Source organism: Papaver somniferum, unplaced genomic scaffold (assembly GCF_003573695.1).
Source record: "Papaver somniferum cultivar HN1 unplaced genomic scaffold, ASM357369v1 unplaced-scaffold_80, whole genome shotgun sequence".
NCBI lineage: Eukaryota > Viridiplantae > Streptophyta > Magnoliopsida > Ranunculales > Papaveraceae > Papaver > Papaver somniferum.
The window spans coordinates 1,323,468-1,393,639 of NW_020650971.1; the positions used below are offsets into that span (position 1 = coordinate 1,323,468).

The window sequence follows — 70,172 nt, forward strand, 5'->3', positions numbered from 1 at the left end:
TCATTTATCTGACTAACCTGGGTTTTCAACTCGGAAATAGCCTGAGAGTTAGCCTGACCTATTCTCTTATTTTCTTCTAAACCTTGAGCAACAGATTGCTGAAACTGCACAGTGTTACGAGTTAACAAAGCAAGAGACTCTTCTAAACTCATAATCTTCTTATCCGAAGGGTTCTGAAACTGTGCCAGCTGAAGGATTCTTAGTAGCCAAAACCTGGGGGAACCTGAGCATTACTAGACTGACCTTGATTCTGGCCCTTGGACCAAGAAAGGTTTGGATGGTTTCTCCATCCAGGGTTATAGGTTTCTGAATATGGGTCAAACTTCTGTCGGTTATCAAACCTAGTGTTGTTATAAAGAGCATTGGCTTGCTCTTCAACAACATGGCCTTCCCAAAAAGGCTCATTTCTTCCACTACTACCACTAGAATGACCTAATTCTAAGGCTTCTAACCTTTTGGCTATAGCTGCTATTTTGGCATCTGACTCATGAGATCCTTCTACCCTATTAACATTTCCTCTACTTAGAAGAATTTTTTCTGGGGTTCCCTACTATTTTCCCATTGTTGGGTCTTATCGGCGATTTCATTCAAAAATGTCATCGCTTCATCAACAGTTTTATTCTCAAACCCACCTGTGCATAAGGACTCAACCATGGTTGTTGTTGAATAATCTAAACCCTCGTAGAGGATCTGAACTAACCTAACCTTCTCCAAACCATGATGAGGACATTGAGATATCAAGTCATTGAACCTTTCTAAGTACCTATATAAAGATTCTCCCTCTTGTTGGGCAAAAGTACATATTTGTGTCCTAATAGACGATGTTTTATGCCTTGGGAAAAACTTATGTATAAAGGCAGAAGTAAGTTGGTCATAGGTTTCAATTGACTCAGAGTCCAAACTATACAGCCAAGATTTGGCTTTATCTTTTAAGGAAAAGGGGAATAACCTAAGTTTCAACGCATCATCACTTAGGTTTTTAATTTTCAGAGTACTACAAACTTCCTCAAATTCCCTAACATGAAAATAGGGGTTCTCATTCTCCTTCCCTAAAAACATTGGGAGCATCTGTAAAGTCCCAGGTTTCAGTTCATAATTTGCCTCGGTTTCAGCTAACTTGATACAAGACGGACGAGAGGTCCTAGTTGGGTTTAGCAAAGCTTTCAAAGTTGCCATTTCTGGCACTACCAAAGGACTAGGAGTACTAGGGGTACTTTCCTCACGAAGAGACAGATTCTCAAAACTGAAGTTTCCAAAAACGGGGCTCTCAAAAGAAGAGTCTTCGAGCTCCCCGCCTTCACAAGAAGAACTACTAGGTTTGTCACTAATCAAACGACCTAGAGTGTTTTTTTCCAAGCCCGTTTAAAAACTTCGGGCATACACTAGAAAAACAAAATCAAAAAGAAAAGTCCTAAAAAGGAAGGGATGTTCTATGCAAACACAAACAAGGCTGACTCCACCACAACAAACCTACTGATTTCTAGCAAACAAAAAGCATGATGGCTCCACTTAGATTGTTTCTAGACCAGCTTCTAATCCTTCGAACGGGAATTCGTTACAATTTAAGCAAACCCCTCTGGAATCAATCCGAGTCAAAGTAAGTTGAATAGAGGCGAGGGAAGCTCGGTGGAGCTTTGATACCCAAGGCCTCACCGGTATTACAAGGCGGCGCAGTCATGCATTCAACTTACAGAAACTGTCAAGAACTTCGAAGTATGCTTAAAAGAGTAACCAATATTTTTCGAATGACTTTCCTGTTAAGCTCGTTACCCTATCGGTCTCGTTCTAGTCAAAATTTTAGGCTTAGGTTCGCGTTTGGTGTCGTTTTCCTAAGGCGGGCAAGAAGAGAACGGTGATGAAATCCGAACCCTTATCTTGTATGGTGGTAGGCATCTAAAAGGTCCTACAAATTATAACCGCAAGTGCACGGTCGTCAGTTGTAGCTCGTGCAAGTACGGGTCGATCCACAGAGATCGGGTGTGTTTCGGAAGTGTTTCTTGCTAATTGGGTTCCTAAATTGTTGTTGGGTTTTGAAACCTTTTGGCTTAAATTGGGCTTTGAGTGCTAATGGGTTTGTTCAAAATAAAAAGAACTGAGCTTGGGCTCAGTTTGGTCTTTGAAATGCAAATGGGCTTTGGCCTTAAACAACTGGGCTTTTGTTTTAGTAAAGAGTCTGGGCCTTTGGGCTTTACTGATTTGAATTGGGCTCAGTTGGATTGGAACTTGGGTTCAGTTGGCTGCAGGAGAAGGAGTGGCAGGGTAGCAGCAGCCTGACAGCAACAGACAAGGCAGCAACAAGAGCAGCAGCAGCTTGACAGCAGTGGAAGTGGTAGCAGCAGTAGCAACTGCACAAGCAGTGCAGCAGCAGTGCAACAAGAAAAGAAGTAGCAGCACAAGCAGCAGGAGCAAGAGTGGCAGCAGCTTGGCAGGGCAGCTGCACAAGCAGTGCAAAGAAAGAGCTGCACAGCAGCACAAGAGAGCACACAACAGGGGACAGCAAATAGAATGTACAAGCAAGGAACAAAGCAACAGCAAAATAAAAGTGAACAGAAGCAAATGAAAATTACAGTGGACAAAACAATGCAAAAGCAACAGAAAATAAAATGAAAGATACAACAGGGCAACAGCAAAAGCAAAGAACAAAACAAGAATGGACCAAGGCCTAAGGCCAAGGGCAGGGGTGATAAAGAAACTGACAAGAAGCAATACTAAGGCAAGAATACAGGCATTCCTATAGAATGGGTTGAAGACTAGCTTGCTATAAGCACTAGCTTCTCCCAATGCACAATCAACACTAACACCTAAGCATACAAGGAGAATGGCAAGAACATCAGCTTGCTATGAGCACTGATTTCTTGCCATTACACAATCAGCACATTGCTTCACAGATACCTAGCCTAGCATTCCTTCAGATGACAGTAAAACAAACATGACAGGAACATTGATACTAACAGTGAGCATTTAAACTATGAACTAACATGACAAAACAATGAGTCTAACTAACAACAGGAACATCACACATTAACATTAATCAGGAAACAAACAGGATATGACAAGTCTAACATGAACATGAAACTAAGCAACAAATTGAACTAAAAAAAAAATCAACATTAACAGAACATGGAAATTGAACTGAACATGAAATTGAAATTAAGTTGTAACTGAAATTTAACAGGACATGAGAGTCCTGGATGTGGGCTAATCCCAACATAATTTCTACAACACACCCACACCCATTTATATACCCATTACATCATTAGGGTTCTACCCAATTTCTCACCTAAACTGACAGTAGCTAGGGTTGGTGAAAAAAAAATACAATTAAACCCAAAATTGGTTCACCTAACCTTCTGATATCAACCCAATCAACCAACCCATGCTTCAATTAGACGTACAATTATGTTCCCCCAATTATCCCCAAATTATGAAATTAGGGTTTATAAGAAATAAAATCAATCCATACCTAATCTCTGAAAACTGCTACTGACTTCGACCCATGCTTCTCCTTAGTCTCCTGATGCTTCCCACGCCTCCAATTGATGCTTTAATCATATATATCACCAATTTCTCACCTAGGGTTTTAGGCAGAGAGATGAGAAATTGATGTTGTAAATGATGATTAAAGGGATGGTACGTGATGGGTTTAGGTAGAATAGAGAGTTGGTGGTATGGTGGAGTTTGGTGGCGGTGTGGTGGTGGCAGTGGAGGTGAAGACGACGGTGGCAGGACATGGTTCTGCTGTGGAGAAGATGGTGGAGAGGGTATGGCTCGATGGTTTGGGAGAGAAGGGGGGTGTCTGGTTAGGTGGATGGTGCTCGGTCACTAGGGTGTAAGGCGGCTTCATCTAATCTTGATGTTCTGTGACGCTGAGTCATTGGATGCGAAGCTGGTAGGTAGATCGGACGGTGATGCGGAGGCAAGCGATGAGAGACCGTTGGATTATATGATACAACAAAATGAACGGTACTTGATGGAGTTAGGTACTGTAGTGTTAGGCGGGTATATCAAACTTCGATGCGCAGCAAGGGAGCGACCGTTGGATTCAACTACCATCTAATCTGAAGGCTTGGAATTTCAGCGCTGTGGTGCTTGGCAGAGACATCAGATTTTGATGCTCAGCAAGGAGAGACCGTCGGATGCTTCTGAGAAATGATCTGATGGCTGAGAACGGAGGCGCTTTTGTGTGTAAAAAATGAGGTTGTGCGCACCATTCTTCGCGGCTTCCTTGCGTAATTTCTCCCGGCTTTTCACTACTTTTCTGCTCTTTTCGCTCCGCGACTCATCCGAACTTTATTTACTACCTAAAAATGCAAAATTAATTAATAAAAATATTTATTCTTGAAAACACTGAAAATACAGAATATGGGATAATATGTAGAATTAATGCACAAAAGATGAGTTAAATGCCAACAAAAAAGGATAAATATATACAATATTTGGCACTCATCAAATACCCCCAAACCTGAATTTTACTTGTCCTCAAGTAAAACAAAACTAAGGAAATCCTACCTATACCACTGTCGCTGGTCTCTCGAATGCATTTAGCGTATGCACTAAGCCTTTTAAACCACTAAGTGTCCCTAGTGGACGAGTTGAAGTCTCGTGAAGGTTTACCAGAGGTGTGCCTACAAAACCTAAGGACAAAATATAAGCTCAGATTCCATCAAACGTGACATGTGCAAAACAGTTTAAGCTCACAGCAAAATGGAGATGTCAATCTAGCTATCGAAGGCACAATCCTAGCACTGATAACAAAAAAAGACATGTGATAAGAGTGTAAAGTGTATCTACACATGTGTAAAGAAAGATCTGAAGTTATGACTACTAATCACCAAGAGATAGTTTCTCAGGCTAAGAACTGAGGTCGAAATCTAGCTAGCTGTCCGGACTTTACGAGAATTGTGAATGAGTTGGAGGTATTTCACAATTTCTCGCGTTGTACATCAATGGCATACACCCTCCTTGCTTATTACAACGAAACAACAAAAGATGCCTATTTACATGACTCTTATTTACATTGACTATTCTCTTTTTATTTTTGAACAAGAGATGATGGAATTGATAAATACTTGATTTTTTTTGTATTTTTTTTTTTTTTCTGATATTTTTTTTTTTTCTGAATATATACATCGTTTTTTTTTTTTTTTTTTTTTTTTTTTTTTTTTTTTTTTTTTTTTTTTTTTTTTTTGACAAGGAAACACTTTTGATACAAATACAAAAGGAAATAAAAGATTACATGACACTTTGCAAGAGGTAGCCCTTTTTGATGCACCCAGTTAAATTCGATGGTTGTTTTTCTTAATGTAACCTCCACCTTCTATCCCAACCAACCAAAGAACAAGCTAGTCCAGTTTCGTTCAGTATTCTAAAGTGATTGGCAATCGTAACTTCCTATCCAACACCTTGAAGATCGAGGCCATACATGTATTGGTAGATCGTGCGCGTGCAAATTTCTTATCACTATGTGAATTGTGCTAGAATCAGGGTGCCTAAATATCTAGACTAAGACTCCTAATAAAAATACATATTTGCACAAGAGTCAACATTTCAAGGTAAATGAGCTCCATTTTTATGATTTTTTTCAATTTTTTAATTTTTTTAATTTTGATTTTTCAATTTTTTTTGGAATTTTTCAATTTTTTCAAAAAGAAGGAGTTCGTTTTCAATTATGGCAATTATCATGGTATCTACTCTATACCCCCAAACCTAAACTAAACATTGTCCTCAATGTTTCAAAATATGGAAAGAATTAAAATGCAACATATGGAAAGGGACATGCTGAGTAGAGTAAAAGGAGAGAGAATACCCGATTTCGGCGAAAGCAGAATTAAAACTCCGTTATTCAAGGCAAAAAATCCAACATATTTCAGCCGAGATCATATTGGATTTAGCAAAATATATACAAAAGGAAATTTTAACTAACACATTATCTACAAGAAAAATTTTGGTTTTTTTTTTTTTTTTTTTTTTTTTTTTTTTTAATAAGGAAAATAAAATTTGGTTTTTTTAAAATTGGGAGCAAGCCCACTGTGCAAGCCTCTAATGAAATGGATGGAAGGCTGCGGCCTACGAAAATCCAAGTTTTAATTTTGAAATTTTAATTTGGCCCAGTTGGTTAAGGCCCGACGTCTGTTTTAAAACTTTGGTTTCGAGGTCCACTCACAAGTCCACAATCAGTTATAAGCTCAGCTGGGTTTAGACCCAGAGTCCAAAATACCAGTCCAATTTAAACAAGCCCACACAATAAATACAAGCCCACATATTAAACAACAAGCCCAAAAATAAATTATTACAAACCCAAAATAGAAAAATAAAAAGCCCAAAAAATTGGGTTAATTATTACAAGCCCACAATTAAAAATTTGGAAGCCCACAGGTTGGGTTCTCTCAAATGGAATGGGTTTAGGCTTACCTTTTTAGCACAGCCCAGCTGCTCTGATATTGTTGCAAAAACCCAGTTGGGTTTTGGTTCTTTTCCTTGGTGGCGTCCCAGCAGAGGAAAAACAGGTTCAAACAGCAGGTCCAACAGCAAATGAAATGAAGCAGATGCAGATGCAAATGCTATGCATGAAATACAAATAGCTAATAAAAAACACAGATAAAACACACACCAATCCCCGGCAGCGGCGCCAAAAACTTGGTAGGCATCTAAAAGGTCCTACAATTATAACCCGCAAGTGCACGGTCGTCAGTTGTAGCTCGTGCAAGTACGGGTCGATCCACAGAGATCGGGTGTGTTTCGGAAGTGTTTTCTTGCTAATTGGGTTCCTAAATTGTTGTTGGGTTTTGAAACCTTTTGGCTTAAATTGGGCTTTGAGTGCTAATGGGTTTGTTCAAAATAAAAAGAACTGAGCTTGGGCTCAGTTTGGTCTTTGAAATGCAAATGGGCTTTGGCCTTAAACAACTGGGCTTTTGTTTTAGTAAAGAGTCTGGGCCTTTGGGCTTTACTGATTTGAATTGGGCTCAGTTGGATTGGAACTTGGGTTCAGTTGGCTGCAGGAGAAGGAGTGGCAGGGTAGCAGCAGCCTGACAGCAACAGACAAGGCAGCAACAAGAGCAGCAGCAGCTTGACAGCAGTGGAAGTGGTAGCAGTAGCAACTGCACAAGCAGTGCAGCAGCAGTGCAACAAGAAAAGAAGTAGCAGCACAAGCAGCAGGAGCAAGAGTGGCAGCAGCTTGGCAGGGCAGCTGCACAAGCAGTGCAAAGAAAGAGCTGCACAGCAGCACAAGAGAGCACACAACAGGGGACAGCAAATAGAATGTACAAGCAAGGAACAAAGCAACAGCAAAATAAAAGTGAACAGAAGCAAATGAAAATTACAGTGGACAAAACAATGCAAAAGCAACAGAAAATAAAATGAAAGATACAACAGGGCAACAGCAAAAGCAAAGAACAAAACAAGAATGGACCAAGGCCTAAGGCCAAGGGCAGGGGTGATAAAGAAACTGACAAGAAGCATACTAAGGCAAGAATACAGGCATTCCTATAGAATGGGTTGAAGACTAGCTTGCTATAAGCACTAGCTTCTCCCAATGCACAATCAACACTACAACCTAAGCATACAAGGAGAATGGCAAGAACATCAGCTTGCTATGAGCACTGATTTCTTGCCATTACACAATCAGCACATTGCTTCACAGATACCTAGCCTAGCATTCCTTCAGATGACAGTAAAACAAACATGACAGGAACATTGATACTAACAGTGAGCATTTAAACTATGAACTAACATGACAAAACAATGAGTCTAACTAACAACAGGAACATCACACATTAACATTAATCAGGAAACAAACAGGATATGACAAGTCTAACATGAACATGAAACTAAGCAACAAATTGAACTAAAAAAAAAATCAACATTAACAGAACATGGAAATTGAACTGAACATGAAATTGAAATTAAGTTGTAACTGAAATTTAACAGGACATGAGAGTCCTGGATGTGGGCTAATCCCAACATAATTTCTACAACACACCCACACCCATTTATATACCCATTACATCATTAGGGTTCTACCCAATTTCTCACCTAAACTGACAGTAGCTAGGGTTGGTGAAAAAAAAATACAATTAAACCCAAAATTGGTTCACCTAACCTTCTGATATCAACCCAATCAACCAACCCATGCTTCAATTAGACGTACAATTATGTTCCCCCAATTATCCCCAAATTATGAAATTAGGGTTTATAAGAAATAAAATCAATCCATACCTAATCTCTGAAAACTGCTACTGACTTCGACCCATGCTTCTCCTTAGTCTCCTGATGCTTCCCACGCCTCCAATTGATGCTTTAATCATCATATATATCACCAATTTCTCACCTAGGGTTTTAGGCAGAGAGATGAGAAATTGATGTTGTAAATGATGATTAAAGGGATGGTACGTGATGGGTTTAGGTAGAATAGAGAGTTGGTGGTATGGTGGAGTTTGGTGGCGGTGTGGTGGTGGCAGTGGAGGTGAAGACGACGGTGGCAGGACATGGTTCTGCTGTGGAGAAGATGGTGGAGAGGGTATGGCTCGATGGTTTGGGAGAGAAGGGGGGTGTGTCTGGTTAGGTGGATGGTGCTCGGTCACTAGGGTGTAAGGCGGCTTCATCTAATCTTGATGTTCTGTGACGCTGAGTCATTGGATGCGAAGCTGGTAGGTAGATCGGACGGTGATGCGGAGGCAAGCGATGAGAGACCGTTGGATTATATGATACAACAAAATGAACGGTACTTGATGGAGTTAGGTACTGTAGTGTTAGGCGGGTATATCAAACTTCGATGCGCAGCAAGGGAGCGACCGTTGGATTCAACTACCATCTAATCTGAAGGCTTGGAATTTCAGCGCTGTGGTGCTTGGCAGAGACATCAGATTTTGATGCTCAGCAAGGAGAGACCGTCGGATGCTTCTGAGAAATGATCTGATGGCTGAGAACGGAGGCGCTTTTGTGTGTAAAAAATGAGGTTGTGCGCACCATTCTTCGCGGCTTCCTTGCGTAATTTCTCCCGGCTTTTCACTACTTTTCTGCTCTTTTCGCTCCGCGACTCATCCGAACTTTATTTACTACCTAAAAATGCAAAATTAATTAATAAAAATATTTATTCTTGAAAACACTGAAAATACAGAATATGGGATAATATGTAGAATTAATGCACAAAAGATGAGTTAAATGCCAACAAAAAAGGATAAATATATACAATATTTGGCACTCATCATATGGCCAGTCCTTGCCCTTTACTAGGAAATTAAAAAAGCCGTTTTCAAGTCCTCAACATATATGCATACGAAGGAAGACAGTAACTCGCTGACAGGGGATTCGCGAGTGTTTCGACAAACTTACCTCCCGTACCATACGGGGGATGAACCTTTGTAGTCGGCTCGGGCCACCACTCCTATGTCATGTACGAACCCGAGGGGCCGAGGTAATATCGTAATCACCGTCCTTCTCTGCAAACAGTTTATATTTAAACTACCTTTCCGTAGGGTTTAAAAATAACCAACATTTAAAGTCCAAAGTCTAAAAATATAAAGTGCAAAAGAAAAAGAAAGTCTAAAAGAAAAAAACTACAAAAATAAAAATGTCTCTCTTTTTTTTTTCTCTTTTTTTTTATATAAAAAAAATCTTCTTCTTTCGCTCCTTTCGCCTTTCCTTTTACTCCAGTCTTTAAGTATTCACCAAAAGCTTTGGCAAAATTTTCTTTCGCTCGAAATTCCAAAATCTGAAAGAAAAGACAAAAACCCAAAAACGTAAAGAAGAACAAATAAAAAAAAAAAAACCTAAAAAAAAATCTAAAAACTCTAGCCTAAAGACAAGTCCGCGTCGGCGGCGCCAAAAATTTGATGTATTTTCAAAGTTGTTGTAATAAAAAGGTTCGTTGAGACTTGTAAAGGAAGATTTTTTTTAGACTTAATTTTTATAAATAAAAAAATATAACAAACTCGAATAAAAAATATTGTGAGAATTATGGAGACACTGGGGCTAGGATTCCGCTATTTACCAATTCCAAAGTGATACTAATTATAATCATGCAATTTCACACGTTCAAATTGATTCTCAACTATTGCATAAGTAGATTTTTAGAAACAACAATTGTTAATCCAAAGCATGAGACATCAAAACCCTAGGCTAAGCATGTTCCATCAAAAGAAAATACAATTGTTTAACAAAAACCATAAAATCTATTTTCAATCTGCTATAATACATTCTACAACACTCGCTGCAGTTTATCTACATGCCAATCGGGCATGTATCACGTTTTTGACATGGATGGAAACAACGCTCCAGGCCCAGATGGTTCCTTCCTAAAAAAATTTCATGATAATTGGGATACCATTGGACCTGACCTTATCAAGATGGTTCAATACATTTTCAACACTGGCTTCATGCTCAAGGAAATGAACTCTACCTTCATTTATCTCATCCCCAAAGTCCAATTCCCTAGCTCCACTGTGGACTTTAGACCAATAGCTTTATGTAATACCACCTATAAAGTTATCTCTAAGCTCATGGAAAAGAGAATGAAACCTCTTCTCCATAACTTATCTCCCCATATCAATATGCTTTCATTCCTGAAAGACAGATACATAATAATACTATGGCAGCCCATGAAATAATCCATAATATGAGGGTTAGAAGAGACACTCAGGGCTGGATGAGATTAAAAATTGACATGTCAAAGGATTTTGACAGAGTTGAATGAGACTTCCTCATTGCTGTTCTCACTAAAATGGGTTTCTCCAAAAATTGGTGTAACCTGATTCAGCAATGTATATCAACTACCAACCTAGCAATAATGCTAAATGGAGTTCCTTGTGATTTCTTTAAACCCACAAGAGGATTGAGACATGGATATCCTCTATCTCCTTACCTCTTCATCCTGTGCATGGAGGTGCTGTCAAGAACACTTCTAGATGCTGAGAACAAAGGGAAAATTCATGGAATAAAAATTATTAAAAAACCTCCTCCAGTGAGCTACCTTCTATTTGTTGATGATTGTATAATCTTCTACAAAGCAAATAGGTAAGAATCTCATAACATTCTTCAAATCTTTGAAAAGTTCAGTTCTTGCTCTGGTCAAATGATAAACTTAGAAAAGTATGGGATATTCTTTAGTAAAAACACAACCAGGGAATGGTTCATGATATCACTGAATTCATGAAAATTGAACCAATACCTCTCAATGACAAATATTTGGGCTCCCCTCTTTTCACAAACAAATCTAAAGTGAAGTCCTTTTATCCTATCATTGTGAACCTAAAAGAAAGGTTAACTGGATGGAAAGACAAAACCATTAATCCAGCTGGGAAAATGGTCCTCATTAAGCATGTAACTTCTACTTTGGCTAACTACCAAATGAGTACAATTAAAATACCAAAAACTACCAATAAGGGAATGAACAACATCCAGAGAGATTTCTTCTGGGGAAAGGAAGAAGGAAAGAGTAAAGGTATATATCCAAAAGCTTGGATAGCTGTCTGTAAAGACAAAGAGGAGGGGGGATTAGGTTTTATGAACCTAGAAAAATTCAATAATGCAATGATATCTAATATAAGATGGAGGTTGATGCAACATCCATATATCCTAGGTTCTCAAGTAATGCAGAATAAATACTACCCAGAGGAGGACATTATGCATATTCCTACAAAACCAAAACCCACTGACTCATGGGTTTGGAAAGGCATTCTATCTGGGGTTGAAAATATTCAAAATTTCAGCACCTGGAAAGTAGGTAGAGTAGACAAAATACATATCTGGTATGATTAATGGGTCCTCAACCAAAAGGAACCTCTGATAAAACCTCCAAACTGTAATGAAAACATACAGAGAGTAAGTGATCTAATGATCAATAACTCTCAACGGAATGAGGAAATCATATCTGAGCTCTTCAATGAAGAAACATCAAATAACATTTACCACACAGAGATACTTAGCAATCAGGAGGATAAAGTAATCTGGCCACTTACAAGAGATGGGAAGTTCACCGTCAAAACCTTATATAAGGAACTAACCAGGAATAGAAGTAATGCTATAGAAAGGAGAAAGAATTGGCAAACAGTTTGGACTCTGAACGTAAGTCCTTCTATCAAGTTATTTCTGTGGAAAGCAGCACATAACATTCTACAAATGGAGCAGCAGTAGGAAAACACATCCACCACGTTGAAGATATTTGCAAAATTTGCAACTGCCAAAGGGAGACTCTAACTCATCTTTTCATGCATTGTCCGTTAATAGCTGATGTCTGGATAGAGCTGAGGGTTAACCCTAGAATAGTCTATGGAGATCATTCTGATTTCCACTTATGCCTAACAAAAATTCTAGAGGAAAAATGAAACCATACTGACACTAATGAAAGAGTTGAGCTGTACATAACTGTTCTATGACATGTTTGGAAGGAGAGATGTAGTGTTAACTTTAACAACACAAAACCTATAGAAAAAATGTAGCAAAGGCCATTAAACTTTATATAAACACTAGACTTGCCGCTACAAAAAAAGATAAAAACAACTTCATGCATACAGGTTATAATAAGGAGGCAGCTGAAACAAAGACTATTGAGTTTAGAATACAATGGCTTCCACCTCCAATATTCATTCTGAAACTCTATGTATCAGTGCACTTCAATACATCTCTGAACTGTTATGGATTTGGATTAATTCTTTTTGATTTTACAGGGGAGTGCACATGTGCAAGAGGGATCGGGCACCTCTAAGGGAGCAGTCTAGAGATTCACCAGGCGGCAGCTCATATGACTTTTGATTGGGAAGCAGAATTGGGAAGCCGAATAGAGATTGAATCACATTCTTGCAACCTGATAAAGCTGACGAGAAGACTTCATACTGAGCAAATGCATAGGAGATTCAAATTAAACTCTAACAATTCTAAATATTTTGAAATAGCTGAGTGGTGTACCATCAACTCCATCCAAAACTACTTAGCTTTAAATTTAGCAAATTTATGTTCAACCTGTAATATTAAACACTGGGAAGGATCAGAGATCCAAAACTTAATGCAACAAATCAGGGGTGATTTGTATGCTGCTGTCGGGGAAGGAGACAACACTGATCAACACTATGACACTCAGAACCTGTGTCCTCTGAGACCCATAGTATCTCCACTATTTTGTAATTGCCTTCTGGTTTTATTTTTCTTATAAAAAAAAAGTTTTAGTTGATTTTTATCAATAAAATCTACTCGTGAGCTTTGTTTTTCTTTTAAAAAATATATGATGGGGAAAATTAAAAGCCTGCTATAATACATTCTACAACACTCGCTGCAGTTTATCTACATGCCAATCGGGCATGTATCACGCTTTTGCATTAAAAAGAAATTAGAAAAAAAAGTCTACCTATTAAAAATATGTACTTACTATTAAAAATATGGACTTATTGAAAATATGTGTTAGTGTAGTTTTTTTGGCCGTTGGCCAGTGTAACAAAAAACAAAAAATATCCGTGAATAATTTCTTAGGCTGTAATTTTCATGAAATCAATTTCCTAGAAAAGACAAGAAAAGACTTTCCATGAAATTCCACGGAATTGAGTTTAAAACATACTTTAGACAAAGTGATACTAATTATAATCATGTAATTTCACACGTTCAAATTGATTCTCAACTATTGCAAAAGTAGATTTTTAGAAAGAACAATTGTTAATCCAAAGCATGAGACATCAAAACCCTAGGCTAAGCATGTTCCATCAAAAGAAAATACAATTGTTTAACAAAAACCATAAAATCTATTTTCAATCTAGGCAAATAGTCATAAATAAAAATTGCACAAATTAAATAATTAAGAATTACCACTTTTTCATTGGAAAGATAGCATCCTCCGTAGCCCCAAGAATTGGGTTTAGCTCATCATGATGTTGGAAATAGGCTCAAAAGTTGATTTCATTGCTTAATGTAGGTGTACAAATGATGAAATGGAGAAAATGATGAAAATCGGGTGTTTGCAACGTTTATAATTGTTTCAAAACACTGTTACAAAGAACGATAAAAGAGAACTGTTGTTATTGTATCTCTGCGGCCCTCACGTGGCTGTCGTTGTCATTGTTGATAAACGACTGTCTTCGTGAGTCTGTTCTTCGTGTTGTTCAGTTCTGCAGCAGCAGAAATGGTGTTCTCTGCAACTCGATTTTTCGGCTCTGTGATGCTCTGTAACTCTCCCAAACTCTCCAGTCCCCTCTCTACTGACCCTCAACGACTTATATAGCCTCACTGCACTCAAATCTCGCATCATAACTGCATATAATTCTCTCTTCAATACTCTGCTATCACGGGATATATTTTTTTTCCTATTAAAACCCGTTCACGCGTCTGCAAGTGATTCTCCGTATCCGATGTTGGTTATACACACTAAAACACGCTACTGAATGTCATTGTTTGGTTCGAACACTCTCAAGACACACGCACAGCAAAGAATTTCACGGGAAATGGTGAGATATTCTCATGCACACTGTCCATAATTAACCCCGATAAATATAGCCCAACTTAATCCAAGCAAAAGCCTATACCACGCCTGTTAGTGTCTGTCACGTCGTCTTCTGAAGATCTATCCATTGAGTCTCGCTAAAACTCCTCCGAATGATGAACTAAAAATCTGCCAGGGAAGAACCAAACTTTCCTGTCATTTTTCTGTTTGAAGGAAGAAGAAAGGTCAGTCCTTATCCAACGTATTGGGTGCCAAATAACCAGTGGGTGCTATAGATAAATGGGCTACACATAGCCGTGGGTGCTCCTTAGCAAAAGTGGGGGTACGTATAGCAAATGTCCTCCAGGGGTACTCCGAGCAACTTTTTGAGCCGAATTTTCCAACGATATTTATTTCCAAAAAAATACCTACAAACACACAAAACACCATAATAAGTACGAAATCGAGCACTAACAATACGGAACATTAATGACAAATTAGACACAAAAATGCGTCTATCAAGACACTATAAAGAAAGTGAAAGAGAAGTGATGTTCAATATGGGGACAACAAGAAGTGCTGAGGGGAGCAACAAATCTGGGAGAAGAGTCATCAGACTACAATCTCTCAAGAAAGCAGCCAGGAGCAACAAAGTTATACCAAAACTGTCTCCATCCTCTATTCCTCCTGGTTTTGAACATGTCATTCCTAACAATAAGCAAGATGACATCAGAAGCCAAATACCAGTTAACCTATTGAGTATCTTTGAGGCACATGAGGCTAGAGAGATCAACCCCAATAACTCAAAGAAGAAAAGAGGAAGTGAGGACATGAACAATCACTCAGCATCTCATGGACCATGAACTAGAGATACTAAAGAACCAAAACTGGAGAGCCCAAATCCTTGATACAACACAAAATTTGAAAACGTACCCCTAAACTTCCTACTAATACATGGTTTCCTCATATTCCTACCAAATATGATAATTATTAGTAGGTATATCACACACTCTAGATTGGCACAGATAATGCACTATCAGGAAAAGCTAGATTATCCAATAGTCTCCTACTTCTGGGAGTTTGTCATTTTCTTGTCTTGGAACTGCCAAGGGTTGGGCCAAAAAAGAACTCAAGAGTATTTGAAAGACCTTCTGGATTATGAGAATCCGGATTTAATCTGTCTTTTAGAGACAAAGCAACAAGACAAGAAAATGTATAAAATCCTTCAAGCTCTAAATGTTCAAAACTACTGGCTTGTCCCTCCTAGAGGACAAGCAGGTGGAATGGCTATGATTTGGAAAAATAATATGCAAGTGAATATACAAAAACACAAACACAACATTATAGATGCCATGGTCAGTGATAATACTACTCAAAAAATTACTTGGTAACTGCCTTCTATGGTAGCCCTTACTCAAGTAAAATAGAGTCTTGGAAACATATAATAAAAATAGCAGACAAAATAAGCATCCCTTGGATGGTTATTGGAGACCTGAATGTGGTTCTCACAAATGAGGAAAAAAAAGGGCTAAGGCCCTTTTATAGAAATGAGGCTGATACATTCAATGATGTCATTTCTTGTCTGAGATTACAAGATATAGGATTCACGGGATATCCTTTCACTTGGTGCAATCAAAGAATAGACAATAATAGAGTGGAGAAAAGGCTTGATAGAGCCATATGCAATGATGAATGGATTGAGCTTTTCCCACAGTCCAACTTATTCCATTTAGTTGCAAGGGGCTCAGATCATTGCCCTATTATACTAAAAACAAATCCTGGATGGAAAGATGGAGCTTACCTATTCAAATACTTTGGGGGATGGATGGAACATCCAGACTGCAAAAGATTAATTATGGAAGCTTGGGATTCCAATCAAAATGGCTCTGCAAGTTACTCCATTGCAAAAAAACTTATACAATATCAAAAATGTCTTTAAAAAATGGAACAAAAATGTTTTTCGCAACATTAAAAACATAATTGATACCATAAAAAAGAAGATTGAAACTCTATCAAATGGCACCAATAGATGTCCAATTACCATCAAAAGACTAGAGGAAACTCTAAGTCAATGGAAAGACATTGAAGAGGACTTTTGGAAGAAAAAAAGTAGAAACAACACTATAAATTTGGGAGATAGGAACACCACCTTCTTTCATAATTCTGCCAGAACAAGATATAGGAGAAACATGGTTGATACCATCAAAGGAAAAGATGGAAAATGGCTGAATGATAAAACTAACATAGAAAACTGCTACATTAAACACTTCAGAGACATTTCTACCACCTCCAATCCCACTCTCAACATGGAAATGATTAATCTAATTCCAACATTTGTTAGTGAAGAGGATAACAAAAAGCTCACTGATATTCCTTTGCTTGAGGAAATCAAAAATGCTCTTTTTGACATGGATGGAAACAACGCTCCAGGCCCAGATGGTTCCTTCCTAAAAAAATTTCATGATAATTGGGATACCATTGGACCTGACCTTATCAAGATGGTTCAATACATTTTCAACACTGGCTTCATGCTCAAGGAAATGAACTCTACCTTCATTTATCTCATCCCCAAAGTCCAATTCCCTAGCTCCACTGTGGACTTTAGACCAATAGCTTTATGTAATACCACCTATAAAGTTATCTCTAAGCTCATGGAAAAGAGAATGAAACCTCTTCTCCATAACTTATCTCCCCATATCAATATGCTTTCATTCCTGAAAGACAGATACATGATAATACTATGGCAGCCCATGAAATAATCCATAATATGAGGGTTAGAAGAGACACTCAGGGCTGGATGAGATTAAAAATTGACATGTCAAAGGATTTTGACAGAGTTGAATGAGACTTCCTCATTGTTGTTCTCACTAAAATGGGTTTCTCCAAAAATTGGTGTAACCTGATTCAGCAATGTATATCAACTACCAACCTAGCAATAATGCTAAATGGAGTTCCTTGTGATTTCTTTAAACCCACAAGAGGATTGAGACATGGATATCCTCTATCTCCTTACCTCTTCATCCTGTGCATGGAGGTGCTGTCAAGAACACTTCTAGATGCTGAGAACAAAGGGAAAATTCATGGAATAAAAATTATTAAAAAACCTCCTCCAGTGAGCTACCTTCTATTTGTTGATGATTGTATAATCTTCTACAAAGCAAATAGGTAAGAATCTCATAACATTCTTCAAATCTTTGAAAAGTTCAGTTCTTGCTCTGGTCAAATGATAAACTTAGAAAAGTATGGGATATTCTTTAGTAAAAACACAACCAGGGAATGGTTCATGATATCACTGAATTCATGAAAATTGAACCAATACCTCTCAATGACAAATATTTGGGCTCCCCTCTTTTCACAAACAAATCTAAAGTGAAGTCCTTTTATCCTATCATTGTGAACCTAAAAGAAAGGTTAACTGGATGGAAAGACAAAACCATTAATCCAGCTGGGAAAATGGTCCTCATTAAGCATGTAACTTCTACTTTGGCTAACTACCAAATGAGTACAATTAAAATACCAAAAACTACCAATAAGGGAATGAACAACATCCAGAGAGATTTCTTCTGGGGAAAGGAAGAAGGAAAGAGTAAAGGTATATATCCAAAAGCTTGGATAGCTGTCTGTAAAGACAAAGAGGAGGGGGGATTAGGTTTTATGAACCTAGAAAAATTCAATAATGCAATGATATCTAATATAAGATGGAGGTTGATGCAACATCCAGTCCTAGGTTCTCAAGTAATGCAGAATAAATACTACCCAGAGGAGGACATTATGCATATGCCTACAAAACCAAAACCCACTGACTCATGGGTTTGGAAAGGCATTCTATCTGGGGTTGAAAATATTCAAAATTTCAGCACCTGGAAAGTAGGTAGAGGAGACAAAATACATATCTGGTATGATAAATGGGTCCTCAACCAAAAGGAACCTCTGATAAAACCTCCAAACTGTAATGAAAACATACATAGAGTAAGTGATCTAATGATCAAAAACTCTCAATGGAATGAGGAAATCATATCTGAGCTCTTCAATGAAGAAACATCAAATAACATTTACCACACAGAGATACTTAGCAATCAGGAGGATAAAGTAATCTGGCCACTTACAAGAGATGGGAAGTTCACCGTCAAAACCTTATATAAGGAACTAACCAGGAATAGAAGTAATGATATAGAAAGGAGAAAGAATTGGTAAACAGTTTGGACTCTGAACGTAAGTCCTTCTATCAAGTTATTTCTGTGGAAAGCAGCACATAACATTCTACAAATGGAGCAGCAGTAGGAAAACACGTCCACCACGTTGAAGATATTTGCAAAATCTGCAACTGCCAAAGGGAGACTCTAACTCATCTTTTCATGCATTGTCCGTTAATAACTGATGTCTGGATAGAGCTGAGGATTAACCCTAGAAAAGTCTATGGAGATCATTCTGATTTCCACTTATGCCTAACAAAAATTCTAGAGGAAAAATGAAACCAGACTGACACTAATGAAAGTGTTGAGCTGTACATAACTGTTCTATGGCATGTTTGGAAGGAGATATGTAGTGTTAACTTTAGCAACAAAAAACCTATAGAAAAAATGTAGAAAAGGCCATTAAACTTTATATAAACACTAGACTTGCCGCTACAACAAAAGATAAAAACAACTTCATGCATACAGGTTATAATAAGGAGGCAGCTGAAACAAAGACTATTGAGTTTGGAATACAATGGCTTCCCTATTTGCTTTGTAGAAGATTATACAATCATCAGCAAATAGAAGGTAGCTCACTGGATGAAACCAGACTGACACTAATGAAAGAGTTGAGCTGTACATAACTGTTCTATGGCATGTTTGGAAGGAGAGATGTAGTGTTAACTTTAACAACACAAAACCTATAGAAAAAATGTAGCAAAGGCCATTAAACTTTATATAAACACTAGACTTGCCGCTACAACAAAAGATAAAAACAACTTCATGCATACAGGTTATAATAAGGAGGAAGCTGACACAAAGACTATTGAGTTTAGAATACAATGGCTTCCACCTCCAATATTCACTCTGAAACTGTATGTAGCAGTGCACTTCAATACATCTCTGAACTGTTATGGATTTGGATCAATTCTTTTTGATTTTACAGGGGAGTGCACATGTGCAAGAGGGATCGGGCACCTCCAAGGGAGCAGTCTAGAGATTCACCAGGCGGCAGCTCATATAACTTTTGATTGGGCAGCAGAATTGGGAAGCCGAATAGAGATTGAATCACATTCTTGCAACCTGATAAAGCTGACGAGAAGACTTCATACTGAGCAAATGCATAGGAGATTCAAATTAAACTCTAACAATTCTAAATATTTTGAAATAGCTGAGTGGTGTACCATCAACTCCACCCAAACTACTTAGCTTTAAATTTAGCAAATCTATGTTCAACCTGTAATATTAAACACTGGGAAGGATCAAAGATCCAAAACTTAATGCAACAAATCAGGGGTGATTTGTATGCTGCTGTCGGGGAAGGAGACAACACTGATCAACACTATGACACTCAGAACCTGTGTCCTCTGAGACCCATAGTATCTCCACTATTTTGTAATTGCCTTCTGGTTTTATTTTTCTTATAAAAAAGAAGTTTTAGTTGATTTTTATCAATAAAATCTACTCGTGAGCTTTGTTTTTCTTTTAAAAAATATATGATGGGGAAAATTAAAAGCCTGCTATAATACATTCTACAACACTCGCTGCAGTTTATCTACATGCCAATCGGGCATGTATCACGCTTTTGCATTAAAAAGAAATTAGAAAAAAAAAGTCTACCTATTAAAAATATGTACTTACTATTGAAAATATGTGTTAGTGTAGTTTTTTTGGCCGTTGGCCAGTGTAACAAAAAACAAAAAATATCCGTGAGTAATTTCTTAGGCTGTAATTTTCATGAAATCAATTTCCTAGAAAAGACAAGAAACTACTTTCCATGAAATTCCACGGAATTGAGTTTAATACATACTTTAGACTACTTTTTTTTTTGCAATTTCATGGAAATAAATGTTTAATCAAACGATGAAAAACACTATTTTCATGAAATTAAATCCTATCAAACACGGCCTTTGCTACTAATTATTAATAATAATATCTTTTTTTTTTAAATTTTATTATATTATTGGATGGATATTATTACATGAAACTAAATGATATAGCTCGAGGCTAAAATGTGCAGTCATCAATTCCAAGAACCAATTCTCACTCTCTGCACTGTTGTACCGGCAACCAAAGAACAATTAAAATCTCCGATTCCGAAGAAAAAAAGCTTATAATAAATGCACTTCCCAAGGAAGTGTTCTCTGGCTTCCATTTGCTTCTGTAAACCAAAAATCTTGAAAAAACCCTAAATTAAGAATAATGGATCAACAGGAGAAGATTGTTTTATTGGAAGACCGAATACCTCAATCAAACAGCAATCTGTCTCAAAAAATAAAGGTTAGTTAGTTATATCTTCTTCTCCATTTCCAATTCAATTTTTCAATTTCATTTCATTAGGGTTTTTTTTTTCTTTTCTTTTTTTCCTGAAAATCTCTATGTATTATGTAGGAGTTTAATGAGTTTTACTCATCTCAGAGAATGGAATTGAAACTAGGAATTGATATCCAAACACTTGAAGAAACAAAGAAGAAATTGACAAGTGAAATTGATTTCCTACACAGACTCAAGTCTCAAGAAATTGGATTTCTGTACAAAGAAAAGCTTGATCTGTCTGAAGAAATTGAATCTGTATACAAAGAAAAGCTTGATCTGGAACGTGATGTGAAATTACTCAAGAAACAACAGGAGAAATTGGGGAGGAGTAAAATCAATCTCCTTTCTCAAAAGGTAGAGAAGGCTATTCTTAAGAAAAAGAAGTTGAAAATTGGAAAAGATATCAAGTTACTCATGAAGAAGAAGATTAAATTTGGGAGTGATGTTGAATCACTTAATAATCAGAAGATTATACTCGGTAACGATATGGATTTACTCGATAGAGAGAAGACGAGAATAGGAAGTGAATTTGAATTGATTAGCAGAGAGAAGGATGCAATGGCAAGGGATGTTGAGTTGCTGAACAAAGAGAAGCTTGTCTTAGCAAGTGACAAGACTAAATTGGGAACTGATGTTGAGTTACTTAACAAGGAGAAGGCGAAATTGCAAAGTGAAGTTGAATCGCTTAGCGATGAGAAGACTAAATTGGGAAATGAGACTGTGTTGCTCAACAAGGAGAAGATGAAAGTGCAAAGTGATGCTGAATTTCTCAATCAAGAGAAATCTACAGTGCAACGTGATATTTGTTCGTTGAATGAAAAGAAGACTATCCTGGAACATGAAATTGAGTCGCTTAGCAATCAGAAGACTAGCCTGGGAATGGAGAATGAGTTTCTCAACAAGGAGAAGACTAAATTGGTAACTCAAACAAAATTTCTGAACAGGGAGAAGATGGAACTGCGAAGTGAATTTCACAACCAAGATAAAACTAATTCGAGGAGGAGTAAAGTCAGTCTCATTTCTCAAAAGGTAGACAAGGCTATTCTTAAAAAAAAGAAGTTGAAAATCGGAAGAGATGTCGAATTACTCAGCAAGAGGAAGACTAAATGCGTGTGTGATATTGAATCACTAAACAATGAGAAGTCTATACTCAGAAAGGATATCGTATTACTCGATAAAGAAAAGACAAGAATTAGAAGTGAATTTGAACTTCTGAACAGCGAGAAAGCTATAATGGAAAGTGTTGTTGAGTTACTTAACAAGGAGAAGCTTGTCTTAGCGAGTGAGAAGACTGAACTGCAAACTGATGTTGAGATACTTAATAAGGAGAAGGCGGAATTGCGAAGTGATAAGGATAGATTGTGAAGTGAAACTGAATCGCTTAGCAATGAGAAGACTAACTTGGGAAACGAGACTAATTTTCTCAACAAGGACAAGACGAAATTGCAAAGTGATTTTGCATTTCTCAACAAGGAAAAGTCTACAATGCAAGGTGATATTCTTTCGCTCAATGAAAAGAAGACTATTCTGGAAAATGAAATCGGTTCGCTTAGCAATGAGAAGACTAACTTGGGAAAAGAGAATGAGTTGCTCAACAAGGAGAAGACGAAATTGCAAAGTGATTTTGCATTTCTCAACAAGGAAAAGTCTAGAATGCAAGGTGATATTCGTTCGCTTAATGAAAAGAAGACTATTCTGGAAAGCGAAATTGATTCGCGTAGCATTAAGAAGACTAACCTGGGAAATGAGAATGAGTTGCTCAATAAGGAGAAGACGAAATTGCAAAGTGATTCTGCATTTCTCAACAAAGAAAAGTCTACAATGCAAGGTGATATTCTTTCGCTTAATGAAAAGAAGATTATTCTGGAAAGTGAAATTGATTCGCTTAGCAATGAGAAGACTAACCTGGGAAATGAGAATGAGTTGCTCAATAAGGAGAAGATGAAATTGCGACGTGATTCTGCGTATCTCAACAAAGAAAAGTCTGCAATGCAAGGTGATATTCTTTTGCTTAATGAAAAGAAGGCTATTCTGGAAAGTGAAATTGGTTCCCTTAGCAATGAAAAGACTAACCTGGGAAATAAGAATGAGTTGCTATACATGGGGAACATGAAATTGCGAAGTGATTTTGAACTGCTCAACAAAGATAAGTCTAAATTGCAAGGTGATATTTGTTCGCTGAATAAGAAGAAGACTGTTATGGAAAGTGAAATTGAATCGCTTAGCAATGAGAAGACTAACTTGGGAAATGATAATGAGTTGCTGTACAAGGAGAAGGCAAAATTGGTAACTGAAACTGAGTTTCTCAACAAGGAAAAGATGGAACTGCGAAGTGATTTTGAGTTTCTCAACCAAGAAAAGACTCAACTAGGAATGGATGTTGTGCTGCTCAAGAAAAGAAAGTCTGAAGTGGAAACTGATTTTAAATGCCTTCAAGATGAGAAGACTAAGCTACATAGTGATATTGAATCTTTGAACAAAGAGAAGGCTAAACTAGGAACGGATTTTGATTTCACCAACAAAGAGAAGGATAAGTTGCAAAATGATATTGAACTTCTCATTGGGGAGAAAGATAAATTGCAGTCTGATATTGAATTTCTCAATGAAGAGAAGGCTGAATTTGTTCGATCAGTGACTTCTGAGGTTAATGAATCTTTTTATGAACGTGAAAAAACATTGGCTGAGAATGAAAAAATGTGCATAGAGCTTAAAGAGAAGAATCAAACATTGGTTGCCAAGGAACAGTTTTACACTGAGGAGCTTCAGGATGCTAGCCAGGAACTTATCAAGGTATATCTATCTAATTCTTTTTTTATATTAGATTTTTTTTTCCTTCTATTCTGAACTCTAGTTTGATCTAAACACAAGATTTTTATTAATGTAAATGTGTGTGATTGTTATAGGTACTGCAGGGAATGAAGTCAGAAAAGGTAACCAGAAAGGTGATTGGAGTAAAGAGAATAAGAGGAGATGAAGTGCTCTGGAACTTTAGGGAGAAGAAGAGAGCTACGCTGAAAGAAGTGATTAGTTTTCAATTGACCCGTACAGATAAGTAAAAGAGACCAACTATTACATGAGCTTTAAGTATTCCTTCAATTAGGTTAAGGATTTTTAGCTGGACAGTTAGAACGTAGTAATGTCTATTTTTTGAGTTTTTTTTGGGTACATTGGAGGGAGGATACTAACATGGTATAAGATTGTTAAATGTGTGGGAAAGAATTAGCTGATGAGATAATGATAGATGTGGAAGGATATAGAGCTGTTAACAGTCTGCTCATGATGTTCAGCTGAACTTCAGAACTTGTAAATGCTTTGATTTTGAAACGTTAAACTGCTGCCGGATTAGTCTTTTTCTGAAAGTGCTTCATATTTTCCTAGGTTGGGGGAGTGCTTATGAAGTTGTTAGTTATTACCTGTAGCCAATTGTGTATCTATATGTCCTCTGTTTTATTGTCATGTAGAATCTCGGAAACCCTTGCGTTTTGTTGTTACCCAATTTTCTTGCAGAATATTTTTGCCCAGGACAAGTTTATGACATCATGAAAGTGACAGAAATCTTGAGATGGGTTGTGAGTTTGGTGACTTGAAGGTATATGATTACTGTTATTTTGCTCAGTTTTGTAAGTATTAGAGTGAATCACTTGAACTCTTACTTTACACCAAGACTTCCTTTCTTTTTTTGTTCTTATCTTTCAGCAGTAAATGTTAGCTATCATGTGTCCATGTGGGTGCCATTATGATGGTTTAGGGTGCGACTGTGAACACAACATACTCTAGTACGTGTATTAGCATCTGATGTAATGCTTCAAGTTTGGTCTATTTTTCCTTTTTCAGTTTTTTCTGTACAGACCATCTCTATTCAGGAAAATGGAGAGGGAGAATCCATTTTAGTACCTCTGTTCTATGTTTTTGGATCCGTGGATTTGCTGTACGTTTGCTGTTTCGTTACAATGACTTCTGTTCATTTCAACAAGCAATTCTTGCACTCATGAGTTTAGATTCATAGCATCTGATTTTCTTCAAATGATTATGGTTTTGTTGGTTGGGCTACATTCAGTTTACGTATTCGATTTTATTTTACAATGCATTGATCTTTTTCAATATTGAGAGCTTAAAATATCCAGCTTATGCGCTACTCGCTTCGAGGTACGTCGAAATAGTGCACTTTGTTCTTTTTATTGTATGCATTGCCTCTGAATTGCAGTGAATTGGAGACAGTTCAAATTCCTTGAGTTTAATTGAGGATTTAGAAAATGGGAGAGTCGGATTCAAAACTGTCTGGGTCATGCATTAAGAGACGTTTGTAACTCATATTGGATGGATGTAGTTTCTAATCGCTCTGTCCTGCGTTACTGCTTTTTGGAGGAAATGCTCGAAGAGCAATCTTAGCCTTTGAAGCTTCCTTAGGTGATGGGAACCATCAGGTAGATGTCTCCATCTCTTGCTCTCCCTTGCTTGAAACTTGTCTGCTGATTCCTAGAGAATTGGTATTAAAACTGATTCAGTGTTCAGCAGTAGTGATCATGTATGTTTTGTTGGCTGCAGGAAATGATCACAAAGAAGCGGAAAATTATTGAAAGGCTTAAAGTACGAATGGGGTTTAAAGCACATTCTTGCAGTTGTTAATGCACTACTTCCGGAGAACAACAAAAGAACAAGTCTAAACCCATGTCTGCCCATCCTAAACGAACAGGTTACGTCGGGTAGGCTTACTACGGGCACCCACAGGGCTCTATAAATTCCTGGCCAATTCCTGGTCAGTTTATGAAACCCCCTATCTCTATGATTAACTTTTAGTGAGAGCTGAGATGAAAAGTTATAAAACTCTCATTGAACAGTAAAACCCTAGATAACGGAGCAAGCAAAAACTCAGGGCTAAGCTTCAATGGTGACTTGCCTTCCAGATGAGCTAGTTGGTAGAATAATGTCAAGGTTACCAGGGAAATCGATATCACAACTCAGGTGTGTATGTAAATCATGGTCTCTATTTGATGATTTGGTGGAGTTGGAGCTACTACACATTAAAATAAAGCGCTTGTACATCGAGTTGCGGCAGGTAACGTATATCCCACTATGTAACTTTATTTAAATCCTACTGACAACACCTAAATTCTTCTGAACAATGTAAAAAAAAAAGAAGAAAGAACAGATTTTGTATAATATAAAGCTGTAATTTTTTAAAATTCAGATTTATTTACTTTTACCAACAGTTACACCTGATGGGTTTTCGCTCAAGATTGATTCCGGTTATGATGTAAAGCTGAATTTCAGACCTTGTAAATGTAAAACTGCTGCCAAATTATCCATTGTGCCGCTCATAAGCCACCCTTTCCCCGGTACACTATGTTAACTCCTCGAGGCTTTGGGCACCAAAGACTAAATCTTGCACCTTCCTACAAATCACTGAACATTTTGATGCCTTCACATTTCGTAGAGTCTTGAACCAGGCATGCCATTGCCAACCATCAAATACCAAGTCATAATCCCTGCTCCAATCACTTCACTCTGTTCAGTATAAGCTAATAATGAAAAACAGGCGATCTAACATCTAATTCAGACCGGGTCAAATGCTAAATCGGATTCAAATTCAGATCGAGTCAGACGCTAAATCAGATTCAGATCACAAACGAACATTTGGCTCTCGTAAGATTAGTTTCAGCCTTATGCGTTCCGTGCCGTGCCGTTGCACCGTAAACACCTTTATCATGCAGCGGTTGTGCCACCACTTGGCAGATCCTTTATCCACCACTGTAAACACCTTTATCTGAACCGTAGTTTCTTTTAAAGTAAAAACTAACTTCTCAGCTTCATGGCCAAAAGCCCTCTTTGGTCATGCTCCCTCCTTGCCAGCACATCTTGAAGGTATGAAATTGTGTTTCTCTGTTTTAGATTCTTTTCACTTGTTATGATGCTGAAGTTGTCATATGATGTTTTACAAGTCTTTAAGCTGTTTGAGATGCCATTAAACTGTTTGTTGAAATTCCTCACAGACAAATAGTAGTGCTCTGGTGTATTTATAAGCAGGAAAACAGAAACGAAATCAACAAAGAATAAACCCTAATTTAAGAAATGGCTTGTGATGATCAAAGTGACCCAACAGAAGGAAGGATACCTCAATCAAACAGCAACCTGCTTCGAAAACTAAAGGTTTGTCATATCTTCTTCTTCTTCTTCTCCATTTTATTTGATCAGTTGTTTTCTTCTTCTAGTTTTGAGAATGAGAGAATCTATGTGTTTGTATGCTGTGTAGGAGTTTGATAAGTTCTACTCATCTCAGAAAATGGAAATTAAACTAGGAATTGATATTAAAACACTTGAGGAAACAAAGAAGAAGTTGAAAAGTGAGACTGAATCACTAGACAAACAAATGGAAACTCTGCGAAGCGAAATTGATTTCCTACACAAACATAAGTTTGAAGAAATTAAATTCCTTCACAAAGAAAAGTTTGATTTGGAAATTGAGGTGGAATCACTCAGCAAAGAAAGGGAGCAATCGAGGAGGACTATTGAATCAGAGAAACTTATGCTTAACTCTAAGAAGTGGGATATCGAAAGAGATGTTAAATTACTCACAAAGACGAAGACTGAATTTGAGAATGAAGTTGAATCACTTAGCAGTGAGAAGACTGTCCTTGAGAGTGATGTTGAATCACTTAAAAGTGAGAAGGCTATACTCAATGCAGATAAGACTCGGCTTGTATATGATGTAGAATGACTCAACAAAGAGAAAAGTAACCTAAGAAACAATGTCAACTTACTCGATAGAGAGAAGTGCGCACTCCAAAGTGGCACTAAGGTTCTTCTAAAAGAGACTACTAAAATGCGGAATGGGATTGAGACTCTCAACCAAGAGAAGACTGTACTCGGGAAGGATGTCAATTTACTCGATAAAGAAAAGACAAGAATAGCAAGTGAATTTGAGTTGATGAATAGAGACAAGGCTATAGCGGCAAGGGATGTTGAGCTACTGAACAAGGAGAAGCTTATCTTTGCAAGTAAGAAGAACGAATTGCAAGCTGACATTGAGTTACTTAAAAATGAGAAGACTATACTTAATGCAGACAAGACTCAACAAAGAGAAAAGTAACCTAAGGAATGATGTCAACTTACTCGATAGAGAGAAATGCAGACTCCAAAGTGGCATTAAAGTTCTTCTAAAAGAGACTACTAAAATGCGAAATGGGATTGAGATTCTCAATGGAGAGGCGGTCAAAGTGCGAAATGGGACTGAGATTCTAAATGAAGAGACGAATAAACTGCGAAACGGGATTGAGATTTTGAACAAAGAGAAGACAACACTCGGGAAGGATGTCGAATTACTCGATAAAGAAAAGATAAGAATAGAAGGTAAATTTAAATTGCTGAATGGAGACAAGGTTATAATTCCAAGGGATGTTGAGCTACTGAACAAGGAAAAGCTTATCTTGGCAAGCGAGAAGTCTGGATTGCAAGCTGACATTGAATTACTTAGGAATGAGAAGACAACAATTAATGTAGAAAAGACTCAGCTTGGATCTGATATTTGTTTGCTCACTAAGAGGAAGATTGTCTTAGAAAGTGATATTGAATTTGATGAAAAGAAGAAGAATGAATTGGGAAGGATACTTGAGTTACTCAACAAGGAGAAGGAAAAACTACAAAATGATTTTGAATCACTCAAGAAAGCAATGTCTACGGCTGGAAGTGACTTAGAACTACTCGGCAAAGAGAAAAGTATACTAAGAAATGATGTCCACTTGCTCGAAAAAAAGAAATGTGGACTCCAGAGTGCGATAAAGGTTCTTATAAAAGAAACTACTAAGCAGCAAGATGGTATTGAGGAGATGAACTCAAGGAGGACTATCCTTGAGAAGGATATTGAATCACTCAATAATGAAAAGAACAAAATAGGATGTGAATCTAAATTGCTGAATAGAGAGAAGGCTGTAATTGCAAATGATGTTGAGTTACTTAAGCAAGATAAGGATAAATTACAAATGGATGTTGAAACTCTCAAGGAAGAAAAGAATACATTGCATAAGTTTCTAGATGAAGAGAAGGCTGAATTTGTTGATTCTGCGATACATGAAGTTCTTGAATCTATTCCTGAACGAGAGAAGACATTAGCTAAGAATGAAAAAGTGGTTGCCAAGCAACGTATTTACAATCAGGAGCTTCTGGAAGTTCGACAAGAAATAATCAAGGTATAAATTTCTAAAGATCTTTTTACTCTCCAATAGATGTGGATTGATCTCCTAACAAAATTATTTCTATATCTATTACTAATTGATGTAAGTGTATGCTATTAATGCAGCAAATGGAGTCAGAAAAGAAAACCAAAAATAGGGTGATTGGAGAAAAAAAGAGAAAGAGAGGAGATCTAAAGCTGTGGAATTTCAGAGAGAATAAGAGAGCCACACTGAAAGAAGTGATTGGTTTTCAGTTGAACCGTACAGATAAGTAAAACAGATGAACTTCTACGTAAGCCATGTGCAAGTATTCCTATAATCGGGCTATTTTTTGAGGTTTTTTGGGTACATCAGGGATAGGATGCTAACTTTATATATAGTAGTAAATATGTGTAAAAGAATTAGGTTATGAGATAATGACACATAAGGAAGGATATCATAGAGATGTCAATGACCTGCTCATGATGTGAAGCTGAATTTCAAAGTTGTAAATGTTTTGGATTTGAAATGTAAAACTGCTGCTGAATTTGCCTTTTTGAGAAAATGCCTACAATGGGGGTGTTCTTATTCAGTTGTTACCTGTAGAAAATCGTATATCTATATTCCCTCTTTTTTATTCATGTTTTAGTCTTGGATTCCTTCGAGTTTTGTTATTACCCAAAAATCACTTTCTTGCAGGATATTTTTGCTTGAGACAAGATTAAAGGAATGTGACATCATGAAAGTGGTAGGATTCTTGAAATGGGTTGTGAGTCTTATGACCTGGAGGTATATGATTACTGTTACTTTGCTCAGTATTGCAGTATTAGCATCAATATTAGTGTAAACCTCTTGAGCTATCACTTTCCACCAAAATTTTAGCGTGTTGAGTTTTGACACACCTTGGTTGTAGTTTTTTGTCAATCCTCAAGATCCAGCAGTAAATGTTAGGTTTTCATGTGTCCCTATGGGAGATTGTGATGCTTTAGGGTGTGAACCGTGAAGCTTTCTTTTGTAGTTTCTAGTACCTGTTTTAGCATCTGATGCAATACTTAAGCTTGATCTTTTCTCCTTTGCATTTTTGTTTTAGTGTTTGTTCATTGTGTAGCTTTAGTGTTACAGATGATCTCTGTTCAGGAAAATGGAGAAGGAGAATCTATTTGCTTAAGAATGATAATTTTCATCAGTTTGTTTGTAGGTTTTCTAATCTGTTTGGTTAGAATGGGCAGACATGGGTTCGCACTTGTTGCTTGTTGTTCTCCACAAGTGCATTAGCAACTGCAGAACATACTTGCTGAGAACAACCAAATAAAAGTCGGGCAACCTTACTATAGGCCCCTAGGGGCAGGATCTAATCCCAGCAGTACATGCCTATATTATTAAAACCCTAGACAACGGAGCAAGTAAAAATCAGGGTAAGCTTCATGGTTTAACATATTGGAAGAACCTATCTTTGTTGCATTGGTGGAATTGGAGCTACTACAAATTAAAATAAAGCGCTGGAAAATTGAATTTAAATTGCTGCAGGTAATGTATATCTGACTTTATTACTTTATTAATTGAAGGTTAAAGATATTAGTCGGTATTCGACTGTACGGCATCTTTCGCATTACGTTTTAGAGCCATTACGCCAGGATTACTGATATTTGTGTACAAGTTGTTGGGTGATGATACCAAAACCGTTACTCAGCGATCCGAAACTTGTCAGTTGGAAATGAAACTGTGAGACTGTAATTTTCGCAATATGTAAAATGGAACTGTAATTTTTGAAACAAGTTAATGAAATTGAGTATGCAGGCGCATCTGCAGTGGGTTCAGGTTTAAAACACGCAGGACACACGTGCGCATGTCAAACGCGTGCGCTGTGTGGGTGTCCAACGCGTGTCCCGTGTCCGATGCGGACACGACGCCAATACTAGTGTGTCGGTGCTTCACAAACCCACCCTCTATCAGTCTCCTTGGGGCCCTAGGGACTGTGGGTTGCGGTATTTCAACCTTGCTAGCGGACAACTGTGGGATATGACGTGGCACTATCTGAATGGTTGAGAAGGGAATGACTCTAGCATTGGGATCAGTAGCAGACTGGGTTGAGAAAACGAGTCAATTATTTTCAGGTGTCCATTTTCAGATCTGTAATCTAGATTTATTGTCCTACATTTGTCCCACTTGTAGTGTTTTGCGTATTTCTCACGGTTTTTCCTGCGGTCAACCCAGAATTATTGGGTATAGTATGCTGTTTTTCAAATGACATGTCCAATCTATCCAACAAAATATGTAAATTAGTAGGACAGTTACGACAGTAGATATTAGTGTGAATTCTGTAAATGTGTACAACCTAAAGTCTTTGGACCTGTAGTGCAATGTAGCTTCCTTAAGTCCTTTAAATTGGGTTATGAGCTAAAGTAGCGTGTTTACATTCAAGTCTATCTGACACTATTACCGGACCAACTTTGAAATTATATGCATTCAGACGTGTTGATGAACTAACCCCAGGTCGTTATACACACTTAAAACTTGTTTCTTCAAATGGCAGGTACTATCTATTCATGATTCATCAATGCTTATGTATATGGCCGGCAATTGGGATGCAGTTTTCCTCAAGTTGGGACCTACGAACAAGGAATCAAGTCTGTGGACAGAAATTATGCAATGGCAATTTCCTGATGATGAAGTTCTAAGAGTAATAATGCCAAGGTTAGAACTATAAATAGCTGTCTACACAAACAATTCTGCATATTCAATTATCAAGCAGTAAATTTGTTTAATCATGAATTCATTTTGTAATTCTACTCAAATGACATCATTTTCTCTGCTTCTTCCTTTCTTCTACTTTTTAATGATCAGCATTACTCTATGCCCATTATCCTCTCGTGGAAAGAAAAGCTCTCTTAGATATCAAATCTAATGTGGTCGACCCATCTGGCCGCTTGTCTTCTTGGCAGGAAAGCGTACAACATAAAATCTGCTGCAGTTGGGATGGAATTCAATGTTCAAGTGAGTCTTTTCATGTCATATCTATCGACCTTAGAAACAAAGACTTGGAGATGTACCAATACGACGATTCCTCCTACCAGGAAGAACCAAAAACTGCACTGCAAGGTATATTATCACCTTCCATTTTCAATATTACTCAACTGGAGTACCTCGATCTTGGCTTTAATGATTTTCAGGGATCAGATATCAGCAATCAGTGTTCTTATCTGACTAAACTCACCCATTTGGATCTCTCCCTTTCAAACTTTTCAGCATCAATTTCCACACAATTCAATAACCTGACATTTCTACAATACCTCGACCTATCATGCTATCAGATAGATGCAATAGGTATTTACACTACCCCTTGCTTACAATCATCAACTACAAAGTGGCTTAGAGGTTTAGTAAATCTCCAGGTATTAAGGTTGAGTGGTATTGATATATCTGAGGCCACCTCTTCAAAAGACGATTTTGCTCAACATATTTCCCACCTCTGGAATCTTATGGATCTCGATATCTCTTATTGCGGTATATCTGGTCCGGTTCTATCCATTCTTCAATCTCCAATCTTAAAGACCTGAACTTTCTCGGTTTGTCTGGGAATAAAATTCAAGGATCCATACCAAATTTAATCTGTGAGATTTTTCCTCTTCGACATCTTGATTTAAAGGTTAATAATATAACAGGAACCGTACCAAGTTGCATCATAAACCTCCGAAATCTTAGTTTCCTTGATGTTTCCTTTTTACTTCTATAAGAGGAACTGTTTCGTTGATTTCTTTCATCAATGAACTAGACCTAACTTTCTTAGACCTCCGTGCAAATAAGTTTATTATGTTCACAAAAACCAGATTTGTCTTACACTAGAACGTATATAATTGAACTCTCCAACAACAAACTATCTGGCACTATACCTTCTAGTATAGGGATTGCAGAAATCTTGGTGCTCTAGACCTCGGCAACAATAGTCTCACTGGAAATGTTCCAAACGAGCTTAAACACACAAATCTGGAATCCCTTGAACTAAATGACAACTATCTCAATGGTACGTTTCCTATGTTCATCCAAAATTTCTTAAGATTGGAGACTCTCAACTTAGGAAATAACAACTTTGAAGGGAGTATACCCACTGGTCTTGGTTTACTCAGCGACCTAACCATCCTTTCTTTAAGGTCGAACAGATTCAACGGGTCTATTCCTGAAGATATTATGCAATTGCAACAACTTCAAATAATTTAGACTTATCCTTGAACAATTTCTCGGGTCCAATTCCATTTGAACTAGGAAACTTGACAAGGTTAACAAGTAGATTTTCAGGAACCATAGATACTCTGTATACTGTGGAATATCAGTTAGCTATCAAAGGCACAAGAACCAAATTTCAGTGGTTTGATATCTCTTGAACAGGAATAGATCTATCCTGTAACACTCTTGATGGAAACATTCCTGCAGAAATAGGGTTACTACAAGGACTTGTTATGCTAAATCTGTCGTATAATCTTTTCTCCAGTTATATCCCAGCGAGTATCGGAAATATGTCAAGGTTAGAATCCTTGGATTTAAGTGCTAATAGACTATCTGGACATATCCCACAATCTTTGACAACCATCGATTCCCTGGAAGTTCTTAACTTATCTAATAATAACTTGAGCAGCAGGATTCCAAGAGGAAATCATTTTGATACGTTGAGTTTAGATGGTTCTGCTTTTGCTGGGAATGATTTGTTGTGTGGATTTCCCTTGGCTAAAGATTGTGGGGATAACCATGCTCCTGGTAGTACTGGTGTTACCAGTTCTTCAAGTAAAGTTGATGAAGACGTTCAAGAGGATGGAAAGGAGAAGTTTCTGTTGTATGCTATTATTGCCATGGGGTGTGCAGTTGGATTCTGGGGTCTGTTTTTTGTTTTGCTTCTAAACAAACAGAAATGGTGGTGTTATTGATTCTGTTGCAGTTAAAATTGTACAAGGATGTGTTCACAAAAATTAATAGTAATAATCTGTTTTTTTATTCTTTGTTGTAATTTTGCGTGTTGAAGACTTGTGTGTTCAATTGCGGCTATAACATAAGCTTGTAGTTTTTCCGTTTTGTCTTTTGTTTAGAGTTTCGGTCAAAAAATAGCTGGATAGTAAAATCTCTCCGTCAAATTATTTTGCATTTTTTTTTCCTGCTTGATAGCAAGGGCCATGGGATAGAGTACATTTTAAAAACACAAAATTGGTTAATTAACCCAATAATGACAATTACTGGGTAAAAAAGACATGTAAAAATTGATACTGTTTAAATGGACGAGAATGTAAAAATATTCAGGATGTAAACAGTTCCATCATGCCCATTTTCAAATATTTTTTTTTATTTTTAATTTACATCAGGATACATCCAGATTCATCCTCGCTCTTTTTTAAGTTTAAACCAGGATGAAACCAGTTTCATTCTTGTTCTTTTTTTCGTGTCAATTTCATCCATGCTAGTTTTTACTCGTCCATTAGAACCATGTTTTAAAAATATTTGGGCAAATGACCCGTTTTCCGATTTTAAAACTGTATCCCTTTCAAAATGCATTTTGGGTCGTATTGGAGGTAAGAACTATTTATTATATTTATTATCGAGTTGTCAAACTAGTGTTGAATGTACTAATACATCATTTTTCGTCAATGTTATTTTTCAGTATTGGTGGTATATTTACTTTACAGTCGGCGAACCTGATCTTCACGATAAACGTCTAATTTTTCCAGTCGTGTACAAGTACAAAGCTGTGAATTGGATTGGCCAGATTAATGATGGTCAAAATACTGATGTTGTTCAAAGGATGCAACAAGTGTGCAGAACTAGTATCAACATTACGCCAGCGCCGTATACGGTAATTGATGAGTTCCATGATCCAGTGGAACAAGCCATGCTTCAGTTAAGCCTAAAGCGAACTGTGTTTTACAGTCCAGTTAGTGGTCAGGGTATTTGGTACTATGGAGAAAGACATTTGTTTCAGCTACAAGGAAGAAAGGTAAAAGCAATCAACCCTTTTCCATCTTCAATTATTTCATATGATGATTGGATAAAGTTGATACATAATGGACAACCTTGGGAAGAAGCTGATAATTTGATCCAAGATCCAGAAAATGACTATGATTACTAAAGTTAGTCACAAAAGATATGCAAGCTAAATATTGTTGTTCATCCATATAACTTAGGTAGTGTTGATTTTCCAGCAATTGACAATTTGCCACTTACAAATCTTCCATCCCAACCCCCACCACCTACGGGCGAACCATGTACATACACTAGCAGTCAAATTGGGTTGTCACATATGCCTCCATTGTCTTGGGAAGTCAACACTTTATCACCAAGTGGAGATATTATTACAGTTCCACTCACTAGCGAAGGTACGCATATGAGCTATCCATATGATGTTGTGGATGCAACAAAAGAAGAGTGTCAGAACGAGTTGAACAATTATGGGCATTTTACCAATCAACTCCACAATTTTCACTTGAGTCCGATGCAGACTTTGAGGGAAAGTATGAGTTATGAAATTCCTGAGACTCCCGGTGAGAGAAATACAAGAAGTCATGCAAGTGGAGGTCGTGCAAGTGGAAGCCGTCGTGCAAGTGGAAGTCGTATAAGTCGTCAACACACTCCAACTATGATGGACGAGACTATGGTGGAAGAGACTCAGCAACCAACAACAACAAACTTGGAGATGGATTTGCAGTCTCCTATTGGTTTCATGCCCCAAGGTCCTATACTTACTCCTTCTGGTGAACACGTCAATTTGGATGGATTTAGGCAATCCGTAATTTTTACCCCAACAAGTTCAGCATTTCACCGATTTCAAGCACCTCCAATGGCTCCGGTACCATTTCAAGGTTAGGATTCACCTGATGCTACTCAACCACCATCTCAGAGTCAAAATAATGAGTTTTCACAAGATCCAACAGGCTCAGGAGATTATGTATTTGGTGGTAATCGCTAGTTTGATAGATTTTTAATCGTTAATATGAATCGTGGTTTTTTTAAATCGTTAATATATTTGCATTTTTGTTTGATAAATAATAATCTTCATTTAAAGTTTTATTCTACATAAGTTAAAATTGAGAACTTAGAATCGATAAGCTAGATTAAATAGGGGAAACACTTTTAATATTTCATAACAACTGGCATATTGGAACTTCTCCCCGTTGTCACAGAACCACTTTGCACGACATCTTTGATCAATCTCCAGCAGGGTTTCACCACTTCTCATGTTTCGAGCCTCTTACCTTATCATACCAATATATTTGTTAACATTCTTGGAAATTATGGAGAACTGATCACTCAACACCATCGAATTGCGATTTTTGAGGTTCGTTGTTTCTTCAAACGCGTCCCCAAAACGGAATAAGCCGTAATGCTCCATCAACGATTGGATGATTAGTGAAGAAAACATAATTCCTGCAGATGCATTCATCTTCTAACGTGCTAAAATTGAGCTGTTGTGCAACTCTCCAACTATTTGCTCTTCTTAATTCATTTTTCACACTATCTCGAAGTGCAACTCTTTGATTTTCGGTCGCATGTTGCTCTTCAATGAATTGAGCCATAGACATGTTTTGAGCCATTGGGAAATCTAAGAAAATAGGAAGAAGGTGTGAGTTAAAATGGTAGAGGAATGTGGTATTTATAGGGGGGAAGATTTATGACCGTTGGATCAGATTCTGCACAGCGGTGAAAACTATGTCGGCCGGCTAACCGCTAGCGGTGTAGTAAACGCCTATCGGTGTTACCTTGACCGAGCGGTCTAGACTCGACCGCTCGGTAGAAACTTGACCTTTGCTACTTAGCCAGGCCGGTTTACCAGTTTTCCACCTCCATAGTGGGTGTTTAAATGGCAAACATTCGTGTTTGCCACACCCATAGGAAGGGGCCTTAATTTGGGTTAGCACTGGCCCCAAAGGCCCATCATAAAGGGGGATAAAAATTGAACTTTTGATATGCCCGATAAAACCAAAGAAGAAAGGAGTGATTCAGAGTAAGGTATGACATTGAGTCATTGACAGTGGGAGTGAAATCCATTAACTCTACGTCAAGAATCAAAACTCACATTTGAAACCCTATATCAAGAATCAACAGAAGCAGCAGAAGATTGTACTCAGCTTTACAAAGGGGCAAAAAAAAAAGAAAGAAGCAGAGAGATTCAGAGCGAAATAACCTAAACAACTCCCAATTAAAATCCTAAATTGAATCAACGCAACCAGATTATTGACTTGGATAATTACCCTAATCTTCTAAAGGTTTGTAATATCATCTCCATTTTCAACCAATTTCATTTCATTCCAGTTAATTCTAATAAATTCCACTCTCCCTTTTGTAGTCTTTAACTGTCTTATTTGTATATTAACTTGAAAATGCAGCATAGTCTGTCTGCCATATGATTTCTTTTCGATTTATTACAGTCCCAATCACGTTTTACCCTTGTTTTTTTCAAAAATTAATAATTAGGGTTTATGAAAATTAGGGAAAAGAGGTTTGATTTTTGTATGATTCATGTTGCTGTTATTACAGATGGCGCGTGGTAAGTCTACTGGAGGAAAGGCATCAAGGAAGAAGCAACTTGCAATCAAGGTAGGTTGGTTGGTTCAATTTATAGTGTTTTTTTTTTTATTTCTTTCTCTTGTAATGTTTTGAAAATTAATTGAAATTGAAGCTTAAATCTTCTTCATTGTAGGCTGCACCAATCACTGGGGGAGTGAAGAAGCCTCGGCGTACTGCTGCAAGGTATGTTCTTTATTTTAATAAATCTTCTACATTTAGCGTACTTGTTATGAGCGACTCTCCTGAGACTGTCAGATTCAGGGAAAACATGAAAATTCATTGGTCGAGTCTGAACACACTGCTTACCTTTCTACTACAGGATGTGTGAAACCAAGCAGCCAGCTGCAAAGATAAATTCCCATTCGAGAATCAACTTTATAAAACACATGGAAAGCCAATTGAAGGGTACTCCATATCTAAAAGTGTTCGAAGATAGTTGCTTTGGGCATCTTATACACCTGCCAGAGATCCAGTTGTACGCCAAGGTCGTCTACAATGTACTGTTGACGAGAAAGTATCCATCTAAGAAGGACAAGGAGGAGAAGGATGCCATGTCCTTTAATATTGGCAATCAGGAGATATGTTTTAGCGAACGAGAGTTTGCAATGATGTCGGGATTGAAGTTTGAGGGGAGTGAAAAGATAGACTACAATCCCGAACAAATACGTCTAATGAAAGTTCATTTTCCTGGTCAGCGTACTGTTAAGTTGGAAGACTTGTTAAAGAAATTCAATCAACTGAAGAACAGCGAAGACAAAGTAAAGCTAGGCTTGCTTTATTTCGCTGAAGCTGTAATTATGGGCCGGTGCTCAAGGTTGGCTGTAAATAAAGGTCGTTTCTTCTTAGTTGACAACCTCGAGAAGTTCAATCGCTATCCTTGGGGAAAGATCTCTTACACAAACAATTAAATGGCTCATCTGTCTATCAGAGAAGAAAAATGTTTCTAAATCCAAACACTTACATGGCAAAGTGGCTCACGATCTGCAAGGTTTCCCACTTGTTTTTCAGGTATGGATAAGAACTCCAGGTAGTGAGTTTAAGTTAAAATTACCCATATTTAGGAGGATGATTATGATAATCAATTTGTTTATTTCTTTGATTTTGACAGGCTTGGATTTTTCATAGTATACCAGCATTACAACAAGCATACACTGAAAAGAATGAAGATTGCTCTCAGGCCATTCACCCTGGTATCTTGCATTTCAAAAAGGCTGACGGAGTACCATGGCAAAAAACAAACCGCATAGAATTGAGCAATGTAAATGTGAGGAAATATCTTTTCTCCCTTTGTCGTGTTGTGTTGATTGCATACCTCCTCATTTATTCTGAAGTTATGTAGATAATCCAATCCAAGTAATCTGAGAGCTAAGCTCTTTACTCTTATTTTTTCTTGTTTTTGTGTTTGTTTTTTTCAGATTAAGATTTTGTCACCTTTACACCCTACATTGTATGAACTAAAAGAAGGCTACATGGCTGGATTTCTAAGTGATGAGGAGGTTTTAGGAGCCAATGGGCCTCAAAATGATTCAGGCATCCAAGCATTAAATGGCGAAGATAATGCTCTCGAACAATGGGAAGATGATTCCTGCCCAATTAATTCCTTGGTAAGAGCACATCGCAAGAAACCTCTTTGTCATTACGAAGTTATCATTACATATAAATTAGGTTTGATTGATTCCATAAATAAACCAAAATCTATAAACACACTAAGTTCGAATGGTTTCCGGTAACAGATGGTTGACCTGGAATATCATGTCTCCATTTTCAATCAGTTTCACTTCACCAGTCTTTTTTTCCTTAAATTTTCTCGCTGTTTGTGTAGAAGGCTGATAAGCAAAATGGCACCGCTATGAAAGAAATTCTAACTTTATCAGGTGGTGAGGATCAAGATGTTGAGTCTCTAGAGAACTTGAAATTGAAATTGGGAAGCGAAATTGAAATTCTCAAGAAAGAAAGGTCTTCAGTGGAAGGTGATGTAGGATTACTCAACAAAAAAAGGGAGGAATTGGAGACCTATCATTATCAGCTCATAGAAGAGAAGGCTATACTAAACAAGGAGAAATTGAAACTCGGAAGAGATATTGAATCACTGAACAAGAAAAAGACTAAATTCGGTACTGATACTGACTTACTTAACAAGGAGAAGGAAAAATTGCAAAGTGATTTGCATGTTCTCAACCAAGAGAAGACTGCAGTGGAGAATGATCTCAAGTTACTGTGCGAACAGCAGAAGAAATTGCAATGTGATTTTGAGATTCTCTACAAAGAGAAGACTAAGTTGGTGAGTGATACTGAGTTACTCAACAAAGAGAAGACTACAGTGGAAAGTGATATCGAATTACTCAACAACAAGAAAACAACTATAGGAACTGACATTGAGTTACTTAGTAGGAAGAAGTCTGTAATGGAAACTGGTTATGAATTTCTCAAAGATGAGAAGAATAAGCTAGCAACTAATTTAGAATTCACCAACAAAGAGAAGGACAAGTTGCTAAATGACATTGAACTTCTGAATCAGGAGAAGGACAAGTTGCAATCTGATGTTGAATTTCTCAATGAAGAGAAGGCTACTTTGGGAGCTCATTCTGAGTTACTTAGCAAGGAGAAGACAAAATTGCAGAGCGATTTTGAGTGTCTCAACAAAGAAAAGTCTACGGTGCAAGGTGATATTTGTTCGCTCAATGAAAAGAAGACTATGGTGCAAAACGATATTTGTTCGCTCAATGCAAACAAGATTAAAGTACAGGATGATATTTGTTCTCTTAACGAAAAGAAGGCTGCAGCCTCCTTGTTCGCCTAAATCATGCCAAAGCCATGTCGGCCATGCCTCCTTGCCGGTGGCTACCAAACGAAGGGTTGTAACAATCGATGGACACCCTTCTTTCGGAGATGCAAATCTCAGCTGTCCAAGTTCTCCACCAAACGCGTGGAAACTTTTGGCCGCCCCTAAACTATGCCAAAACCCTAATTTTGGCCGCGCCTAAAACTATGCCAAAGCCATGCCGGCCATGCCTCCATGCCGCTGGCTGCCAAATGAAGGGTTGCAGCAATCAACGACCACCCTTCCGCCTGAGATGCAAATCTCAGCCGTCCAAGTTCGCCACCAAACGCGTGGCAACTTTTGGCCCAATGCCAAGCCCTAATTTTGGCCGCGCCTAAACTATGCCAAAACCCTTATTTTGGCCGCGCCTAAAACTATGCCAAAATCCTAGCTTGGCCGCTCCTAAACCATGCCCAATCCATGCCGGCCATGCCTCCATGCCGCTGGCTACAAAGCGTTGCAACAATCAACGGCCACCCTTCCTTTTGAGATGTAAATCTCATCCGTCCAAGTTCTCCACCAAACGCGTGGAAACTTTTGGCCCAATGACAAGCCCTAATTTTGGCCGCGCCTAAAACTATGCCAAAATCCTAGCTTGGTCGCGCCTAAACTATGCCAAAACCATGCCGGCCATGCCTCCATGCCGCTGGCTGCAAAAACGAAAGGTTGCAATAATCAACGACTACCTTTCCTATCAAGATGCAAAATCTCGACCGTCGAAGGTCACCACCGAGACGACAAGCCTCCTTAGCTCAACTTTCCAAACAATAGCAACATGCTACAAAAAACACTCGAGACATCAAAACATGTCACAAACTGGGGATGCTCATCAGGGTATTGGTCTGGCGGTTTACAATGTGCGGCGTACACTACGCCCGTTACAAGAAAGTGCCATAAGAGTGAGGCGGTTAGTAAATACAAGAAGTAATGGTGAAACGTTTTCTTCATTATGGAACCATCAATTCCAGGCGTTACTCGTTACCTCTTTCTTCCATTTAATCAACCGTTTCCACTTCTTACGAGACCAGGGTACGTTTCGTTGCGACTTGTATATATAGGTCTCACCTATTTCCACCAAACAACAAGTTTTTGGTCAGGAGAATACAACACTCAGAAATCACCTGTTATCTTCCTACATTTCTAACGTTTCACTTTCTGATACAAGTCGTAAAACAATCACTCTTCCAGAAATCAACTATTCTGGTCTCAACACCCTCTTCGCTTCCCTTCCTAAAACCAACCCTTCTCCTTCACTTTGTGAACGAAGCAATCCGGGAACGGCCATTTCTTGGTTTAGGTCGGATTTGTACAGATTGATCTCTCGAATCTAAAGTACTCCCACGAAGTACATTGTTTAGGGTTTAGACTCGTTTCTCACCCACACACGAAATTACCAAAATCAGCAGAAACTGTTTTCACCCTCAAACAATTAGAGACCACAGTGAGAGATCATCTCTCGGTTGCAATATCGATTTCCAATTTCCAGTTTCACCTTTCAATTCCGATCTCAATATGGTAGAAGCAAACAATCCGCTCGGGAATCAATGTCTCAGTTATCAGTTATCACACGACGAGGAGTGACTGGGGACTTATCACGGTCAGGACGGCGTCACCCATAAAACTACGTCGGACATGCCTATGGCTAGGGTTTGCATCAAGATGGAAGAACAAGCTAAAGGAGGAACGCTGGAATACATACCCGGAGTATGCTCGTTGTGTTGCTACTAGCTCCAAGACGAGGGAATAAAACTGATGATACGGGATAAAGAAGATGGGTAGCGCCTTTTACAGGAATGATGTTTTTGGAGCTCGAATGGAGGAAGGTTTCCTATTTTTGGTTACGCATGGGAAGAGGCAACCGGGCCCGCTAGCAACGCTCCATGGCGCCAACAGGCCGTGGCCAAGCTAGCGCCAAGAGACCGCCAGCGCCATCTCCACGCTTCAGCCGGCGCCATCTCCACATCCTAGCCGGCGCCATCTCCACGTCCCCTCCACTCCTAGCCAGTGCCAACAACTTGCATCCTTCCAGCGCCAGCAGCTTTCATCCTTTCCAGCGCTAACAGCTTGCATCTTTTCAGCGTCAGCAGCTTGCATCCTTCTAGCGATAACAACTTGCATCTTTCCAGCGCCAACAACTTGCATCCTTTCCAGCTCCAGCAGCTTGCATCCTTTCCAGCGCTAACATCTTGCATCCTTCCAGCGCTAACAACTTGCATCTTTCCAGCGCCAGCAACTTGCATCCTTCCGGCGCTAACAACTTGCATCTTTCCGGCGCCAGCAGCTTGCATCCTTTCCAGCGCTAACAACTTGCACCCTTCCAGCGCCATCTTTTCGCTCCACAGCCATCCAAAGTCCTGCGCTATCTTCTCCGCTCCATAACCAGCTAAAGTAGCCATCCTCACCTTCGAAACAGCGCCATGGCTCCAGCACTCCGTGATCAAAACCGCGCCATCTCTGCACGATACACCTATGATCACCAGAACCAGAGCCGCTTTCGCCACCCCAACGTTTTTTCAAGTATGACAGCTCCAACCGTCACCAGAGCCGCTGCTACTCCACCATCAGGGCAAGACACTGGAGGAGACGGAAGAAGCCAACCTCCTTTTACCACTGATGATTTCATGGAAAGACAAAAGGTTCTCGTAACGCTCAGACAGACGTGTCTATAACTCAGAAAGATATACCTATTTCCTCAAGACACTGACGAAGCGGCCACCATAAGAGTCACGTCAATCCAAGAGGGAGCTGACAAGGAATACTTTTAACATCCGGCACAGGCACTTCAGCAGGACGTGCTTTTATAGATGAAGCGGCTCGCTTTGCTCTTGAATTCCCAGTAGAAGGGAATCAGCAATCCAATTTCATCACACATAAAGATCAGGAACGACTTCTCCAAAATCGAGGCAAAGGAAATCAGCAACCCTCATGAGTTCACAAAGACCCTCTTTCCGTCAAGAGCTGCATGATTTCTGGGGACTTCTCCCACAAAATCGTGCAGTCTATGAGGAAACATTTATGTGAGATTCTATGTTTCTCAAAGGTGTAGTGTCAATACATATTTGCATCCCTCAACCGCACTGCATCAGGAAAGCAGCTGTTTCTAGCCAGGGAACCGTTCTCAAACCCCAACCTCTCCTGGAAAGCACGATTGATAGATGGAACTGGGGACTCCTAACCACTGTTCGCTTGAAGGGTGTCCATTTTGACAGCATGTTGATTGACGCAGCCGCTCCGCTTCAACGTCCTTCAGCAGCGGCTCCCTTCAACATTCGCTCCAGCAGCCACTCTGCTTCAACGCGTCCTCCAGCAGCAGCTCCACTTCAACGTCCTCCAACAGCGGCTCCGCTTCAACGTTCGCTCCAGCAGCTGCTCAGCTTCAACGTCCTCCAGCAGCGGCTCCACTTCAACGTCCTCCAGCAGCCGCTCCGCTTTAACGTTCTCTCCAGCAGCCACTCCGCTTCAGCGTTCTCTTCATAAGCTGCTCCAGGATCCGAAGTCGAAGCTTCAGCGTTTGGCTCCTTAAGTTTCAACGTCCTCTCCAAGAGCCGAAGCCGCTTCAACGCCGCTCCCTCCTGCCAAAGATCGTATCGTGGCAGCCACTCCTTCCTGCAAAGGGTCGTTCCACCACATTCCCCATGTCAAGGATCATGATCGCGGCCAGCCAATCTTCGTAGTCATGGCCACCTTTTGATCCATCCCGCAAAAACTCGTGATCATGGAAAGTTTGCTCGCTTACGCATCCAGCCAATCCTTTTACTTCCATGGATGCCCATACAATTCCAGCCAACCTACTTTGTTCTCACGACAATGTAGTCTCTTCTGATTACATCTGCTACCAAGAACTGTTGCTGCTCATTTTCCGATACCAGCCAAAGCTCCACCGCAGCAGCAATCACTACAAAGGTCTACACGGAATCCCTTTACTGTCAAAGCTCAGAAGACACAGTCAACCAAAAGGCCATAGCCACAACAAGGTCATCTACCCTTCAAGGGTATAGCGCAAGAATATCATCACCTCTCTGTCTAGAAGACGCCTTCAACACTTTACGAGGCCGCGGTGGATCCCAAGCCTACTCAGAGGAAAAAAACTTCAGACACTAAAGAAAAATGCGACTAGGGACTGCTCATCGCAGTCCATCCTGACGATCATTAAACACTCATGAGATAACTCCAGAGACGCAGCTGAAGCATTTTCTTGAAGAAACAGAGGGAGCCACGATAAACGAACATAACTCTCTTATATCTACCTCTTCGCTATCCAGAATATTTCGTCCATGTATATCCAGAGCATCCCAACGTCACATCCAGAAGAGTACAATAAGATTGTATCAAATCCCGTGGACATGGATTCAAGGCGATGCAATGAAAGTATGCTACACATGGGTACTACCATCATGAAACGCTTTCACCCCCCTCATCCTGGTTATTTCTGATTTCGACATCATCCCTGCCGAAGTTTTACGAGCCGCAGGAATTTCTCAACATGAAGCCGTACATGTGCATCGAAGACTCCAAAAGCACGCCACAAATATACATTCACATATTCGGCCATTCCATCGAATCTAACAGAAATATAACAGGGGACTGCTCACCGCATCCCATTCCATACGATAATCCAAGATTCATAAGCTGGTTCGAAGGATGTCTCTTGGAACAAAGTCCTTGAAGACTTTATAGAAGCACATCGGCAATAGAATGTCTCCCAACTCATCTATTTCATCATGTGGATTTGGAAGATTTCTACCATACAATCATCCACAACATATCATCATCGCGATCAGAAGGTCTAGACACTGAAAAACCTAAAGTCAAGGATGGATCGACAACGCAATCACAATCTCCAAGGTTAGCCCTGACATGATCGTTGCCGAGCATATATTTCATCCATCTATCCCAAGAATGCAATGGAGTTTGGTAAATTTTGGAATCCACTGGAGAGACACTGCAGACGAAAGCACGGATCCAGACGAGCAACAGAAACAGAAGAGGGTCGATACCTATTTTCATGCGGACGGAGTTTCTAGAGTTTGAACAGAATAAAGATTCCTTCTTGCTCCATGAACGGGAATAGATGACTGGGTGCGACTATGCCACCTCTGGCCCGCAACATCCCTCTTGAATTCTTTCTGAGTTTTACTGTCGAGCTATTTTCACCTCCTAAACAAGCTCAAAACCTAAATATTCCCTCGTACGGAGATAGGAAATTCTTTTCCGATCGAAATGGAGGGGCGGACCGTCAAACTCCGAGTTCGTACGAGAATTCTACCATGATTCTAGTAAGGGGCGCTAATTAGGGTTTCGACATGACAAACCCTAATTTAGACAAAGTTGACATCATTCCACGGAACTGAAGCCAGTCGTCACCATTCAACGGAACTGAAACCAGTCGTCATCCTTCCACGGAACTGAAGTCAGTCTCCACCATTTCACAGAACTGAAGCCGGTCGTCACCCTTCCACGGAACTGAAGCCAGTCTCCACCATTCCACGGAACTGAAGCCAATCGTCACCCTTCCACGGAACTGAAGCAAGTCGTCATCCTTCCACGGAACTGAAGCCAGTCTCCACCATTCCACGGAACTGAAGCCAGTCGTCACCATTCCACGGAACTGAAGCCAGTCGTCATCCTTCCACGGAACTGAAGCTAGTCTCCACCATTCCACGAAATTGAAGCCAGTCGTCACCCTTCCACGGAACTGAAGCCAGTCGTCATCCTTTCACGGAACTGAAGCCAGTTGCCATAGTTCCACGGGCCCGCAACATCCCTCTTGAATTCTCCCTGAGTTTTACTGTCGTACTTTTTTCACCTCCTAAACGGGCTCGAAACCTAAATATTCCAGCGTGGGGAGGTAGGAAATTCTTTTCCAATTGAAATGGAGGGGTGGACCGTCAAAATCCGAGTTCGTACGAGAAGTCTACAACGATTTTAGTGAGAGGCGCTAATTAGGGTTTCGGCATGCCAAACCCTAATTTAGACAAACTTGCCAGGCGCCGTCACCACCGTTTGGTAGCCGAATTTCCGAAACCAGTTTCCACCATTCCGCGGACCGAAGACAGTATCCAGCGCCAGTGGCTCCGTTCCAAGCCGCACCATGCCAGCGGCTCCATTCCAAGCCGCACACTGCCAGCAGCCTTATTCCAAGCCGCACCATGCCAGCGGCTCCATTCCAAGCCGCACACTTTCAGCGGCTCCATTCCAAGCCGCACGATGACAGCGGCTCCAAGCCAAGATGACGCCAACTGCCTGCGTCCCAGCCAACGACCATCTCTGCCACTTCGCACCCTAGCCAGCAACACTGTTCACCTTTCTATGGCTAACCAGAGCACCGTCTCACGGACCAAATTGCAATGCCGCCTCTATCGACCAGTATCCAAAGACGCAACACTGATGCCAATATACCATTGCCGAGCCGAATTTACGCAAAGCCGCCAACGCAAGAGTTGTGGATAATCTTTACCTCCCGAAAAAGGTTAGACGGATCTTCCTGAACATCTCTTCATGACTCGCCGTTTCGATTTTGTCCTCGTCTGTCACCATCTCATGCTTACCTCGCAACAAGGCCACTGTTTCGAGGTAAGCAGGGGACTTAATGTTGATGGTGGTTTTTAGCTTAGGATTAAAATCATAAAACCTTAGTCAAACAGTGACGTCACACTTGAGTAATAATGTCGCCACTAGCACATTTATTGAACCATCCAACATATCTGCGTAAAATTATAGGGGTACCTTTTTCTGTATATGCAAAGCTCCACGGCAGAGCCCTCGGTACTGACTGGCATCATCTATGCATATGCCAGCCGCGCATGTTATCCAAACGTGCCAATCACGTGTGCCACATATTTTAAACTAGGGTTTATGTATATTCCAACCATGTCAGCCGCACCATCGTACCAATTGCATGTCATGCCAGCCACATATCCGTGCAAAAGGCATACCAACCATGCCAACCGCACCATAGTGCAAATGGCATGCCATGCCAGCCACACCTCCTCGCCAAAGGCATCCCAACCATGCCAACCGCACCATAGTGCCAATGGCATGCCATGCCAGCCACACCTCCGCACCAAAGCCATGCCGGCCATGCCTCTATGCCGTTGGTTGCCAAACGAAGTGTTGCAACAATCAACGACCACCCTTCCTTTTGAGATGCAAATCTCAGCCGTCCAAGTTCGCCACCAAACGCGTGGAAACTTATGGCCCAATGCCAAGCCCTAACTTTGGCCGCGCCTAAACTATGCCAAAACCCTAATTTTGGTCGTGCCTAAAACTATGCCAAAATCCTAGCTTGGTCGTGCCTAAACCATGCCAAATCCATGTCGGCCATGCCTCTATGCCGCTGGCTACCAAACGAAGGGTTGCAACAATCAATGGCCACCCTTCCTTATGAGATGCAAATCTCAGCCGTCCAAGTTCGCCACCAAACGCGTGGAAACTTTATCCTCAATGCAAATCCCTAATTTTGGCCGCGCCTAAACTATGCCAAAACCATAATTTTGGCCGCGCCTAAAACTATGCCAAAATCCTAGCTTGGCCGCGCCATGCCGGTCATGCCTCCATGTCGCTGGCTGCCAAACGAAGGGTTGCAACAATCAACGACCACCCTTCCTTCTGAGATGCAAACATCAGCCGTCCAAGTTCGCCACCAAAAGCGTGGCAACTTTTGGCCCAATGCCAAGCCCTAATTTTGTCCGCGCCTAAACTATGCCAAAACCCTAATTTTGGCCGTGCCTAAAACTATGCCAAAATCATAGCTTGGCCACGCCTAAACCATGCCAAAGCCATGGCGGCCATGCCTCCATGCCGCTGGCTACCAAACGAAGGGTTGCAACAATAAACGGCCACCCTTCCTTCTGAGATGCAAATCTAGCCGTCCAAGTTCGCCACCAAACGCGTGGCAACTTTTGGCCCAATGCCAAGCCCTAATTTTGGCCGCGCCTAAACTATGTCAAAACCCTAATTTTGGCCGTGCCTAAAACTATGCCAAAATCCTAGCTTGGCCGCGCCTAAACCATGCCAAAACCATGGCGGCCATGCCTCCATGCCGCTGGCTACCAAACGAAGGGTTACAACAATCAACGACCACCCTTCCTTCTGAGATGCAAATCTAGCCGTCCAAGTTCGTCGCCAAACGCGTGACAACTTTTGGCCCAATGTCAAGCCCTAATTTTGTCCGCGCCTAAAATATGCCAAGACCCTAATTTTGGCCGCGCCTAATATTATGCCAAAATCCTAGCTTGGCCGTGCCTAAACCATGCCAAAGCCATGCCTCCATGCCACTGGCTTCCAAAACGGAAGGTTGCAACATTTAACGGCTACCTTTCCTCTCAAGATGCAAAATCTCGACCGTCGAAGGTCACCATCGAGTCGGCAAGCCTCCCAAGCTCAACTTTCCAAACAATAGCAACATGCTACACAAAACACTCGAGACATCAAAACATGTCACAAACATGGGGATGCTCATCAGGGTATTGGTCTGGCGGTTTACAGCGAGCGGCTTACACTACGCCCGTTACAAGAAAGTGTCATAAGAGTGAGGCGGTTAGTAAATACAAGAAGTAATGGTGAAACGTTTCCTTCATTATGGAAACATCAATTCCAGGCGTTACCCGTTACCGCTTTCTTCCATTTACTCAACCGTTTCCACTTCTTACGAGATCAGGGTACGTTTCATTGCGACTTGTATAAATAGGTCTCACATATTTCCACCAAACAACAAGTTTTTGTTCAGGAGAATACAACACTCAGAAATCACCTGTTAGCTTCCTACATTGGTAACGTTTCACTTTCTGATATAAGTCGTAAAACAACCACTCTTCCAGAAATCAACTATTCTGGTCTCAACATTCTCTTTGCTTCCCTCCCTAAGACCAACCCTTCTCCTTCACTTTGTGACCGAAGCAAGTCTGGAACGGACATTTCTTGGTTTATGACGGATTTGTACAGATTGATCTCTCAAATCTAAAGTACTCCCGTGCAGTACATTGTTTAGGGTTTAGACTCGTTTCTCACCCACACGAAATTACCGAAATCAGCAGAAACTGTTTTCACCCTCAAACACCAAGAAAAAGGATAAGTCCCCCATATCCTTAATAGCAAATTCAGTTCCAAGGTTTGAGATAAGTTTACTCATACGATCTGGATTGGAGCCTGTGACAATAATGTCGTCAACATAAACAAACACATATGTTATAGACTCCATCATTTGTAAGACAAACAATGAGGTGTCTACAACTGAACCCTTGAAGCCTAGTTGAATCAAATATCTACTTAAGCTTGAAAACCAGTCACGACGTGCCTGTTTGAGTCCATACAAGGACTTGTGTAACTTACACACATGATTCGGATAATTAAGATCTACATAACCAGCCGACTGCTTCATGTAGACATCTTCTTCCAGTTGGCCATGCATGCAGGAAAGCATTTTCCACATCCAACTGCTTCAAAGACCAATTGTTCATTACAGTTATCGACAGAACTAAACGAATTGTACATGGCTTTATCACTGGACTAAACATCTCTCCGTAGTCAACCCCTTCCTACTGGTTGAACCCTTTAGCCACAAGACGTGCTTTGTAGTGCTCCATGCTGCCATCAGGATTAAAGACCGAGCTACAAGCCTATAGACTAGAGCTATTATTTTCCACCACTCACTGACGCTGTTGAGAGTCTCTAGGAAGACTAGTAGTTATATTCTTAACAACCAATTTCAAAAACTTACCCAATCAATCCGTCGTGAAACGGATTGGATGTCCACTAGCAAAATGCGGATAAGTTTTGGGTAAAATCCACGGATTTGGGTATTTATGCTCATCCCTGGGACTCTCCCCAAAGGCCCATCGGTGAAGGGGGGATAAAATTGAATTTACGATATTCCCGATACTACAAAACCAAACAGCAACCCTAAACAAAATTAAAACCCAAAGGGAGTAAAATCCATTAACTATTTCAAGAAATCCATTAACTCTATTTCAAGAATCAAAACTCAAAATTAAAACCCTAACTTGAATCAACTGAAGCAGCAGCAGATTATACTCAATTTATAAAGGGGCTAAAATAAAAAGAAAGAAACAGAGAGATTCAGAATAAAGGTAAATGAACTCCAGTATCTCTTTCAATAAAAACCTAAATTGAATCAACAAACCAAATTATTGACCTGGATAGTAACCCTAAACTTCTAAAAGTTTGTAATATCATTTCCATTGTGAATCAATTTCATTTCATTTAGTTCTAATTACTAATTATTTTTACCCTTCTTTCTTGAAAAATTAATAATTAAGGTTTATGAAAATTAGAGTTTTTGGGGGAAAGAGTTAATTCATGTTGTTGATGTTGCAGATGGCTCGTGGCAAGGCACCAAGGAAGAAGCAACTTGCAACTAGGGTAGGTTGGTTGGTTTAATTTATTATGTTTTTTTTTCTTCTTTCTCTTGTAATGCTTTGAAATTCATTGAAAATGATGATTAAATCTTCTTCGTTGTAGGCTGCACCAGCCACTGGGGGAGTGAAGAAGCCTGCTGCAAGGTATGTTCTTTTTCTTAATTGTTTTTGGTGATGCATTTCTAGATGATTTTGTTGTTCTGGGGTTCGTCATTTATTTTAGTATTAATGTGAAATGTTTTAGAGCTTTATTTTTTGCTTTCTATGACTTTTGGTAAACATTTAGCGTACTTGTTATGAGCAACTCTCTTGAGACTGTCAGATTATAGGGAAAACATGAAAGTTCGTTAGTGGAGACTGAATACACTGCTTACCTTTCTACTACAGGATGTGTAAAAACAAGCAGCCAGCTGCAAAGATAAATTCCCATTCAAAAATCAACTTTATAAAACACTTTGAAAGCCAATTGAAGGGTACTCCATATCTAAAAGTGCTCGAAGATAGTTGCTTTGGGCATCTGATACACCTGCCAGAGATCAACTTGTATGCAAATGTCATCTACAATGTACTATTGAAGAGAAAGTATCCATCTAAGAAGGACAAAGAGGAGAAGGATGGAATGCCTTTTAATATCGGGAATCAGGAGATATGTTTTAGCAAACGAGAGTTTGCAATGATGTCGGGATTGAAGTTTCAGGGGAGTGAAAAGATAGACTACAATCCTGAAAAAATACGTCTCATGAAAGTTCATTTTCCTGGTCAGCATAGTGTTAAGTTGGAAGAGTTGATAAAGAAATTCAATCAACTGAAGAACAGCAAAGATAAAGTAAAGCTAGGCTTGCTTTATATTGCTGAAGCTGTAATTATGGGCCATAGGCCAAAGTGGAATATAAACAAAGGTCTTTTCTTCTTGGTTGACAACATCGAGGAGTTTAACCGCTATCCTTGGGGAAAGCTATCATACAAAGAGACAATAAAATCTCTCATTTGCCTATCAGAGAAGAAAAATGTTTCTAAATCCAAACACCTGGTCGGAAAAGTGTCTCACCATCTGTATGGATTCCCTCTTGTTTTTCAGGTATGGATAATAACCCTGTTAGTGAGTTTAAAAATACCCATTTGTAGGAGGCCGATTATGATACTCAATATGTTTTTTTCTTGATTTCAACAGGCTTGGATTTTCCATAGTATACCAGAATTACAACAGGTATACACTGAAAAAAATGAAGATTGCCCTCAGGGCATTCACCCTGGTATCTTACATTTGAAAAAGGCTAACAGAGCACCATGGCATAAAACAAGCCTCATAGAATTGAGCAATGTAAAGGTGAGGAAATATCTTTTCTCCCCTTGGCGTGTTATTTTGTTGATTGCATACCTCATTTATTCTGAACTTATGTATATAATCCATTCAAGTATCTGAGATCTGAGCTTTTTCTGTTGTTTGTTTTTTCAGAAGGTTTTGTCACCTTTACACCCTACATTGGATGAACTAAAAGAAGGCTACATGGCCGGATTTCCAAGTGATGAGGAGGTTTCAGGAGCCAAAGGGCCTCAAAATGATTCAGGCATCCAAGCGCTAATTGGCGAAGATTATGCTACTGAACAATGGGAAGATGATTCCAGCCCAAATAATTCGTTGGTAAGATCACATCGCAAGAAACCTCTTTGTCATTACAGATGTATATCTTAATCCAGAATTATCAAAGTTATCATTACATATAAATCAGGTTTGATTGATTCCATAAATACCAAGTTCGAAAGAATTCTAATAAGAGAAGCTTGACCTGGAATATCATCATCTTCATTTTGGTCTTTTTTTCTTTTAAAATTTTCTCTTTGTTTGTGTAGAAGGTCGATAATCAAAATGGCAGGACTATCAAAGAAGTTATAACTTTATCAGGTGGTGAGGATCAAGATGTTGAGTCTCTAGAGAACTTGAAGTTGAAACTTGGAAGCGAAATTGAAGTACTCAACAAAGAAAAGTCTGCAGTGGAAAGTGATGTCGGATTACTCAACGAAAAGAGGAACGAATTGGAGACTGACCGTTATAAGCTCTTAGCAGAGATGGCTATACTTAACAAGGAGAAATTGAAACTCGGAAGAGATATTGAGTCACTCAACATGGAAAAGACTAGATTGGGTACTGATGCTGACTTACTCAGTAAGGAGAAGGAAAACTTGCAAAGTGATTTTGATATTCTCAACCAAGAGAAGACTGCAGTGGAAAGTGATCTCAGGTTACACTTTGAACAGCAGAAGAAATTGCAATGTGATATTGAGAATCTCTACAAAGAGAAGACTAAGTTGGTGAGTGATACTGAGTTACTCAACAAAGAGAAGTCTATAGTGGAAAGTGATATCGAATTACTCTACAAAAAGAAAACAACACTAGGAAATGATATTAAGTTACTTAGTTTGGAGAAGTCTGAATTGGAAACTGGTTATGAATTTCTCAAAGATGAGAAGAATAAGCTAGCAACCGATTTAGAATTCACTAACAAAGAGAAGGATAAGTTGCAAAATGACGTTGAACTCCTCAATGAGGAGAAGGACAAGTTGCAATCTGATGTTGAATTTCTCAATGAAGAGAAGGCTAAATTGGGTTCTCATGCTGAGTTACTTAGTAAGGAGAAGACAAAATTGCAGAGTGATTTTGAATGTCTCAACAGAGACAAGTCTACAGTACTAGTTGATATTTGTTCGCTCAACGAGAAGAAGTCTGTAGTGCAAAATGATATTTGTTCGCTCAATGGAAAGAAGATTACGGTACAGGATGATATTTGTTCGCTTAATGAAAAGAAGGCTACAGTACATGGTGATATTTGTTCGCTCAATGAAAAGAAGACTTTTCTGGAAAGTGAAATTGAATCGCTTAACAATGAGAAGACTAACTTGGGAAATGAGACTGATTTGCTTGGCAAGGAGAAGATGAAATTGCAAACTGATATTGAATTTCACAATAAAGAGAAGGCTGAATTTATTCGTTCCGTGACGGCTGATCTTAATAAGTCCTTTTATGAACGTGAAAAAGCATTGTCTGAAAATGAAAAAATTTTCGTAGAGCTTAAAGAGATGAACCGCACATTGGTTGCCAAGGAACGGTGTTACGCTGAAGAGCTTCAGGAAGCTCGCCAAGTACTTATCAAGGTACATTATTTAAATTGTTATTATTTCCGAAGTTTTTTTCTTTTTTGAAATTTAGGTTAATGGAAACATAAGATTTTGATCAATGTGATTGTATGCTATTAATGCAGCAAATGGAGTCAGAAAAGTCAACCAAAAGTAGGGTGATTGGAGTAAAGAGAATGAGAGGAGATCAAGTGCTCTGGAATTTTAAGGAGAAGAAGAGAGCCACACTGAAGGATGTGATTAGTTTTCGATTGAACCGTACAGATAAGTAAAAGTGACCAACTTCTACATGAGCCTTGTGCGAGAATGTGGTAATGTCTATTTTTTGGGTTTTTTCGTGTACACTAGTGGAAGGATGCTAACATAAGTATCTAATTGTAAATGAGTGTGACAGAATTAGGAGACGAGAAATTGATAGATACGGAATGATATAATATAGATGTTAACGGTCTGCTCATGATATGAAGCTGAATTTCAAACTTGTAAATGTTTTGAATTTGAAATGTAAAACTGCTGCCGAATTATTATTTTTGAGAAAATGCTTCATCCTGTTCTATGTTGGGGTTGTGCTTATTCAGTTTTTAGTTGTTACCTCTAGCAAATTGCATATCTATATTTCTTGTGTTCTGTTGTTGCCCAAAACTCATTCTCTTGCAGGATATTTTTGGTCGGGACAAGATTAAAGGTATATGACATCATCATCGTGAAACTGATCAGAATTCTTGGAATGGGTTGCGAGTCTTGTGACATGAAGGTATAACTTTCATCTGTTAGTTTGTAGTTATTTCTGAATTCTATTTTGTAGCTTCTGTTTCCTTTTTTTCAAAATGATAATAGGAACCGATATTTTGTTACTTTGCTTGGTATTGTAGTTTCTTTTGTTAATCCTTATCATCCAGCAGCAAGTGTTAGCTTTCATATGTCCGTCCCTGTGGGTGCGATGGTGATGGTTTAGGCCCTTTAAGTTGTGAATAAAGCATATTCTAGTAATACCTGTATTAGCCTCTGATACAGTACTTAAGTCGGATTTATTTCTCCTCCTTTTTGGTATTGCTGTTCTGTGTTTAGCTTTTAGTGTTACAGATGACCTTTATTCAGGAAAAAGGAGGAGAACCTATTTGCTTAAGAATGTAAGTTTTCATCTATATCTTTGTACTACCCATGTCTCTTCCGCGTGGTTTAGTAAACTGGTATATAGTCCTACACCTGTTCAATGTTTTAGTTTCAGCAGCTGCTCCTTTACAATCTCTAGTGTGCATTTCAACAAGCTATCTTCGCGCTTATGAGTTCAATAACTATTTGTGGGTGATGATACCCAAACTGGAACCGTTACTCAGCGATTCGGAACATGTCAGTTGTCAGAATTTGAACAGGTTTAGTAATGTGGCCGTTATGTAAAATGAAACTGTAATTTTTGAAACAAGTTAATGAAATGGAAGTGAAATCCAGATTTATTTATAAGTATAGTAAAATTATATAAATATACTCCTATTTGTATTTTGCAAAATTTGAAAGTAGATATATCTAATGCAAGGGATAGACAGTCTAATCCAGCATTAGAAAGCTCTACTAACAGTGATGTAAGGGTTACTAGCTCCCTAAGTTAGTTTTTTGAATGAATTTGAACTTACAAAGAAAAAAACAAATGTACATATAGTACTCTGTGACATTCAAAAGAAAAAGCAAATAGCTTGAAATTGACATGGAAAAAATGAATTCAAAACGTCATGATTTATAAAGGATATACCAGTTCTACCAAGTGTTGATATCGTTTCACATGGAAATGGTATCAACACTTAGTAGGACTGGTATCTCCTATTATAAATCGTGCAAAACGTGAATTGAGATCCAACATTGACACCAAGCGATATTCAGATCAGAAGCTCTAAGGTGATCCTAGACTGAATCCCGTGGTCCGTCTCCTCTTCCATAGAGACAAGATGAATAAATAATTGTTTATTTTTGTGTTTGATATTATTTTATGTGAGAGACATTTTGACTTTTATGACAATAATGATGAAAAACATCGCCGGAATTATATATGGTCACGGTGGGCGGTGTGTGGGCCCCAAAGTATCGCTAGGGATAGAAATTGAACCTTTTGATTCAGCCGATCCTACAAAAACCAAACCAAACAGCCACTTTAAAAACTAAAAAGAAAGAAACAGAGAGAGATTCTGAGTAAGGTATGACATTGACAGACTTCATTAACTCTCTTTCAAGAACCAAAAATCTCCATTAAAACCCTAAACTTGAATCAATCCACACAACCAGCAGCAACAAAAGATTGTTTGAATTTGAAAGTAACCCTAAACTTTCAAAGAGGTTAGTAACATCATCTCCATTTTCAATCAATTTCATATTAGGGATTATGAGAATTACACTTATTGTTGTTGGTAGGGTAAAAGACAACTGATTCATGTTGTTTTTGTTGTTGTTACATATGGTTGATCGTAATTCCACTGGAGAAATGGCTCCAAAGAAGCAGCAGCTTCCAAATAAGGTATGTTTTGTTGGTTCAATTGAATTCAATGCTTTGGAAATTGTTGGTACAGAATTTGAAATTGAGATTTTCTTCATTCTAAGGTGTCTAATGTCATCTCCATTTTCAATTAGTTATTATTATTTTCAAAATTTTGTTTGTGTAGGAGGTTGATAAGCAAAATTGTACCACCATTGAACAAGTTATAACCTTATCAGATGATGAGAATCAAGATGTTGAACATCTAAAGAATTTGAAGTCGAAACTGAGAAAGGAAATCGAAATACTCAAGGAGCAAAAGATGATGTTGGGTAAGACTACTCAACTATTTCACAGGCAATTGGCAATGGAAGTGGAGCCGAATTATTACTCGCTAAGGGAAGAAAATGTTTTACTTAAGGCAGAGAATCGGAGACTCAGAAATGGTGTTAAAGCGCTGAATGAAGAGAAGGATGAATTGGAAAGGGATGCGGATTTGCTCTGTAAGGAGATTGATAAACTGGGGTGTGAACTTGAAATGTTTCGCAAAGAAAAGTCTGCGTTGGAAATTGATTTAGAATTGCTTAACAAGAACAGGGGGGAATTGGTGAATGATCTTGATTCGCTAAAGGTAGAGAAGGATGAATTGGAAAGGGATTCTGACTTCCTCTGTAAGGAGAATGATAAAATGGGATGTGAAATTAACAAACTTCGCAAAGAAAAGTCGGAAGTGGAAGTTGATCTAGAGTGTCTCAACAAACAAAGGGAGATATTGGTGAATGATCTTGATTCACAAAACGGAGATAAGGCTATAATTGGTGATGAGAAGGTGGAACTCAGAAGAGATATTGAATCACTCACAAAGAGGAAGGGTGAAATCGAATCGCTAAACAGTGAGAAGACTCAACTAGGAGCTGAGACTGAGTTACTTAACAAGGGCAAGACGAAATTGCAAAGTGATGTTGAAATTCTCAACAAAGAAGAGTCTACAGTACAAGGTGATATTCATTCGCTCAATGAAAAGAAGACTATTTTGGAAAGTGAAATTGACTCGATTCGCAATGAGAAGACTAACTTGGGAAATGAGACCGAGTTGCTCAACAAGGAGAAGAGGAAATTGCAAACAATGCAAAATGAGATTGAGTTTTTCAACGAGGAGAAGATGAAACTGCGAAATGATTTTAAATTTCTCAACCAAGAGAAAGCTAAACTAGGAATGGATGTTTTGCTGCTCAAGAAGGGAAAGTCTGACGTGGAAACTGATCTTGAATTCCTCCAAGATATGAAGAATAAACTGCATAGTGATATTGAATCTTTGAACAGAGCGAAGGCAACATTTGGGATCGATTTTGAACTCTCCAACAAAGAGAAGGATAAGTTGCACAGTGATGTTGAACTTCTCAATGAGGAGAAGGTCAAATTGGAATCTGATATTGAATTTCTCAATGAAGAAAAGTCTGAATTTATTCGGTCCGTGACGTCTGATGTTAATGAATCTTTTTATGAACGTGAGAAGACATTGGCTGAGAATGAAAAAATGTTTATAGAGCTTAAAGAGATGAACCAAACATTGGTTGCCAAGGAACGGTTCTACACTGAAGAGCTTCAGGAAGCTCGTCAAGAACTTATCAAGGTACATCTATCTTAATCGTTATAATTTCCGAACACAAGATTTTCATTTTTGAACTTTAGGTTGATCGAAACACAGGATTTTAACTGATGTTAATTTATTCTACCGATGCAGCAAATGGAGTCAGAAAAGCCAACCAAAAGTAAGGTGATTGGAGTAAAGAGAATGAGAGGAGATCAAGTGCTCTGGAATTTTAAGGAGAAGAAGAGAGCCACACTGAAGGATGTGATTAGTTATCGGTTGAGCCGTAAAAGTAGAAAAAACAGACCAATACATGAGCCTTAGGCAAGTATTCCTCTAATCGGGCTAAGAATTTTTAGCTGTACAGCAAAGATATGGTAAAACTAGGTTATAAACGTGTGTGAAAGAATTAGGTGACGAGATAGTGATGGATATGCAGGAATAGAATAGAGATGTTAACAGTCTCGGTCTGCTCATGATGTGAAGTTAAACTTTTGAAGCTGTAAATGTTTTGAATTTGAAATGCAAAACTGCTGCCGAATCAGCCCTTTTCAGAAAAAATATTTTCTTCGTCCTATGTTGGGATGTGCTTTTTCAGTTGGTAGTTGTTACCTGTGGCAAATGGTATATGTGTACCCTTGTTTTATTATCATCTAGAATCTTCGTGTCTGTTTAATTTCCTTAAATTTGTGCACATGACTGTGAACCGATCTGTTAGATAGTTAAAATGCTTGTCCTGTTCTGATCAATCTGGTTATACACATTGATTCAGAATCTCTCTTGTCTATACACATTGAGGGTAGGAAGAACCGAAGAAGGGATATGACAAAAGGAAAAGTGCCTTCTGCTGGGATTCCTAACCAGGTATCATCATTTGAATTCTTATTCCAATGTATGTTTAGGAGTGACCCATCTTTTGTTTTGAAATGCATATTTTATTTGGTACTTGGTTCCCTTCACCAAGGAACCTCAATTATATCCAGCAACAGGTACTTTGTGTTTATATATTTTTCCTAGATCAGTTTGGAGGTAAGTTGCTATTTGCGGGCGTTTTGTCTAAATGGTGTTGTTTTAGTGTCAGTGTTGGTACATATATCCCCTTCATTGGTAAAGGTTAATCACTATTCAGAATTTCAGACCTGTACTTTATACTGGATTGATTTGGGAAACCATAATTGTTGAATACTTGCTGCTTTAAATATTCAAGGATAATAGTGCCACAACCAGAATGTTTCAGACTTCAGTATAACATATTTTTTGCACCCATGGCAGTATAGGGAATTTGCGAAAATTTGGATTCTAGGAGTGTAGTTGGTATTAAGAGAATGGGAGAGTTAGATTCGAAACCATTTGGGTATGCATTAAATGACAGGTGTCTGTCATCTTTGACGAATCAAGTTTCCTCTTTTGTTCAAAGACCAAGCTTGCCATATTAAAATTACCTGTATTGATGGGCATCAGGTAATATCTCTTGTCTCTCACTCGAATTGGTGTTGGTAATTATTCGGCGTTCAGAGGTTATATCAGGAAAAAAACTTGAGAATTACTTATATGTTGGCTGCAGGGGATGATCGACGAAGAAAATAAAGAATGGATAAGGTATGAAGCATATTTTGCAGTTGTCAGTGGACTTCTGGAGATCAATGAGGGCAACCCAAGTGGTACGAGTCCTGGTCAATAACTTATTTACTACAGGACGTCGGGACCGATTATTCACAAGCGGCGGGTTATCAAGCAATATGCAAAAATATTTACTCAAGAACCTGGAAATCTTCACCCAGGGGCCTTTTCTCCGTCAATTCCAACAAACAAATCTTCAATGGAATCCAATCAAGACATCCCAGCAGCCAATTTCCCACACACAGCCTTGTGAAACTTGCATGTTCCACCAAAAATGTGCCTCTTTTTCTGGACTGTTTCTCTAAACAAAATACCAAGACTCTTTACCAGTTCACCTGGCTTAAACATGATCATCTAGAGGCATTTTTTGCAGGCCCTGCAAAAGAAGTCTGGGATATGGTCCGCACTGCAGTTGGGCTATATAGTCTGAGCAAGATAAAAAAGAGTTTTTAAGGTAAAATCCGTCGCACTTCCAGGTGAGTATGGAGGGCCAAGTCATCTCACCTCTTCTATCTTGGGACTGGTGCTTTCAACAGAAACTTCATTTATTGAGAATTCTCAACGCTAGTCTCCTCTTCATTTATATGGACTATCCCCTTTGCTTGTTTCTATTTTCTGCCACGGCTTTTCCTTGTTGTATTTACCATGTAATTGTTACTTTTTCTTCTGTAAAAAACCAAGCAAGGTAAGAAAACACAAGTCAGAAACCCATGTCTGCCCTTTCTAAACATACACTCAAACAGGTTACTGTGAGCTACCTTACTAAGGGCACCCACCGGCACCATGTGTGATTCCGGCGGTACATGTCTGACTACCTGCCGTTCAATTTATAAGCTCCCTATTCTATAATTAACTTAGAGAGCTTAGAGGAATAAAACTCCCAGCGAACAGTAAAACCCCTGGACAACGGGGCAAGTAAAATTCAGGTCTTCACTTCAATGCCGACCTATATTCGTGATGCATCATCTCTTTGGAAAGCATGTTCTAGTGTCCACATCCAACTTATTTGGACAAACAAACACTCAAACAGGTTACTGTGAGCAACCGTACTATGGGCACCCGCCAGAACTATCTGATTCCGGCGGTGCATGTCTGACTACCTTCCGTTCATTTTATAAGCTCCCTAATCCATCTTTCCCCTTGAAGGCCTTGATAAATAAAGCTCTCACATTAAACGGTGATGAAATCTTCGCTTCCTATTGGCCTAGAAAGGCCTTTTCTAATGTAGAAGCTATGGTGAGGACACTTGGCATAACTCTATTAGTTGTAATGATTAAATTTTGGTTACAATTTGGATACATTAAATACTTAACTGTCGAGTAGTAACGGTGCTGAAAAAAAAAAGTGAATAATACTTATGTTAGAATTTAAACTTGAATTATTTAGTTACACTTTGTTTACACCTATACTTAACTGTACTTTAATAAGGGTGGACAAAACTCACGTCCAAACCCTTAAATAAATAAATACGTGAAAACTTAAAACGTGAAAAATCTTTAATAGGATTTCCTGTAAAAAAGGAAATTGCTAACACACAAAAAAAAAGGAAACCGTTAAGTAAATAAAAACAAAAAAACAAAAAGATAAAAAACGTGAAATTCCTATAAAAGGAAAATCCTTAACACGAAAAAAAAGAAAGGAAATTGGTTTAAATCAAGAGATCGTTTCCAAAAAGGAAATATGTATGCAAGTCAAGTCAAGTTTATTTCTCTCCAGTTCAGTTCACGACCAGTCTCTTTCTTACTGATCAAGACCTGCAACGCACAGAAGATTGGGTCGGTACCAATCTGTTGAGTTCAATCATGGAAGCCTTCGATCATCATCAGCTCAATCAACTCAAAAAGGAAACCATTAGAATTGCTAGGAGTTTGAGGCTGAATCTTTTGATATCAAAACCTTTCTATGTGACACTATCTATTAGGTTTAATCACAACAGTAGTTTCAAAGAAACAAGAAATTCTATAATACATCAGAAAAGATTGGTGATTCATACAAATAGACAGGAAAAGGTAAAATCAGTGTGTAAGCAAAATAAAAAATAAAAAAATATAGGTTTGTATATGTTCAGTTTGTTGTTTTGTTATTCCAAAAATTAAATATTTACCTTACTGTAATATAATTGAATTACTCATGTCACAGATACAAAACAAGGAATGGAAAAACGCATGGTTCAGGAATGCGTACAAACAGAAAGAAACTACTGAGGAGAAAAAAAAGAAAAGGTATGTAAAGATCATCCATTAAGCTTAATAGTTGTAGATGCGGAAAAGCCTATTTCTACATCCAAGAGACATAAACATACACCATGAAGTAAACAAGCAAGGGATGCACAAGAACACAAGAATACGTGGTTCGGTATGATTACCTACGTCCACAGGGGTGAAAGGATGATCTTATTACTCAATTTCAAGGTTACAAGGGATGTGAATCACTAGCAAGCTCTCTTTTCTCACTACAAGCTCTTAGTATTCTCTCTTCCCTCATTGATTACTTGCCATCTAGCTCTCTACATAGCTCTCTATTTATAGCTACAAATGATGATACACCCAAGTTACAGTGTGTGTCGCGGTATATCTTCCTTGATGTCCTTCTCGGGCGGCCGGTGATGTCTTATCCAAGATGTAGGGCCGAACCTGGTGATATCTTCTCCCGATGTCCATCCATCCGTTGTATATTACTTGATGAGTATAGATGATGTCTCCCTTGATGTTCTTATCCGAGTCTTACTTTGACCAGATTCTCCTTATCTTCTCAACTACTTCGTCAGCGTATTTATTGCCCTTGTACTCGATGGCTATCTCTTCAGTCACTTCCGATCTTTACACGTATTGTCTTCACGGGTTCCTTAGTGTCTCTTTTCTCGCGCCAAAGCCGGGTAGGATGATTTGGTGCTTCACACTTCATCTGTTGTTGATGACATACTACCTAGGATTGCTCCACTTGGATACGTGGATTATTCACACCTACATTTATGCCCTACTACCGAGGATTCTTTCACTCGTGTGATCGACACGAGGGAAAGAAACTGCTTCGGCTCCCATGTCCGCTGCCATGCCGTGTTTCATGCCATGATGTTCCCCACTACACTCATCTTTATGACCTGTTGACCTTCTTCGCCGGTTACAATCGTTGTGACTATAAATTGGAATCATAGACCCTTGGTCTTTTTCCCTTTTCCAAAACTTGCACTCTCTTTCCTTAGTTTCTTCTTTGAACTGCTGCTATGATATCCCTTCGTCTTCTGATTATTTGAGAGCTTTAACAATCTTTGATCCTTCCATTGCTTTCCCCTTGCTGCTGTTGTGATTTTTTCCGCTTGCTATCTTATTTGGTTCGAGATTTCTTCCCAACAGTTCTTCCATGGCTTCTTCGACTCCCTCCATGACAGAGAAGAGGTGTGTCAGTTATACCTTCTCTGATGATGATGGTGTTTCCGTTGATTCTTTGTTTATTGTTGACATCCCTTCGCACCATGATTATCGCGCCATTAACTCTATCCTTTCTGACGGTTCTCCTTCGTTTTCACGTAGGAATGACAAAAGGGTTTCCAAGGATTTGACAGATGAACAGTTCATCAAGCAGTTAAAAGATGATTTCGATCTCCACGGTTATGACATCAAACTCTTATCGGGCCAAAAGGATGTTTTGAAGAAAAGTGATGTCATAAACTTTCCTCACTCAGCCGAGGCGACCGTCATCACCAAGGGTCAGTTGGATCTCGGGCTGCGCTTCCCGCTGTACGATTCTAGCCGAACCTTCATATATGAAGCTCTTTCAAAGATTCTTCCTTCTCGTGCATTAGCCCAATGGAATGGTAACACTTTCCGTATCATGGCTGAGTGGGAGAGGCGAGGACGAGGCGAATGCTCTGCTACTGAGTGGTCAACCTATGATCCTTCTGAGGAAGGCGACTATACCCCTGCCAGTTTTGCTGCCAACTATCGAAGTGGGACTTCCACTAATGTTGATCTCGCCGGTTTTGCTACTAGTCCCCATCGCCATAAATATCTCCCCGAGGGTGTTAAGAAGCTGTTGTTGGACGAGGATCGAGAGAAAGGTACTTCTAACAAACATGCCCGCCACACTTGCGATGTTGCTTGGGATCGGGTCCCTCTCACTATTTATGGTCCTCTTATGAGTGGCCGATTTCCTCCTCCAGCCGAGACCTATCCATTTTGGGTGGTTAACGTTGATCGGGTAAGTTGCTTTGTCTGTTTGACTTTGTCAGCCCGGGTATATAGATGAGTCATGTTTTGATCTTTTCCTGTTTATGCAGCCTCAGTCTCAAAGTAGCCAATTTAAGGCTTCGGTTTCTAAGAAGAGGGATAGAGGTCTTGGCACAGGAGTCGAGGGAGAGGCAGGGAAGGTAACAAATATACTTCTCTACCCACAGTACATGTACTTTACTCTATTTGTTGCCTTACATGGATCTAACGAAGACTCATGTGCAGATATCAAACGCTGAGAAGGGAAATGTGGAAAGTGTTTATGCGGTCGGTGGTGAGGATCCCGATGATCGGCTTCCCTTGTCTCAGTTTCTGAAGAAGTCCCCTAAAAAATATTCTGATGTTTCTTCTACCGTTGTAGGTGGTAAGCCTAGTGGGAAGGGTAAAGAACTGAAGGTCGGTGAGTATGCCCTAGGGATAGTTATGCCCCAGCAGTCTGCTGATAAAGGTGTCGTCCTTTCCGATGGTGTTGTGATTCTGTTATCGGATGGTGATGATGATGATGATGATGATGCCGATCTTTTTGACGAGGAGGACGGGGCCAGTGGTGCGGACGAGGAAGAGCCGAAGCAGATATACAAGTCTTCTGGTGATGGAAATAATGTTGTTTCCGAGGGTTTGGAAAACGTTGCTCCCGGGGGAGAGTTGTTGGAAACCATCCCTCCTGTTGTTCCTGTCCCGAGTTCGGGCCAGACTACCTTCTTCACTTTCTCGGGCCTGGTGTGCAATTCTATAGGGGATCTTACTTCTCCCGATTTTGGATCCCTAACCGACGAGGAGATGATCCAGGTTGTATCCTTGTATTCTGCTGGTCTTAAGGGAACTTTCGATCAAATGGTGAGTGAACGTTCTTGTGCTGCGAGTAAAGTTTCTTAATCATATTGTTGTAATATGGTTAGTTCTTTTATGATATGAAGTGCGATGTTCTCAGGATGTCAATAGGCAGTTGCTAGATGCGGCGATAATGCAGAAGGAATTAGCATAAATGGAGAACCTTCGTCTTGAATTGCATCGAGAGTTGGAGCAATCTCGAGGACTAGAGAAGCAGCTAGCCGAGACCCAAGGTATTTATGCGAAACCGCAGTCGCTATGATTGATTCCATAGTTCCAATATCCTGAATTTAGTATTATCTTGTTAGTCGAGATGTCTAGCATAGATGCCGACGCAACTTCTGAATATCGTTTGTTGAAGAGAAAATTGGACATTGAACTGAGCCATGTTGATAATCTCCACCAAAGAATTGTGAATAAGGATGACAAGATAGATCGGCAAACGTCCGAGCTCGAGCAACTTCGATATGAGCTACTTCGATATCAAAGATTTGAGTATGTGCCGGACGAGATGGACAATCTTCGGGTGAACTTGTCTCGGGCCCAAGGGATTGTTTTCGAGAAGACGTTGTTGGCTGACAGCTTGGAAAGTCAGTGTGGTAGGCTGAGACTTCGGATTAGGGACTTGCATGTAGATCGTAAACGGATATTGAAATAGAAAGACACCGCGGAAAGGTTTAACCATGAATTAAGGGAGAAACTTTGACAGTTTGATCAGGTATCCCAAAATTTGGAGTGGGTTCAGGCTCAGTTATCGGGTCTACAGTTGGCACATGATCGACATAAGGCTAGCTGGAGCGACCACAAAAAATATTGTCCCACCAATGAGTTCAACGAGCAACATTATAATGAGCTAACTGCTAAGATCTCGACCCTTGAGTGTAATTTGCTTAAGTCCGAGGAAACCGTTAAAGTAGTTTTTCCCTTGCTTGAAGGTGTTGATCCCTGCTTTGTGTTATGTTTGTATTTTGATGTTATGATGATGTTTCCCCTATCACTAATTGTCTCTTCTCAACTGCAGTTGAACAAGGGTAGGTAAAGTCTTTGGAGGAAGAGACTGTTCGGCTAAGGGCGAGAGAGACCCAACTACTTGGGAAGGTGGCAACTACTGAGGCGGCATCAACTCAACTGACTCGGGATGTTGCTACCGAGAAGGAGAAGTTCAACACCGAGCTTGTTGCCAAAGTAAAAGTAGGTGTGAAGGAGGTTATGGAGAAGAAGCGGGCCGATGTTGCTGCTAAGAAGGCAGGCTCAGGATTAGTTCCTCCAAAGGCATATGTAGATCTTTTGTAGTGCCGTGTCACTATTGTGCCCTTTTCATTGGGCTGTAATTCGCTTAAACACCATTATATTTTCCAACAATTTTCTTTTAAGGGGTGCTGCGTCGCCAATCGGTTGTTTTAGTTGTTTTCAGATATTTTCATTTGTGCTGCGTCGACCGTACTTTGTTGTTTCTATATGACATGTTAATGTTTCTTTGCACAAAAAATGATTTACTTAGTTAGTATAAATTCCATTTCTATCGAACATACTCAATATGGAGGGTCATCGGACCCAATGCCATATCCCGATTGAGGCATCTCATCACCGTCATTCTGATCTAGTGGTAGGATATTTGGTCATTCCTAAGTTTTATTGGCTCGATATCCCCAAGGAGTTATCAATTAACTGTCTTGGGAAAATGATTTCGGCCACTTGCGATGGGAGAAATGTTGTATGCTTGACTGTTGGGTACTCATGCCCCGACAATCGGCCACAGGTTTCCAACCATCAGGGCCCTTAGAATACCTCGGCACTTGAACACTACCACTGCCCCGAGTTCGAATAGCCCGTCGAGTGTAATACACCTCGGCACTTGCACACTTCCATCGCCCCAAGTACGAATGTCCATTCGAGTGTAAGTCACCCCGGCACTTGCACACTGTCGTCGCCCCGAGTACGAATGACCATTAGACGCAATTGTCACACCCTACCCCACGTGGATTTTTAAGGAAATGAATGAAAGAATATAATACCTGTTTACACACCTCTCATGGGTGATATAACTTTAGATGCCTAGTGTTCCATGGTCGTGGTTCGGTTGTTCCGTCTAGATTCAATATCTTATACGCCCCTTCGCCAACCTTTTCCACAATGGTATACGGCCCTCCCCATCGTGCCGCTAGTTTCCCTCCCTTCTTCTCACGCTCGTAGATGGGTAGCTCTTTCAATACCAATTGCCCGAGTTGAAATTCTCTTCGTCGAACTCGTTTGTTGTATTCACGTTGTAATCTTCTTTGGTAATTTTCCATTTTTTGTAAGGAAATTTCCCTTGTTTCTTCTAAGTCATCGAGCTTGGCTAAAATAAGATCCACCGAGATATTCCTTCTCTATGCCTCGGTTCTTGTTGTAAGTATCATTTCCTCCATTGGAAGAATAGCTTATGTCCCATATATTAGCATGAAGGGTGATAAGCCGGTTGCTTCCCTTCGAGTAGTCCTGTAAGCCCATACAACATTGTAGATCTCCTCACACCACACGCCATATTCTCCGTCCATCTTCTTTTTTAGGTTGTCGGCTATGGTTTTGTTTGTGATCTCGTCATTCCCGTTACTTTGGGGGTAAAGGGGTGTCACCTTGCTTTTCCGGATGTTGTAGGTGTTAAATAGCAGGTCAATGTTCTTTCCCTGTAACTGTTTTCCATTATCCGAGACGATTGCTGCTGGTACGCCAAAACGACAAATGATGTGTTCCCAAATAAAAGGAAAACGTCCTTATCCCGAATGTGTCGCAGTGGTGCAACTTTCACCCATTTTTGAAGTAGTCAGTAGCTAGATCAAATATTTTCTCCGCCCCGACCCGACATGTAAGGGTCCTACAATATCGATCCCCCACTTGGCGAAAGGCCAAGGGATAATCACTGAGTTTAGAGTTACTGCAGGTGCATGTATCTTTTTGCCAAACTTTTGGCATTCATCGCAAATTAATGCCATATGTTTTGCATCTTCGTTCATCTAGGGCCAAACATATGTTTTGCATATGTTTTGGGCATACTGAAATCTTTCTAGGCATATTGAATAAAGAAAAAAAAGGTTGTGAAATAGCAAATTCAGATAATCCCTTAACCCAAATTTTTTTAATGACAAATTTGCCCTTTATGTATTAGTGTTAGTAATATTGATTAGTGATTAAATATTTCGTTTAGTGATTAAGATAATTTTCAGAATTATAAAGGTTGTTTAGATGAAAAATTTTGGAGAAAAAAAATCAAAGTTTTTATTGAGAAGGAGAGAAAGAGAAGGAGAAAGTGAGAAAATTTTAATTCTTGATTCAATGGAGGATGAGGAGGGTCATAATTCATCTAAAAAACCTAGGAAAATATACATCAACTACACGAACGATTCCCAAATGGCTGATTTCTTAGATTATGAGAATGATTTTACACCCACTCAAACTCAAGCTCAAACTCAAGCTCAAACTTAAGATGATGATTTTTATGAGCCAAATCCTGATGATGAAGACATTGATGAGGAACCCAATGCTTTTGATACACATGTACATGGTAGCTGGGCAAAGAGTACCTAAAACTACAACCTATGTTTTACCTACAAGTATACAGGGTCTTGATGAAGCTAATGTGCAAGTAGGGGAAAGTCCACAGGGACAAGGAGGGTGATATGTTGTTTTCTAAGTGATTTCCTAAAGAATTCTAAATGGCAGTGATACGGGAGGGACTAGGATCTTGAATCCACCCTTTTCCTAAGCTAAGTCCTCCTAGTTCTAATAGAGTCTTGTTCCTTGTATAGATATTAGTGAAGTTCTAGCCTCATCTAACTATCTAGATGGCAGTTGAGGTTCTATGCCTGCTGCTCATCAAAGGATGGTCTTAGGAGAATGGTTCAGTGTCTCTAAGATGATCCTAATCCTAGTTCGAGCTGCCTTCTCACAATGCAACTAACTATGGATTAACCTCTTAGATAGCTAAACAATCCTGAAGGATATTCTAATCGCAACTAAGGTGTTCCTACAAAGTACTAACTGTCTGATTAAAGTACAATTAGTCAAAGTTATGAACAACAATATGTTAAGCATGAGTTGCAACACATTCAACATAGAAATAACCTGACTACAATGGATACAAGGCATACATTGTGAAAGTAAAATGCTGACATGTTTAGATTATATTTATCCACAACATTATATCACATCAAGAACACTGTCTAGAATATGAACAACTTAACCTTAGAATTGGGGTTTCATCTAAACCCTAGCAGATGGAATTAAAACATCATGAACATAATTGACAGTGCAAAACAATTGAAAATAACACAAAACAGTTGAACTAAAAACAGGACAGTTGAGGAACTGGCTAGTCCAGTCCTCTTGGGTGAAGCTCTGGCTAGCCCAGGCATAGTTACAACACACACCCACAACCCATATTTATACCCAAATTCATCAATTAGGGTTTACAGAGAAAATCCCCAAATCCTCAAATTAAACAGTTGAAATTAGGGTTTTTACAAAAAGCAAAATTGACATACCTAACTCTCTAAAATCACTCAATCTTCTTCGACCCATGCCTTTATTCCTTCTCTTGCGTCTACCCATGCTCTAATTACAACTCTATTTCAACTTATTCTACCAATTTCACATCTAGGGTTCATAAGATTGGTGAGGCGTGAAATTGGTGGAATAAAAGTCTATAGAGTTGGTGAAAGTGGTAGTGATGATGGGTTTTAGGGTTGGTGTGTTATGATGAAGGATGGTGGTGGTTGAGAGGCTGCAGACGGAGTTGGTGGTATTGGCAGCGACGGCATGGGAGGGAATGGATGAAGAAGAATAAAGTTTGGATCGATAGTTTTAGGGTTAAGGCATGTTTGGCTAATGGGTATAGAATTGGGTACTAGGGTGTTCAGCGGTTTCATCAAGTCTCGATGATTCGCAAATCTGAGCCGTGGGATGCGGAAATGATAGATTGATCTAACGGCTACAAGTGAAGAGGCTGGTATCGACCGTCAGATGACTGATACAACCAAACTGACGACTCAAGATGGAGTTAGGTGTTGTAGTGTTAGACAGGAGCTTCAGACTTTGATGTACCCTGATGGAGCGACCGTTGGATGATGGATTGGTTTCAATCTGACGGTGAAGGAGAGAAACGGGTTTGGATTTGGATTTGGGTTTATGAAATGGGTTTGGGTTAAGGAAATAGGTTTTGGGTAGGTAATCTTGAGCCCACTTCTTCTTTAAGAACAATTCTTCCTTGTTAAGCCCATTTCTAGCCTTTTGGTCTTGTGCACAACATTCCTCGCGGCTTCCTTGCGTAATTCCTCCCGACTTTTCACTACTTTTCTGCTATTTTCGTTCCGCAATTCATCCAAACTTTATTTGGTACCTAAAAATGCAAAATTAATTAATAAAAATATTTATTCTTGAAAACAATGAAAATACAGAATATGGGATAAAATGTAGAATTAAAGCATAAAAAATGAGTTAAATGCCAAGAAAAATATATAGAAATATGCACTTTTTAGCACTCATCATTACACTTCTATTCT

General features: G+C 39.2%; 6 protein-coding genes and 1 long non-coding RNA gene across 14 annotated transcripts; all 7 read left to right on the forward strand.

The window, feature by feature from the left end:
• Positions 1–20,587: 20,587 nt before the first annotated feature.
• LOC113344943 (myosin-9-like) lies at positions 20,588–22,280 on the forward strand. Of its 2 annotated transcripts, none has more exons than XM_026588811.1 (2): positions 20,588–20,853; positions 20,965–22,280. In XM_026588811.1, exons 1-2 carry the CDS (start codon positions 20,776–20,778, stop codon positions 22,252–22,254), a joined length of 1,368 nt encoding a protein of 455 aa, XP_026444596.1. In that variant the 5' UTR covers positions 20,588–20,775; the 3' UTR covers positions 22,255–22,280. The 2 variants fall into 2 exon arrangements, with proteins under 2 accessions (XP_026444596.1, XP_026444597.1); XM_026588812.1 differs by having other exon boundaries at positions 20,992–22,280.
• Positions 22,281–22,351: 71 nt separating this feature from the next.
• LOC113344907 (paramyosin, long form-like) lies at positions 22,352–29,626 on the forward strand. The gene is made up of 10 exons (XM_026588791.1): positions 22,352–23,679; positions 23,793–23,942; positions 24,738–24,817; positions 25,014–25,035; positions 25,435–25,507; positions 25,794–25,945; positions 26,078–26,143; positions 27,140–27,582; positions 27,866–29,072; positions 29,183–29,626. Exons 1-10 carry the CDS (start codon positions 22,375–22,377, stop codon positions 29,330–29,332), a joined length of 3,648 nt encoding a protein of 1,215 aa, XP_026444576.1. The 5' UTR covers positions 22,352–22,374; the 3' UTR covers positions 29,333–29,626.
• On the forward strand, positions 26,641–27,922 carry LOC113344945. 3 transcript variants are annotated; one of them, XM_026588815.1, is made up of 3 exons: positions 26,641–26,751; positions 26,888–27,036; positions 27,140–27,922. In XM_026588815.1, exons 2-3 carry the CDS (start codon positions 26,959–26,961, stop codon positions 27,602–27,604), a joined length of 543 nt encoding a protein of 180 aa, XP_026444600.1. In that variant the 5' UTR covers positions 26,641–26,751; positions 26,888–26,958; the 3' UTR covers positions 27,605–27,922. The 3 variants fall into 3 exon arrangements, with proteins under 3 accessions (XP_026444600.1, XP_026444599.1, XP_026444598.1); XM_026588814.1 differs by having other exon boundaries at positions 26,914–27,036; XM_026588813.1 differs by having other exon boundaries at positions 26,690–26,751; positions 26,880–27,036.
• A 458-nt stretch (positions 29,627–30,084) lies between the features above and the next one.
• On the forward strand, positions 30,085–33,228 carry LOC113344946. The gene is made up of 3 exons (XR_003357951.1): positions 30,085–31,150; positions 31,570–31,730; positions 31,979–33,228. It is a non-coding gene; the product is annotated as an uncharacterized LOC113344946 (long non-coding RNA).
• Positions 33,229–37,004: 3,776 nt separating this feature from the next.
• On the forward strand, positions 37,005–40,377 carry LOC113344909 (chromosome partition protein Smc-like). The gene is made up of 7 exons (XM_026588792.1): positions 37,005–37,276; positions 37,548–37,607; positions 37,711–37,760; positions 37,897–38,585; positions 38,686–38,841; positions 38,993–39,181; positions 39,400–40,377. Exons 6-7 carry the CDS (start codon positions 39,047–39,049, stop codon positions 40,375–40,377), a joined length of 1,113 nt encoding a protein of 370 aa, XP_026444577.1. The 5' UTR covers positions 37,005–37,276; positions 37,548–37,607; positions 37,711–37,760; positions 37,897–38,585; positions 38,686–38,841; positions 38,993–39,046.
• Positions 40,378–50,291: 9,914 nt separating this feature from the next.
• On the forward strand, positions 50,292–54,456 carry LOC113345085 (WD repeat-containing protein 87-like). The gene is made up of 8 exons (XM_026588950.1): positions 50,292–50,486; positions 50,734–50,778; positions 50,878–50,918; positions 51,162–51,852; positions 51,946–52,101; positions 52,231–52,416; positions 52,626–53,924; positions 54,032–54,456. The coding sequence occupies exons 2-8, from the start codon at positions 50,734–50,736 to the stop codon at positions 54,176–54,178; spliced, it is 2,565 nt and encodes an 854-aa protein (XP_026444735.1). The 5' UTR covers positions 50,292–50,486; the 3' UTR covers positions 54,179–54,456.
• Positions 54,457–56,049: 1,593 nt separating this feature from the next.
• On the forward strand, positions 56,050–60,296 carry LOC113344837 (testis-specific gene 10 protein-like). Of its 5 annotated transcripts, XM_026588739.1 has the most exons (7): positions 56,050–56,231; positions 56,350–56,409; positions 56,555–58,000; positions 58,112–58,282; positions 58,731–58,822; positions 59,231–59,419; positions 59,523–60,296. In XM_026588739.1, exons 2-4 carry the CDS (start codon positions 56,350–56,352, stop codon positions 58,280–58,282), a joined length of 1,677 nt encoding a protein of 558 aa, XP_026444524.1. In that variant the 5' UTR covers positions 56,050–56,231; the 3' UTR covers positions 58,731–58,822; positions 59,231–59,419; positions 59,523–60,296. The 5 variants fall into 5 exon arrangements, with proteins under 5 accessions (XP_026444524.1, XP_026444520.1, XP_026444521.1 ...); XM_026588735.1 differs by having other exon boundaries at positions 56,050–56,409; XM_026588736.1 differs by having other exon boundaries at positions 56,050–56,409; positions 59,236–59,419.
• Positions 60,297–70,172: the final 9,876 nt, after the last annotated feature.

What these genes read in the sequence shown, in the direction of transcription:
- LOC113344943 (XM_026588811.1), top strand. Translation starts at nt 20,776, where the DNA reads ATGGATCAACAGGAGAAGATTGTTTTATTGGAAGACCGAATACCTCAA. An exon ending in ATCTGTCTCAAAAAATAAAG is followed by an intron (nt 20,854 to 20,964) that starts GTTAGTTAGTTA and finishes TGTATTATGTAG; the next exon opens with GAGTTTAATGAGTTTTACTC.
- LOC113344907 (XM_026588791.1), top strand. Translation starts at nt 22,375, where the DNA reads ATGCAAGGTGATATTCTTTCGCTCAATGAAAAGAAGACTATTCTGGAA. An exon ending in TTTGGATCCGTGGATTTGCT is followed by an intron (nt 24,818 to 25,013) that starts GTACGTTTGCTG and finishes TAAAATATCCAG; the next exon opens with CTTATGCGCTACTCGCTTCG. An exon ending in TATGCGCTACTCGCTTCGAG is followed by an intron (nt 25,036 to 25,434) that starts GTACGTCGAAAT and finishes TGTTGGCTGCAG; the next exon opens with GAAATGATCACAAAGAAGCG.
- LOC113344945 (XM_026588815.1), top strand. Translation starts at nt 26,959, where the DNA reads ATGGCTTGTGATGATCAAAGTGACCCAACAGAAGGAAGGATACCTCAA. An exon ending in ACCTGCTTCGAAAACTAAAG is followed by an intron (nt 27,037 to 27,139) that starts GTTTGTCATATC and finishes TATGCTGTGTAG; the next exon opens with GAGTTTGATAAGTTCTACTC.
- LOC113344909 (XM_026588792.1), top strand. Translation starts at nt 39,047, where the DNA reads ATGGCTGGATTTCTAAGTGATGAGGAGGTTTTAGGAGCCAATGGGCCT. An exon ending in CCTGCCCAATTAATTCCTTG is followed by an intron (nt 39,182 to 39,399) that starts GTAAGAGCACAT and finishes CTGTTTGTGTAG; the next exon opens with AAGGCTGATAAGCAAAATGG.
- LOC113345085 (XM_026588950.1), top strand. Translation starts at nt 50,734, where the DNA reads ATGGCTCGTGGCAAGGCACCAAGGAAGAAGCAACTTGCAACTAGG. An exon ending in AGAAGCAACTTGCAACTAGG is followed by an intron (nt 50,779 to 50,877) that starts GTAGGTTGGTTG and finishes TCTTCGTTGTAG; the next exon opens with GCTGCACCAGCCACTGGGGG. An exon ending in CTCGCCAAGTACTTATCAAG is followed by an intron (nt 53,925 to 54,031) that starts GTACATTATTTA and finishes CTATTAATGCAG; the next exon opens with CAAATGGAGTCAGAAAAGTC.
- LOC113344837 (XM_026588735.1), top strand. Translation starts at nt 56,326, where the DNA reads ATGTTGTTTTTGTTGTTGTTACATATGGTTGATCGTAATTCCACTGGA. An exon ending in AGCAGCAGCTTCCAAATAAG is followed by an intron (nt 56,410 to 56,554) that starts GTATGTTTTGTT and finishes TTGTTTGTGTAG; the next exon opens with GAGGTTGATAAGCAAAATTG. An exon ending in CTCGTCAAGAACTTATCAAG is followed by an intron (nt 58,001 to 58,111) that starts GTACATCTATCT and finishes CTACCGATGCAG; the next exon opens with CAAATGGAGTCAGAAAAGCC.